Genomic DNA, 69462 nt, shown 5'->3' with positions numbered 1-69462 from the left:
TATGATTTTAAAGCTCCTTTTTGAGCTCTTCCATGAGTCCTTCCAGGGCTTGAAATGACTTCCCATTTTTCTTTGGGGTTTTGCCCATATGTGTTTGGACATTTCTGTCCTCTTCTGAGTTTGTGTCTTGATCTTCCCTGTTACCATAATACCTTTCTATTTTGTCGTTTTTCTGTATATCCCTTTTTTTTTGCCTTTTTTCTTTCTTTTAAATTTGAGCTCTGCTCCCAAGATAGAAGGGGCACTGTCTCTGGCTTCTTGTGCTAGTGGCTGCAGACCCTGGCTATTTATCTGGTGCTGTGCTGATCTTGCCCTGAGGCCCACAGGGGACCCTTGTGTCTGGTTCTATGCCGTGGGGGTGAGTTGGGGGCTCACTAGAACTGCTGGAGGCCATATGGGTCAGGCAACTTACCTGGTGCTGAGCTGGGGTCCTAGTGGTGGTGTCTAGCATGTGCTGAGGCTAGATAGGGTTTTTCTGTATTTCCCCAGGGTTGCGCTGAGGCACATGGAGGTCTGGTCCCTGGAGGATGCCTATTTGCCCTGGGCTGTACTGAAGCACATGGAGGTCCAGCTGCTAGAGGATGCCTGCCCTAGGCAATACTGAAGCACTTGGGGATCAGGCCACCACAGGATGCCTGCTTGCCTGAGGCTGTGCTGAAGCACATGGTCATTCTTGGAGCTGGAGTCTATCAGTTCCCTTGGTTATGCTAAGGTAGGTGGGGGTTCTGGTGTTGGCCTTTGCCTGCTCCACTGATTTGAGGCTGAGGATCTCCCACTGGTTTGCTGAGGTGGGGCTTGCTGCTGGTTTGCTGGGACGTTTCCTGTCCTGAAATGTGCTCTCCTTTTACCTGAGTGAGATGGACCTTTCTTGCCAGTCCTTCAAGTATCCTGGGCTAAAAGACCACTCCACTCCATCCTTCTCTGGCTCTGCTGTTCCAGGATTTGTTCTGGGGTGCTATTTCATGGTTGATTGGTGGTGAATATGGGGGAGTTACAGTGATTGACTGCTTACTCTGCCATCTTGACTCCTGAAAGTAGCCACAATGATGTCTTAATTGCCAAATCTAATAGCCTCTTCTCTGCAGCTGTTGTCACTTTCAATCACCCTTTTCTCCTTGATATTTTCTTCTTTATACAGTTTCATGACACTGTTCTCTCCTTGTTCTCCTCCTGTATGATTGCTCCTCAGTGTCCTTTGCTGAATCTTCATCCTGGTCATGCCCACTAATCACAGATGTCTCCCAAGGTTCTGTCCTGGGCCCTCTTCTGTTTTCCCTCTATACTGTTTTGGTAATTTTCTTAGTTCCCATAGACTCAATTTTCATCTCTATGCAGATGATTCTCAGATCCCAGATAGATATATCCTGCTTTAATACCTCTCTTGAACTTTAGTCAAATCTCTAGCTGCTGATTGGAAATCTCTACCTGGATGTCCAATAGAAATCTCAAACTCAACATGTCCAAAGCTGAAATCATTATCTTTCCCTCCAAACCTCCCCTCTTCCTATCTTTCCTATTACTGTTAAGGGCAGTATTCATTTTCCCAGTCACCTGAGCTGGTAACCTTAATGTCATCTCTCTCACCAATCAGTTTTGTCAAGTTTTGTCATTTCTGCCTTTCCAATATCCCTCTTAAACTCCCCCTTCTCTCTTCTGACACTATTACCACCTTTGTCCAGGCCTTAATCACCTCACCTCTGGACTACTGCAATAGCCTGCTGATTGGTATCCCTGCTTCAAGTTTCTTATTCCATCCTTCACCCAACTATCAGATCGATCTTACTAAAGTGCAGAGCTGACTATGTCACCTCCTCTAGATTCAGTAAACTCAAGTAGCTCCTTATTACCTTCAAATCAATGATAAAATCCTTTTTGTGGCTTTTGATGTCCTTCATAAACTGACCCTTCCTACCTTGTCAGTCTTCTTAAACTTTGTTCCCCTTCATGTACCCTGAAATCCAGTGACACTGGCCTTCTTACTATACCTCAAGCACAATGCTCCATCTCTTAACTCCATGCATTTTTATTGGCTGTCCCCATGTCTGGAATCCTCTCCTTCCTTATCTCCAATTCTTGGCTTCCTTGGTTCCTTGAAGTCTCAGCTAAATTCCCACTTTCTGCAAGAAGAATCCTTTCCTAGTCCTCATTAGTCTTAATGTCTTCCCTTTGAGATTATCTCCAATTTATCTTGTATTCATCTTGCTTGTACATGGTCATTTTTTATCAGTTGTCTCCCCCATTAGACTGTGAGCTCCTTGACAGCAGGAATTTTTTTTTTTTGCCTTTCATTGTATCTGCAACACAGCATTATGCCCATCATACAGTAAATACTCAATAAATTCTTGTGGACTTGCCTTAACTGCATAAAACAATTTTATGTTTCTAAGGACTTTGGTGGTGAGGTCTTTTCTTCTGGCTCTTCAGTAGTTGTGGCTGCTGAGGAGACAGGGGCTGAAGCGCCTGTAGAGACAGTCACCAGGTCTCAGCTTCAGATTTGTTCACCTGGACAATTGCTTTAAGGGGCAGTTTGGATACAAGACCTGTTGTCTGTGGGGGTGCTGCAGTCCTCAGGATTCTTAGACTTGCTTCTCTTTAAGGAGCAGTTATCATTTGATGGTGATGATAGTTGGGAGGGCAGACTCCTTTCTCTGCAATGGTTTTTTCTCTTGGATGCTGGCTATAAAAAAATCATATTAAAAGGGGAATGGGTGATCTGGGGAGTGCTACCTTTCCTAAGACTTTTGGGTACAGGGTGCTGTGCTATCTCCTCTATGGTATCAAGGAAGCTAGTGGTTAAGGTAGTAATGGTGGTTGGAATTCTCCAGAACATATCACTTCCTGTCTTTCCTTCAGTATTCCTAGGCTGGTTTTCTTGACCCTTCAGTGGCTGTTGGTGGTCAGTTGGTATTGGTGGTAGTAGAATGTTTGACTCCTTCTCCAAAGTAGTTGCTTCCATGGTTGATGGTTATGGGAGCCAGGCTAAAAACAGAGAGAAAAGAAAAGAGAGCTGATGAAAGAATCTTGGGGATCAGATACACTACAGTTAGTAGGCATGATACGAAAGATGCATTAGCAGAGGTGACTGAAGAGTGGTCAGACAGGTAGAAGAACCAAGAAAGAAAAGTGCCACAAAAATCCAAAGACAGTTTCCAAGAGAGTGGTCAATACTGTCAATTGCTACAGAGAAGCCAAGGAGAATAAGGTGTGAGAAGAGACCATTAGATTTGGAGATTAGTAGATTATTAGTAATTTTGGAGACAGTAATGAGGTTGGAAGCCAGATTGCAGGGAGAATGAGAGGAGAGGAAGCCGGGGCATCTCCAAGTTTACATAGTTTTTTGAAGGAGTTTGGCCAAGAAAGTTATGAGAGATATAGGACAATAGCCAGCAGGAATGATAGGATTTAATGAGGTTGTTTTTTTTTTTAAATTCATTTGTTTTACGAATGGGAGAGGCATGTGCATGTTTGTAGGCAGCAAAGGAGAAGCCAATAGATAGGGAGAGATTGATGATAATAAAGAGACAGGATGATAGGGTCAATCTACTGGAGAACAACAGAGGGATACAGTCAAGGATATGTACATGTAGAGGGATTGGCATTGGCAAGAAGGACCACTTCTTTATCAGAGACAAGTAAAGGAGGAAATGATGGGGGATGATGTCAAGGGATTGTGAAATGATCAGAAGGGGTGAAAAAGGACACAAAATAAACCCATAAATCATCAGCATTTCTATACATTCCCAAAAAAATCCAGCAGCAAGAGATAGCAAGAAAAATGCTGTTTAAAATAATTAAGATAGTGTAAAATACTTGGCAGTCTACCTGCCACGACAATCCCAGGAACCATATGAACATAACCATAAAATACTTTTCATATAAATAAAGTCAGATCTAAACAATTGGAAAAAAATATTAATTGCTTATGGGTAGGCCAAGCCAATATAATAAAAATGACAATCCTACCTAAATTAATCTATTTATTCAGTGCCATACCAATCAAACTATCAAAAAATTATTTTATAGAGCTAGAAAAAGTAATTACAAAATTCACTGGAATAACAAAAGCTCAAGGATATCAAGGAAATCAATGAAAAAGAAATGTGAAAGAAGGTGGTCTATTCAGATCAGATCTCAAAACTGTATTATAGAGCAGTAATTATCAAAACAATGTGGTACTGGCTAAAAAACAGAGTGCTGGGTCAGTGGAACAGATTAGGTACAAATTGCATGTTAGTTAATGACCATAGTAATCTAGTATATGATAAACCCTAAGATCCAAGCTTTTGGAACAAAAACTCATTATTTGACAAGAACTGCTAGAAAAACTGGAAAACAGCATGGCAGAAACTAGGTATACACCAACATCTCATACCTTATACTAAGATAAGGTCAAAATAGGTACATGATTTATACATAAAGAGTGATATCATAAGCAAAAGAAGACAGCATGGAGTAGTTTTTCTGTCAGATGTGTGGATATGGGAAGAATTTAGGACCAAGGAAGATATAGAGAGCATTACAAAATATAAAATAGATAATTTTGATTATATAAAATTTTAAAGTTTTTGCACAGACAAAACCGATGCAACCAAAATTATAAGGGGGAAATTTTTGAAATGAGTATTTCTGATAAAGGCCTCATTTCTCAACTACATAGAGAACTGAGTCAAATTTATAAAAATATAAGTCATTCCCCAATTGATAAATGGTCAAAGGATACAAACAGACAGTTTTCAGGCAAAGAAGTCAGAGCTATCTATAGCTATATGAAACAGTGCTCTAAATCACTATTGATCAGAGAAATGCAAATTAAAACAACTCTGAGGTACCACCTCATGCCTATCAGAGTGACTAATATGACAAAAAAGGGAAATGTTGGATGTTTGGAGGGGATGTGAGAAAACTGGGACACTAATACACTATTGGTGGAGTTGTGAACTGATTCAACCAGTCTGGAAAGCAATTTGGAACTATGCCCAAAGGGCTATAAAACTATGCATACTCATTGACCAAGCAATGGATTATCGTAGTATGAGAAATGACAAGCAGGATGATTTTTTTTAAAAAATCCTGAAAATACTTATATGAACCAATGCATGGTGAATAGAACCAGGAGAACATCATACATAGTAACAGCAATATTGTTTGATGAGGAACTGTGAATGACTTAGCTATTCTCAGCAGTAGAGTGATCCTTCCAAGACAATCCCAAAGGACTAATGATGAAGCATACTATCTACCTCCAGAGAAAAAACTGATATTGACTGAATACAGACTGAAGCATTCTATTTTTCACGTTCTTTCTTTCATTTTTTTTATTCAAGTCTTCTTGTAAAAATGACGAATATGGAAATGTTACACATAATTGCATGTGTGTGGCCTATAATTGATCACTTACCATCTCAGAGAAGGGTGTGGGGGGCGAGGAAAGAGGGATAGAATTTGGAACTCAAAACTTTAAAAACTGGAAAAAATAAATAAAACAGAGTAATGTTTAATAAACTAGGAAAAGGAGATTGGAGTCAGGTTTTGAAAGGCTTTGAATGCCAAAGAGTATTTTGTATTTGATCCTAGAGATAACAGGGAGACATTGGAAGTTATTGAGTAAGTAAGTGAAATAGCAGACCTGTACTTTAGAAAGGGAAAGGAACAGAAGGAAAGCTGGGGTGGGGGTGGGGGGAGGAAGCCAGAGGTTAAGTGATTTTCCCAAGTCACAGCTAGTGAGTGCCTGGGACCCAATTTAAACTCTAATCTTCCTGACTTTTGTCCCAGCCTTATACTACACTGCCTACCAATATGAGGGAAATCAATTTGGCAGGTATGTGGAGGATAGATTGGAGTGGGAATAGACTTGAAGCAGAGATATTAATGAGGGCATTGCAATAACAAGGTGAGGAGGGATGAGAGCCTGAATTAAAGTAGTGGCTATATGATCAGAGAGAAAGAAAAGGATTTGAGATGTGCTACGGAAACAATATTTGGCAACTGATTGAACATGTGGGGTGAATGAGAATGAAGAATTGAGAATGACAATGTGGTTATGAACCTGGGTCACTTGAAGGATGGTGGTGCCCTAAACAGAAACAAAGATATGTAGAAGAGAAAGGGGTTTAGAGGAAAGGTGATAAATTTTGTTTGGGACAACATAGATAATTTTGATTACATGTAATTAAAAAGCTTTATCATTAGTTGTATCAGTGAAGATTGAACAATAAAAGAAACAATAGAGTAAGGAAATAGCTTTGCATCAAATATCATCACTGCAAGTTTGATATACAAGTTATATACAGAATTGACACAAATATGTAGTTCTAAGACTCATTCCCCAGTAGATAAATATCTAAAAAATATGAAAAAAAAACTATTAAAAAAGAGTGCGACCATCTCTGCGTGTAGCTGAGGATGAATGGAAAAGTAGGTTAGGAAATTAATCAGATCAAGGAACCTAGAGGTTAGGGTATTTGAGAGAACATCAATGTATATGCTGAAGTGCCCTATAATGAGGGCAGGAATTGGGGTGGAGAGCGGTACTGAATTCATTGAGAAAGTCAGGAGATTGACAATAGCCACCAGGTGTGGATTGGATGATAAATGTGGATACTGTAAACCTCAAAAGAGGAAATGCTGAATGATGGTGGCATAATGAGCACCTGGAAATGGCAAAGGGAGCAAAGAGTATTCTGACTCCCTCACTAGGACCAGTGAATTAGGGAGGGAGGTTATAAAAAAAGATACAAACAGTACTAGGAGGAAAGGCTTGTGATGAATGCATTATCATCTGGGAGCATCCAGATCTTAGTGAGGGCCAAAAGGTGAAGGTGAGCCTAAAAGGAAGAGGTCTCCAGTGAAGGGTAGTTTGGTTTTCATAGAGTGGGAGTTCCAGAGGGCAGTAAGCTAGAAGATATGGAACGGCACATTGGAGGAGGAGTAATATTGAGGTGGGTGGGATAAAAGAATGGGCAACAGGGACTGCAGGGGTCATTGGGGGTTTCTCTTCAGCATTTGATATCTCAAAAGGATGAAGAATTGAAGGGGGTGAGATGTGCAACCATTGAGAAATGAGTCTAGGCAGAGTAGCAGTTATTGGAAGAAGCTCTGATGATGAAGGAAGATGAGTATGTTGCTTTCCAAATGGTCTCACTTCATGAGCTCCCCATATTAGTGATCTGGGTGCTCTCTTTCCTCATCTCCATGTCTTAGAATCTAGCTCCCTTCAAGACAGCTTAAATGCTTCCTCCTAAAACAGACCTTTCTTGGTTCCCTGTTGTTATTGTTCTTCCCCTCAAATATTATTTTATATTTACTCATCAGGCTATCTGTTGTTTTCTCAAAAAAAAAAAGGTAATCTCCTTTAGGGCAGAGACCATTTTGATTTTTGTCTTGGTATGCCTAGAACCTAGCACAGTGCCGTTCTACTAAAGGCAACTAATAAATGCCTATTGAATAAAAGCAGGCAGTACAGATGAAAAAAGAAAAATCTTTTTGAATATTAAAGAGAATGTGGGTGGGGTGGAATTAGGGAAAATTTGGGCCAAAATTTGGTGGTGAGGTCCATTCCATTTTCTGGGGTTGTTACTGTAGAATACAGTTTCCTGAGGTATGTTTTTATGAGACTTGGAGAGGGGTGGAACAAGACTGACATGAAGCAGCTCAATGTCTAAGAATGGAGTTGAAGTTGGAATCAGACCTGAGTTTGAATCCAGCCTCAGATACTTATTAGCTGTGTGACCCTGGTCTAGTCACTTAACCTCTCTCAGCTCCTGTTTTCTCACCTATAAAATGGGTGCTTCTACCTCACAGGGTTGTTTTCAGGATTGAAGGAGATAATGTAAGTATAGCACCTTAAAGTGCTATATAAATATTATTTATTATTGTTAACAATGATGATGATGATAATGGTGATGATGGTGGTGCTGGTAGGTGATGAGGATGATGATGATGATGATGATGATTATGGTGGTGGTGTGGTGGTGGTGGTGATAGTGGTGGTAACAACCCTTGCTAGAGCTGAGCTGAGAGCAGGACAGCTCCAGGAAACTGTCCTTCATTTAGGTTGTGGCAGAGATGACTCTGGACAAAAGAGTCATCTCTACTTAGCACCAGAGAGGTTGGAGGGTGAAGCTTCTGTACAAGAACAAAGTGATTATCTGAGTAGCAAGAAGAAAACAAAACAAATAACCCATCCTTCTGCTCACTGTTAAGGGGGACTGTGAGATGGGGTGTGAAAGGAAAGAGTAACACCCTCAGGGATTTAGCTAGAATTGTGTACTGGGACCTCCCAGTTCTGGTGATTTAGTAGCACAGGAACCCGTGTTCCTCCTGTTTTTAGCTCAGCTGAGCAGTTCCCTTTTATCCCACTTGCCTTGCTGTTTAAATAAGGTGTTCATTCTTGAGGATGTGCTACTTGCATCCATCCCTTTCCCCCTTCCCTCCCTGACAGTGCCCCTCTTTTCCTGTGTAACAGGAATTTGAGTGAAAATAGCACCCTACTCTCTCCCAGAATGGAGGTTGGCACCCTTCTGCACATGTGTGGTCTGAAACAGTTTTGGTTTCCTCCTTTTTCCCACTTAGACACACCTTGACTGCTATCTTCATACCTCTATCCTCTTTCCTAGTCTTCTTTGGGAAAAGCAAAACTCTTGTTTTTAAGGATCAGATTCTGGTCAGGAGCATTCTAATTAAAAATTTCCTGGGGCTATTCTTTTTCAAGCTGGACAGACAATCCAGCCATGACCTGGTGAGAACAAGTAAGTTGGAAACTCCTGTGGAGTGTGTGACAGAAGCCTGGGTCAGGGGAAGTGGGCTGATTGAGGTTACAATGACAAAATCCCAATCTTTTGATTGATGCTACAGACCTGCAGAGCTTCTCCTGAATTGCATATCATGTGATAGACATTAGGGAGGGATTCTATTGGAAGGAACTGTTACAGCATAGCTTGAGGAGAGAGAGAGAGAGAGAGAGAGAGAGAGAGAGAGAGAGAGAGAGAGAGAGAGAGAGAGAGAGAGAGAGAGAGAGAGAGAGAGAGAGAGATGTTGCTGTAGCAATCTGGAGTTAATGGACCCCAAAGAACAAGGGGGTGGGAACACAAATGGAGAGTGAGGGAGTTCCTGCTCTCTTTTTAGGTGTCCTGCAGATGGCGATCTTTTCTAGCGTTTGGCAGCTTAAACTACTAGGCTCTCCAGCTGCCTGGATCACGTTCACTTCAGCCTTGAGGGTGAAAACAGTGTTTATTTCTGATTAAAAATGACTATTTTTTAATGGGCTTCATTCTTTATTTCTTTTGTCCTCTCCCAGGGCTTGAAAGCAGCGGAAAGCGACATACAGAATCCATTCCAAGCGAGCAGCCAAGAGGAGACTCGGCAGCTCCCAGATGTTGATGTTTTGTGTTTTCGACATAAATCTTCACGTTCATATGGGAGTTTTCATTGATTCATGTTCCCATCTGCTGAATTTTGTTTTATTTATTTAATATGGCTTTTTGGGGAAATCTTGCTATGAAGCTCTGGAAAAGAATAAACTCTGGAAACCACTGGGCTTTTTCCACCAAATTGCTGCCTCAGCCCCTTAGTTGGGAGGCTGGGAATTCAGCAGCAACCCGTGTCCCCTCCTGCTGTGTGGGGCTGAGGCTCTTCCATGAATTGGCAAGCACGGGTCCCTGTTCTAGGGAGAAGCCGTTCTGCATCATCAGCACGATGGGAAGGGAGGTGCTTGCCTGAGCTGGGTCAATGTGTAAACATGGATGTTCAAGTGTGGGTGCCTGCCTGGATTGTTCTGCAGACTGAATGACATGCCATTTTGCCTGAAGAGGTGTGTTTGAGTTGGGGGTAGGGGAGTGGAGGAAAAGGGAAAAGGAAGAAGAAAGAGAGAGAAGAAAGATGAAAGAGGAAAGTAGAGAGAAAATGAAAACCTGCCTAACTATTGGCTGGTTAGTACAGTTTAATTCCTTCATCCTCTTCTCTGTGCTTCAGCCTTCTAGTTCTGTGTCTGCTACCTACTCACTTCATAACTGCACCTCAGTTTCTCCATTTATAAAATGGGAGGACTCAGCTAGATGACCACTCAAGTATCTTCCAAATCTGGCCACCTCTGATCTTCTGTAGTTACATCCATTCTAGGGCATTTACTTGGTAGAAGGGTGATACCCAGTGTGCTATGAGAGCAGAGGAGGAATACTTGCATAAGAACAGCTTAGCAACTGACAGGCAATGTAGCACACTGGATAAAGATCCTGCTATGCAATTGGGAATGACCGGAGTTCAAGTCCAACCTCAGATACACACTGGCTGCATAACCATGGATAAGTCACTTAAGGTCTCAGTGCCCCAGGCCAGAGGTGTCAAACAGGAGACCTGAGGGCCACGTTGCATCCCATACTACTCCTTAGTGAAGTTGGAAGGAGATTAAAATGTCACTTGGTAATATTTAGCAAAATAAATTAAAATACAATAGAATATAAATAATGTAATATATGGTTTTCTAAGTCAATATGCAGCTCACTGGGATCCTTATGTATGGTTTAGTAGTACTCCCCTTCATTTCTATTTGTGATTGACACCACTGTCCCAGCTAAATTCTCCAAAACTATAAATGCCAGATGAATAGCTAATCTTCATTTGGGGAGGGGAAGTTTCCAGCCAAGAGTCCCTTTTACTGTTGAAATCAAAGGTCTAGACTCACCCTAGGAAAGAATAACAGCAAACTCAGGCTGTTACATAATTAATAAGTTGGTCCTTCAAAGGAAAAAAGATGAATTTTATGAATGTGAGGGGCTCAGAGAGACAGCAGCACCACACTATCCACGTAAGCTGTGGGACTAGTAGGTCTCCCTTGCTCAGTAACTGCAATGGAAGGTCCCAGAATGAAAAAGATGTTCAGTGGCCACTTAATACTTATTTTTAGTTAGGTAGCAGCATTCTCTTCAGAATATCTACTGAGCAGATCTCCTATATGCAACCCCACCCCACTGCTCCACCTAGTCATCCATGCAGCACAATCCAGTTGTACCTTTCCTATTATATTCTGCTGCTTTAAGTACACTCTGTCTATAGGAGCTCCCAATATTGGAGCCATGTCCAAGCCCTAGGCCAAGTTGGGAAGCACAGATTCCCAGGAAAGCCTTTATTGATCTTCATCCTTCTGACTACTTTGCCCATACAACTTGAATAAATCCCAGTCTTTCTTGATGAGCTCAATATTTTCTCAGTGATTAGTACTCTCATATAGCTGCTTTAAATACATTTGATGAATTGAGTGATCTTCAAGGTATTTGTGAGGGGAAAATTATTTATTCCAATAAAGAGGCAAGAAAAGTGAGGCCCAGAAACGAAGAAAGACTTTTCATACAATTAGATAATGATTGAACTGAAAAAAGAACTCTGGTCTCTCTTCTAAATCCCAGTTCAGTGCTCTCTCCATTAGATTGCCTTGTCTAATGGATTGTGAGTGTGTGTTTGGTTGAGATCACTGTGTGGGTAGGAAAATTGAATTAGAGTTAGTGGAGGCAACAAGTGTGGGGCAGAGAGTGCAGGTTTGGGAATCTGATCATACGCCCAGCTGAGAAGGAGGGTGAGAGGAAACGGAATTTGGCCAAAGCTTCTTGATAAACTGCGGGAGGTCAAGGTGGAAGAGAGGAAGACAGCAACGCGATGATCGTATTTATGTAGAGATAGGAGGGAAGAAGGAAATTCCTGGACATTTCTTTGTGCTGCCAGAACAAACGGTCAATTTAGTAAGTATGTTTAAAAATTCAGTTAATCATCTATTGTTAATGATGCTCAGTGGATGTTATTAGTTCCATATGACGTAGATGTATTTTAAATGTAATAAAGACGCAATAGATATCTGCCTAGAATGATGGTATTGAGGTGGAGATCATTTTCATGACACAAATTGGCCTGAAAAAAGGTCAAAAATAAAAAAATAATAATGCAAACAAGCCATAAAGGTTGATTTCTAGCCAAACTCTTCAGGCCAAGGAGATGCCAGTGTGGATGAAAAAGTCTATACCAGCTCCATGATCAGTCCCATTGGTACAGAATCAAATTCTAAGGAAATTATAGAATCATACAATATTATTACTAGAAGTAGGGAAAGGAATAAAAAGATAAGTTGGCATGTTGAAAACTTCTCCAATACCACTATCTTTCCTGATCTCTAGACTAAGTATTTTTATATATATATGACATATATGACCAAATATATATATATGACATATAAGACTCAGTAGTACAGGGGGTAGAGTACTAACTCTGGAATCAAAGGTCTTGGCTCTAATCCCACCTCTGACACTTCCTACCTGTGTGACCTGAAAAAGTCCCTGAGTCCTACTTTCCTTATCCATAAGATGAAGGGTTTCCCAAGATGGCTTCAAAGGTCCCTCACACGCCTCTTAGATCTATAATTCTATGATTGTTAAGTTCATAATAAAAAAAAGAAAAGAACAAAATAAATTAAGCTTTCAGACAGCCAGCAATATTTATTAATACCCATACTTGTCACTTATAGGGGGTCTCTGAAGTGAAGACATAACCTCTGCTTTCTGAAAAATTGAAAGGGGATGTGATCTCAGCCACAGAGGGGTATCCAAACTTCAAGACTAACGGTCCAGATTTACCCTTCTTCCCAGTCTTGTGCCTATCTCTTTTTGCCTCTGTTCCTGAGAGCTGATGATACCAGAAAAGTATAAGGCACAGTCCTTGTCATTAGTAGGTTTATAACTTCACTTAGGAATCAAGAATCAGATGTGAAACAGTTAAATAACAACATGACATAGCCTCTGATTAGGGGCCAGAATGATCAGTGCAGACAATAAGTGCTGCAGGAATTTAAAGGAGGGAGACTGCATCAATGAGTACCTGGGCAGTGGGAGAAGGTTTCAGGGAGGAGGTTAGGACTTGAGCTGAGCCTTGAAGGATGAGAAGGACCTGGGTAGCTGGAGAATTGGGGAGATCAATTACAGAAACATGCTCAAGCAGATTCAATTCCTTTGCTTGACAGAGACCAGAGAAAGGCCAGTTCTAAACCTTACATTTGTAGAAGTAAATGTCATGATGCATCTGCCATCGTTGTAATGAAGAATCTCAGATCAGGAAAGAAGTTGTCTGAAGGATCTGGTTTGCCTTGAGAAGAAAATTGGTTGTCTTCCAGAGTAACACTAACTCTTCATCAATCCACAGACCACTGGACAGACAAGTTGGCTTAAAAAAAACAAAAACAAAAAATCTTAAGCAGGTACCAGCAGCTCCTTACTCCTGATTAAAGCCAAGATATTTAAGAAACCAACCCTGCTGGGTGCCACTGGGGGCCAGTGACAGACCCACAACATAGATAGAAAAGAAGAAATAAAAGAAGACGGGGAAAGAGAGAAGAAAAAGAAAAGAGTTGCTTTTGTCAACTAGTGGTATAACATCACCAATAGATGCCTCAGAGGCTTCTCAGCAAAAGTTGCCAACTCTGGGGTTGATTAGCTCTGATGGGGACAGTAGGGCCTCTGTTTTGACTGACAGGTACAAGGAAATCCTCAGTATTTTAGACCCTTTTTTGGCTTGAGACCAACATGGGACAAGGACTTGTACTTTTCTGTGTGATGTCTTAAATTGTGTTTCTTGGACTGTGTCTACATGGCATTAAAATAACCAGTCAATCTGGTGAAAAAAATCAATAGAGCTGGATTTTTTTCTTTTCTTTTTTTATATTGTATGAATTCTACAACTGCCTTGTTTAATAGAGTTTAGGGCCAGAAGGGACCTAAGAGATCATATTTTCCAACCATCTCATTTTATAGGTGAAGAAACTGAGGTCCAGAGAGGTCATGTGATTTAGCCAAACCACACAACTAGTAAATTCCTGAGCTGGGATTTAAATCTAGGTCCTCTAATTATAGATTGTAAATTCCATAAGAGCAGACAGAATCTGTGTTTTATTTCATGCTATCTGTCTGTCATCATGAAGACATAGCAAAAATTTTGGTTGGATGTAAAGTGGGGTATGAAATCACTGAAGAAGGTGATGTCCCTAGAGATACAATAATGGTAGCTCATGATTACTTATCAATTACTCAATCAATTGGAAAAAGAAATGGCAAATCATAAGTGTCTATCAGAAAATGGCAAATCCAAGTATCCTTTCCAAGAAAACCCCTTGAACAGTATTGGTGTGCTTCGGTCCATGGGGTCACAAACAACTGGACACAACAATAGCACTCAATCAACAAATGCTTAAATAACTTCTAAATGTCAAGCATTTTTCTAGGCCCTGGAGATACAAAGAAAAATAATCCTAACTACCTCAAGAAGCTTAAGTTTCATAAATTGATTTATTTACAACAATCCTGTATAGATAATAAATCCCACTTTACAGATAAGGACACTGACTTAGCCATACTCACACAGTCAGCAAGTATCAGAAGAAGGACTCCAATCCAAGTCTGCTGTCTTGGTACAATAGTGCCCTTTCCACTGAACACTGCCTCCCTTAAGTAGAGAAGAGAATAAAGACCTATCTAACCTGAAGGGTTTAGACATTCATCTGTATGCATCAAGGGGCTGGACAGGGTGGTCTCCAGAGGCTCCTTTTAGCTCTGGGAGTCTATGATCTATATTGTGGCAACAGAAAGTCAGTAAAGTGACTGTATACTGCAGATGAATAAGTGTACATTTCTTTCCCTACTTCTCCTAGTCCCCAATGTTAAATTAGCTTTGTGTCAATATCAGCAGTGGGGTTGGGATGAATTATTGAAGTGGAAGCACTGCAGTGATCCTCAGTTCCTCATGCCATTTGGAGTAGAAGATGTGTGTGTGTGTGTGTGTGTGTGTGTGTGTGTGTGTGTGATTTGTTGGGCCAGTAGCAGCCAGTCAATTTTTTCAGTTTACTGTTAATATGAAATGTCTATCAGGACTGAGCATACATAAGGTGGTGCCCTGATCTGCAGATACTCATAACCCTTAGTTTTTATAAAGGGAGTAAGCCAAGCAGGCTTACCAAGGACTTTAAAATGTGGTTGCCCAAGGTAATGGTAATTCATTCAGATTACTCACATGTTGTCAGAGAACTTTTCAAGAAAACAAGATCACAGTAGTCCTTGGTTGTAGTATCTTAAACTCCATTTGGTACCTTCCTAATGTATATACACAAATAACCTGTGTTTGTTAAATTTCTATGCACATTTTCACACATACTCACAAATATACACACTGATGACTTTCATCAGAACTTGTCTTCTCGTTCATTCACTCATTTACTCAATAACCATTTATCGAATATTTACTATATAATACAGGGCATTATGCTAAGTGCTGAGAAGGATAGAAAGATGAATAAAATATGTTTCCTGCCCTCTGGTAGCTTTTAGTCTATTAGTTTACATATAACTAATACAAAATAATAAGGTAGCTAGGAGATGAAGTAGAGTGTTTATTGTACATTGCTTCACTTCCCCCTTAATCACTCTATCATCCAGACTAGCTGACTTACCTGTTATTCCCTGAATTGGACATTCCATCCCCATCACAATGCTTTGCAAAGGTGTCTACAATTCACTGTCTCCTCACTTCTGACTCTTAAAATGCTTAACTTCTTTCAAGGAACCGTGGTTCACCCCCTTTTTTTGTTTGTTTGTTGTTGTTCAGTCAGGTCGAACTTTGGGGTTTTCTTGGCAAAAATATTGGAGTGGTTTGCCACTTCCTTCTCCACCTCATTTTTCAGATGAGGAAACTGAGGCAAACAGGGTTAAGTGACTTGCCCAGGGTCACACAACTAGCAAGCATTTGAGGCTAGATTTGAATTCAGGTCTTCCTGACTCCAAACCCATGTTCTATCTACTGTGCCACCTAGCTGCCCTGTTTACCTCCTATATGAAGCCTATTCCAATCTACTTAGTTGCTAATGCATGCTCCTTCCCCCTCACATTACTTTATATTTAGAATCATAGATTTAGAGCTAAAGGGACCTTATAGGTCACCTAGTCTAACCATTTCAATTTAAAGGTCTCACAAATAGTAAATAGAAGAAATGGTATTCAAACCCAGGCCCTTTGACTTGAGATCCAGCTTTCTTCCCATTGCACATACTATTTGGATGCTTACTTAGATACACTTTACAATTGCAAATGCAAATTGCATGTGTATGTATTGTTCCCTCTCTCTCATAATATACACTCTTTGATGATGAGGATTTTTTTTTGTCTTTGTATTTCCAGTGCCTAGCACAGTGTCTGTGGAATATCAAATGCTCATTAGATGCTTTCTGAATGAATGTTGAATGAATAAACATCATCATGAAAGGCATATATGAGATAGAAGGAAGCTGGGGCTGAGGGATAGAATATTAGTTAAAAGCAGAAGGTACAGAAGAAAGTAAGAATGAGAAAAGTGGGTTAGGAATCGGGAAGAAAGATTTCTAACTCTCTAGACATGAATAGAAGCCAACTGAGAGGGAATTGAGGGTATGAAGGAGTAGAGTGAGGATAGAAAGGGAGAAAATAAATTAAAGGGTTCAAGAATGTGGAGAGGCAAGGAAGATAATCTTACCATTCATGGGCCATTCTAGGTCAGGCTTGGTGGGATCAATAAGTGTGTAGGAGAGAACTTTATATACTCCTGAGGAAGAAGTGGATTCCCTCCCCCTCCCCCCACCTCACACAAACTACTTGGAAGAGATCCCTGGGGAAATAGCCTTGGATCCTTCCCCAAGATAACAATTCAGAGAGGAAAGGGCTTAGACAGGGGTGAGCAGGGTCTGGGGCAGGGGACTGAGGCTAGGCCAGGTCCCCTGCTAGGGGAGGGACCACATTAAAGTCTCGTTTCCAACAACACAAAGAAAAACAATTTGAAACTTAATCATCTCCCAGAATTATGATCCCTTCTCACAGCAGGGCACACATTAGCGGAGCTGAGAAATGATAATTCAGCAGCCCCCAGCCCAGCAGGGAGGGAGAGAGGGAGGGAAAGGGAAAGGAGCGGGAAAGAGACATGCAGAGCTCTGGGAGAAACATATATGTGTGTGTATGTGGGGGGGGAGTGAGGAGAGGGAGCAGCAAGACTGCCATTGTCAGTCCCCTCCTCCACCAAACCCCAAGGGTCTGGAGAGTAAGAAGATATTGGCCCTGGGGCTCTAGACCCAGTAAGCTATGGATAAGGAACAGGGAATAGCCAGCGGGGAATAGCTTTGAGAAGAGGAAAGAAATCGAGGGGTAGCTGTCACAGGTCTGATCTAAACACTGACGGATCCAGATCAGCAGAGCCAGAGTCTGCAGGCGGGACTTCCAGGTATCGAGACCCCGACCACCCAACCGAGGAAGCCTCCCGGTCAGTGGTGTCATAGAACGAATGCGATGACGTCATGGAGCCCAGGGACTCCAGTAGCTTTAGTAGAAGAACCCGAGTCCATTCTCTCCCTGAGATGTGGGAGACAGCAAACTGTCTTCCTGTTCCTAAAGCTGGTCACTTTTTCTTTCCACTCCCTAAGTATTCTGTGTTTCCTCTGCAGCTCGGCAACCTGTCTGAGAGCTGAGCTGCTGGACAGCTCCTCTTTCAGGGCCTCATTTCCAGGAATATAATTTTGTTGACCAGGCCAGCCTCGTGCCGGGGTGTCTATGGATAGTTCACTCTCTGGACAATGAGACCTGGTCTACAAAGAGAGGGTCAAAAAAGGGTGGAATGGGAGGTGAGGTTAAGATTCTCGTAAATAGGAGAGGTGACTGCTGGAGGAAGGGAGGAGGATGCTGGAGCTGGAATGTGGTCAGGGAACCCAAGAAGGACCTGGCTGAGATTCTGAGCATAGAGCCCCCGGGGCATCAGAGCCAGACGCATTCCTTCCCTTTGACATCGCCTTGTCTAACCCCCCCCCCCCCCCCGGCCTGGCACAATGGTGCCTTCAGCCCCCAGAGATCAATGGGCTATTGAATGCAGCACGCCACGGGGTCACAGCAGGCTCTCTTTCCCTGGGGCTCCCTATCCTCCTCCCGCTACGTGGCCCCTTGGCAGCCCTGGGGAGGCAAGGTTAGGGCGGTCATTGGGAGTTCCAAGCAGCTGGAACCTTTCTCTAATTTCCCCTCCTCTTCTATCCTTTTTCCTTCTCCCTTCCGGAGAGTTTGGCTCTAGCTTCTTCCAGAACAGTCGATCCCAGCTTCTTGCTTCAAAGTCTCAGTGTTAAGGGATCCTTGGGGGCGGAGTTGGTTAGGATTCAGGGGGACAGGAAATGGAGTCATTGTAGGGGAAAATGATTGACAACTTTCCCCTCCGTGTTCCCTATAGGAACTGTTAAATAGGTGAGTGTGAGGGAGGCCACCAAACACTGAGATTGGGGGGGGGGCGGAGGCAGGGAGGAAGAGGTCACAGTTACATTTTCCCCAGACCTCCCTTCTCCTGTGAGGTGGCCAGCAAAGAGAGAGTATGAGGGGAGAGAAGCTCTGAAGCAATTCCCCATAAAGCCACACTCTCAATCTTGTGTTTTCTCCACCCATTGTTAAAAAAAAAAATCAGGGCCCAGACTTCTGTCTGGATAGGGACAGGGTACCAAGTCCACCTCCTTCCCCCATTGCCCAAAGCTCCAATGCCCTCCTGGGCTGCCCCTGAGGCTAGATTTCTGCTCCCCCTTCTCGTCCCAGCTCCCCCTTCCCCTACTTTGCAGCCTACCCAGTTTCCATGGAAACAGGGCTGGGAAGGCTCTGCCAGGAGGCAGGCCTCCACACTTGCTGGGAGGGGACAAGAGAGAAGGGGGGTGGTGCGGGAGGTGAATTTTCTACCATTCTTGGGGGGAAGGGAATGGATGGAGTGGGTATATAATGAGGTTTTTACAGATCACTGGTGGGGAGAATGGAGGTGAAAGTATGGGAGGGGCTGCAGAAATGTGGTTGAAGGAGAGCTGGCAGTAGAGAGGGGATATTTAGTGATTTTCCAGCTCACTGAGATTGTAGCTAATTAGACATGGAGGGTGGGACTTAAGACATAAATAAGGGAGAAAATATATATGGAACCCAACAAACTTTTCTTACCCCATCAAGCCCCCTTATATTATTTGTTCCCTTCCCCCAGGTATATTTGAGAGGTGAGAGATAGAACTCCCATGAATTTGAGTATCCTAGGTTTGGGAAATTGTAGAGAATGAACTGATGGTTAAGTTTTGGGGGTTTAAGTGGATTGCTCAATAGATTCACCAAAATAACCCTCTTAAACAGAGCTTGGAAGTGATCTCCTGGAAAGAGGGCAGAGGTCCCCAGGAGCCAACTTGGGACACCTTTTACCAATCTACATAACTTATTGAGGAGTTTGGGGAATCAAGAGACAGGAGAAGAGAGTGTACCATAGGAGATGGAAGCTGGGTGTTCCTTTCTTTATTTTTCAATCAGGAGCCTCTCTGTGGGTGGAGTTGGGGGAGGAGAGTTGAGATTGTCAGCTTGGGGCCAAGGTACTGGGAAGGGGAGGATATTGAAAGGTAGGAGAAATGTATGAGGTAAGGAAAGGGGAAGACAGGCTGAGCGAGCCTGGGAAGCTCATTCCAGTTCTCCCAAGAAGGAAAAACTGACCCTTTGGTACGGATGATAGAAACAAGGGCAATGAGGCCTTTTAATAGAGGAAATTGGGCAAGAGACTTAGTCTCTTGGGAATGTTAGCCCCAGGCTAGGGGAGTGGGCAATGAGGCTCCTGGAAAAAAGGGGTACTGACACTGGAGGAGGGGACAATAGGGTATCCCTAGAGGAAGAATGTAAGAAGCAAAGGAGGTCCCTAAGGATCACAGAATCTCCCTGGACTGAGAGCACTCTCCCTCCCTTTCACTCTCCCTCCATACACAACCTCTAGCATAGCCATGGCGTTTGCTTATTTTGGTTATTTTTTGATCAGATATTTTGGCACTGTGCACACTGCCTCCTGTTGCCATGGCAGCCGTGACAGGGGCTGAGGCACCGTGAGAAAAATACCAAAATTAATGAGTGAGTGAAAGTGCAGCCGAGAGAAAAACAAGGTTAAAAAAAGAGTTAAAACAGTAATGAAAACAGGCTTCCCAGCTCCTCAGCAAAGCAGCTGCTACAGCCTCCCTGGAGCAGCAGCCCCCACCCTGGGCTCCCTGGCATCTCCCGGCCCTGCACCACAGTACATACTTCTTACAGAATCAGCTACAGGCCGAGGTAACAACAGCCTCTTAGCTAAAATCTCAGGTACAAGAGTAACATAACTACAATTCCTGGTAACAGCATGTGTCCCAGGTACCAGGATCCCAAGCAACAGCTTTTCAACTCCTAGGTAACAACATCCCAGCTACAATCAAAGAAAACTGTATCCCATCTACAATTCCAAGAAACAATATTCTAACGATCCAAATCCACCACTTTCAGATATAATACCAGGTGGCAGTATTCTAGTCATAAATTAAGGAGCAGTTGTATCCAAAGATGCAAAACATAGGTGTTAGCCACAGTCTTAGGCACAGGAGCATCCCAGCTACAGTCCAACCCCTCCCCTACACTCACGCCCCCACCCCCACCCCAACCCCAGCAATCTTTGTATAGCCCCAAGCAAAAAAAGATTCCAACTACAATCCCAGATACTATCAATTTCAGGACCTAGGGTTAACACTCTGCCTTGCTAAAGCAACCCTTTCCCAGCTGCTCAACTCGTTAGTCAGTTTCCCCTCCCAGTTTGATGTGAAGCCAGGATCTGGTCTTCTGTCTCCTCAGATGCCACTCCCCTCCTCCTCCAAAATCCTGGCCCCTTTCCTCAGTTCATATCTTTTCCACCTGCCCATTCCCCTAAGGGAGCCCAGATCTCACCCATCCCCCTGAGTACCCCTTTGCTTTGGGGTTTTGCTTCCCCCCCTCCCCAAGTTTTCAGGAGAAGATCCTTTGGAGGTCAGGGTTGGGGACAAAGAGATGAGTGGGTAGGAATTGGAGCTGGTCTGGCCCGGTTCTGCTTCTTCCACTCAGTGGAAGATTTGGGTTTAATTGTGAAGGAGCAGGGACTGGAGGAGAACATCTGTGTGATTAGCATTTCCTGCCCAGCTCTGTGGCTGCTTCTCCTGTGGAGCCCTGAGTGAGCAGAAGAGAACAGAGGAGCCTTTGAATGGCTCACAGCAGACGGGAGCCGGGTTTGCTGCGTGTGGCTGGGGGGCGGGGGTTGGGAGGCTAGGGGATTTGGAGGACAGTTCTGCTTGCTAAAGATTATTTCCCAACTTCATTCTCTTCTTCCCTAATATTGCTTACTCTAGCCTGAATCTCACTAGAAGGTGAGAGAGGAGAGGTCTGGAAGTAGCCAAGATGATAGCAATAGGTTGGGCCTGACCCTCCATGCTACTTAAAGCAAAGAGGGAAATCTAACAATGTTTCTCCTCAAAAATGAACTCTTCCTTCTTAGGAGATGAGGACTGGTCGTTAAGGATTGAAAGAGAAGGGGCAGCTAGGTGGTGCAGTGGATAAAGCACTGGCCCTGGATTCAGGAGGACCTGAGTTCAAATCTGGCCTCAGACACATAACACTTATTAGCTGCTTAATAACCCATTGCCTAGCCATATATATAAAGGATTGAGAGAGAAAACCTGGTCTAAAGGAGGCTGTCCACAAAGGATTTCTTTGGGCAACTCCCATCCTCTCAAACACTCATCACACATCCCAAAAACAATTCAACTTCAGTGAGAACCCAGCTTCAAGGTAGAGGAAGGACAGAAGGAAAAGGAGGGAAAGATAGGACATAGTAATAGTGCTAGTGAAGTAGTGGGAGATAAGGGTGGAGAGACAGAAAAATGGGAATTGGAGGAACAGAGAGACTGGATAAAAAGATGAAAGGACAGAGACAAGGGCAAGGAAACAGATAAAGCGTTAAGGAAACAGAAGTGGACAGCTAGAAAGGACATTGAAAGTAGTAGAATGAGGGACACAGAGAAAAGTAGAGTACAGAGATGAAAGACATAAGGGTAGTGTGAAGACTACCTCATTTGGAGTCAAAGGACTTGAATGTATCAAGGAGGTAGAAATAAAGTAACAATGATAGTCAGTTAGGGATAGACAAAGGGGCAGGGAGACAGGGATAAAGGACTTGGAACAGTAATAAGGGACAAGGGGACAAGGACAGAAAGATAAATAGGAAGGAAGGGACAGAGAAAGGAGAACGGGAATAGCACATTGTGGAGGAAGCCCTGAAGTGATTAAACAGTGGCCAATTCTATCACTGTCTCTCCCGGCCCTCTTTCTTATGCTTGTGTTGGGATCTATCATCCCTCATCACTCTAACCTGGTGGGATGAGGGTTGGCAGACCCCTGAAATATAGGCTCCATCTTTGTATCAGGTGTCATTCCTGGGGATTGCCTGTACAAGATCTTCCCAGGCTCCTTTGCCCTGCCCCCCTACCTTTTAAAATACCCCGTGGGATAGAAAGTAATACAAAGTAAGGAAAAGAACAGAGTGAGGGGGTGGCCCACTCCCTCTCCTCAAATGAATCTCATTGCTCTGTCTCTGTCTCTCTGTGTGTCTCTGTCCCCATCCCTCTAGACACCTCTGCATGTGTGTATCGGGTGTTTGTGTGGCTCAGCATCCTTTAGATGGCGCCAGAGAGCCAAAGTCGGAAGAGTAGGAGCGTGAGAACCCCTGCGTGTATGTGAGACACTGCGTGTGACACGGTGAATGTGTGACACCAGCCGTGTGTGTGTGGCTCTGTGTGCGTGAGGCACCGCGCGTGTGATACCGTGCTGTGTGTGCCATGCTATGTGTGTGCTGTCTGTCCCTGGAAGCTCGTGTGTAACTATGTTCGCGTGGCCCCCGCTCTACTGCCCATAGGGGCAGGTACTGGGGGACCCTGGAATGCCCCTGGGGAAGTAGAAGTGGGGGTAGGGATGGTGGAAACAAACCCGATTTGTGTTATCTCAGCCTCCCCACTACAGCCTAATCTTCCACCCATAACCCTTAGAGGATCCTCTAGGGCTGCACTGTACCTTCCTCGTTTTACCCCTCAGTTACTGCCCCACCCGCACGGCCCAGTGCGGCCACTAAGTCTGGCCACTGTGTCTTCTGGGGAGTGCAGCTTGTGGATGGGTAGAGGTTTGGGGAGGACATTCCTATGTCATCGAAAACCTGGTGGCACCCATAGGAGGGAGCTCCAGGGTCTTGGGGCAGAAATCATTGGTTGGAAAACCAAGAAAGGTCCCAAGGGAAATGGCGCTATACGTTGGTAGCACACTTCCTCCTCCATCTTCATTTCTACATCCCTTGGGGTGACAGGTGCTGGACCCCGGTAAGAGTCACGGGGCGGGGGAGGTGGGGGTGGAGAACCTGGTGGCAAAGGATAAAATCCCGGAGGCGGTGGGTCTGGGACCCAGTTTGTCCGGAGTCCAGGAATCTAGTTCTCGGGGGATCGGGAGTCTCAGAGTGGAGGTGGGAATTGGTTGGGGCTTTTGGGGGTGCGAGTGTCGGGGTTTTTGGGGTGTTTGGGGTCCCCTCTGGGCGCATAGCTAGTCCTGGAGCTCCACCCCCCCACTCCACCCCACCCCCCGTGCGGGGGGGGGAGAAGGAGTGAGACGGGCAGGCCAGGAGGGAGGGAGGGAACGAGAGAAGGAGGGAAGGAAGGAGGGAGGGGGCGGGCCGGGCTGCGAGCTCCGCTCCGTTCGCTCCGCCGCCGCCGTTGCCGCCTCACACACTCCAGGAGCCGAAGCTCGGCGCGGACACGGAGCAGCCCGCGGCTGGTGCGCCTGGAGCCCGAGCCCAGTCCGCCGGAGTCGGAGCCCGAGCCCGAGCCCCGCCTGGAGCCGGCTCATGGACAGCGGAGCCGGGAGCCGGCGCTGCCTCAAGGCGGGTAAGGAGCGGCATAGCTCGAGCCTCGGCGGCGTAGGCTGCGGGGACCGAGCGGAGACCGGACCCGAGCGGCCGGAGCGGCTATGGCCGGCGCTGCCCGGTGGGGGAGGGGAGTGGGTGAAGGATGGAATGGGGAGAGGATGGGTGAGGGTACGGAGCTAGTCGGATCTGGGGGATCGTGTCCCTGTTTCTGTCGCTGCCCCTGTCCAACCAAGATGTTCGGGTCCCCTGAGGCGGGTGCCCCCCGCTTCCCAAGGGACAAGGAACGCGATTTGGTGGCGGGGGCCGCTCCCACCCTGTTCAGGCCCGCAGGAAGGGAGGTGCCCGGAGCGGGGGGCATTGGTGGGCGGGGGAGGGGGCTCCCCGGGAGCACCCTTGCTACCCACCCTCCTCCACCCTTAGTGTACCACAGTCTTGGAGTGTGTGTGTGTGTGTGTGTGTGTGTGTGTGTGTGCGTGAGTGTGCGTGTGTTAGAGGGTGGGGGTGTGTGGGTGGGGGCGAATCCGCTTTGCATCCTTCCCTCTGGCCCGGCTGCCTGGACCAGTTCCCGCCTCGAGTCCCGGCTCTGGGAGTGGGCAGGGGAATGGATGCAGAGCCTAGAAGCTGCGTCAAGGGGAAGGGTGGTTAAAGAGCTTGGGGGCAGGGGATGGAGAAGAGAGGCTCGGGGGTTGGGATGCGGTAAACGCATGATTTTTTTTGCGGGGTACGCACACTGCCGGCTTTTGGGCGGTGGGAGGGAGGTGGTTCTCTGAGGAAAGATCTACCGAGTGAAGCTCCCCCTCCACACACACCACCTCTGTAGCCCTCCCCCCTCAATAACACTTGTTGTGCCTCCGGTTCCCTGGAGCGCTTCTCAGTCCCCCTTCATCCTCCCAGATATCGAGATACAGAGATAGACCCCACATACATCATGACCTGATGCAAAGGCACCAGCGTAAAAACATCTTCAGAAATACACGAAGATATATCAGGGTGAGCACACACCCCAGCACTCCATCTCACATACACCCTAACACACAGTGCTTCTCGCTCACACGCCCTACAGGCACACACACTAACACAGTGTTCACTTACACCTACCGATCAGCACACACCCCAAGACATTGTCTCTGTCTTCCACATGCAGACTCTTTTTTCCCCTGGTGACTAAATTCAGATAAGGGAAGGCTATTTTGGCCAGCCCATTGGGGACCCTGTTCCCCTGATTTATCCTGTAGTCTTTCCTACTTGAATCACGACATTGTTATAAATGACAGGCTTGCCAGAGCCCTTGCTGCTGCTACTCCTCAGCTCTCCGCTCAAGATTGAGACTGTTGTTTCTTCCATGCACCCTCTCCTCTGCACCCAGGGCTCTTCTCTATGGTTCAGGTTTCCCAACCTCTGTTCCTGTTTTCCACCCTGCCTCTCTAGTAGTCGTCTCTGTTTACAATTTGAGTTCATCAGTGAGTAATTCTGATTATGGTATGGAAGGAGATGGAATAAATGAATAAATCAGAAAGCATTTATTGATTACCAATTATGTGATAAGCACTGTGCTCCAACCCGGGGATATAAATACAAAAATTAAGGCAATCCTTGCTGTGGAGGAACTTACATTCATTTAATGGAGAAAAGCCACACATAAAGGAGAATGGCCTGGAAGGGGTATTTGGTTTGAAAGTTACCTGAAGAGTGAGTGGAGCCATGGAGGAGTAGATTGATAATACTAGTTTAAGGAGACATAGCTACCATGGGTATCATAGCTATCATTTGCCCCTTCCTCTAAATGTTCAGCAGAGTCCCTAGGCCATGCTCATCAAGCTGGAGTTGGGGCTGAAGCCTTAAGAGTGGCCTTCTCTGGGAATCTTGGGTACCTGGCACCTTGTTCTGGAAGGTGGCCCCAAGTGGCTACATTACCCCGTCTCTGCCAGGGAATGGGTAAAGTAAAAACCCACTCACAGTTCTGTCACTGCATTAGCCCAAACACACCTGTGGCACCAGGGCACACCTGGATTTATGAACTGGGCTTTAAAAAGCCTGTGGTGTCTCATAAAAGTCACGAACAGGCCAGTAGAAGAAGACTCCAGAGCTCAAAGGATCGGTAATGCATCTTCATATGACTATCGTTTTGAGGGATGCACATTTGGGCTCACACAGAGACAGGCAAAGTGATACTGGGTAATACATGGAACACACATTGCTCTCCTGGCTCACTTTTTTCCTGTTTTCCCAGACTGTCCTTTGCTTGACCTCCATTTTCACCCTATTCCCCTTTGGAATATGAGAAAGGGAAGGCCTTTTCCTCCTTGCATATCACGTAGGGATTTACCCTCCCCCAGCGAGAAGGTGAAGGTTGGAGACTTCTAACAGCCTCAGAATGGGGCTGGGCTAGGCCTAGAAAGGGAGGGGAATTGAGGCCTAGAGGCAAATTTCTCCCCTCCCCCACTTCCGGCTAGTTTTCTCCTTTCCTCCCCCTACCCTCCATTCCTTGGGATAAATTACCAATGAATGACACACCCACCCCCATACACCTCTTGAGCTACTACTTTTGTGATTCCTGACCCTTCCCTCCAACTACATCACCCCTACATTCCTTAGTTTTTGAGCTCCCTTTAGGTCTGCTTAGATGAAATCCTAGGTTAAAAGCTGCACTCTTGGTTGGAGGTGGGGAGGCAGTTTCAGGGAGCTTCTGGGGATCCCAGGAAGGTAGTGTTCATATTGGGGGGTTACATTGGTATTCTCACCATAAACTAGTCAGATAATTCTATAGTCTTGGGTTCCCCAGCTAAGCCATAATCCCTTTATTGTTTACGTCTTCTCCTGAGGCTCTCAGGAGGAGACATCGCCCCAGTCACTTAGGTTCCAGACAGAGAGCCCTTGATACATTAGAAGCTCTACCCTCGTCCCCTGTTCCCCTATTCCTTTCCTTTCCTCTCCCTTATGCCCCCCACCTTTTCTAGAACTCATCTCCCCTGAGTTTGAAACTGCCTTGTTGCATAGGAGAAAGGCAGAACTATCATTAATAGGACATATGGCAGTCATACAGAATCCCCTGTTCCACTGACTCTTGGGGAATGCTAGATGTATGTTGTGGAAAGGCCTAGTTTGTCCATTCAGCATAAGGGAGAGTTTCCAATACTAAGATACCTGGCCAGCACAGAGAGGCATGTTGTAAAGAGGAATAGTTTCAGTGGGTCCTAAGTGGGTCCTGGAATAGAATTTCCAGGAAAAGGGAGGCTAGCATTGTAGGATTTTGGAAGGAATGCTAGGAGTGCTAGGAGGTGATTGGTGGGGTGGTGTTTTGTGGGCTCTAAGACAGAAGCCCAGACCATTGTACACTGGGAACCCTGGTGTATGTCTGAAGTTCCTGGTACACTGAGACTAAGACTGGGACTTGGGTGTGTGTCCACAGGAGGGAGGATTGGCTTTACTGGAAATGCAAGTTAGATTGAGCTTGAGAGTTGGAAATAAAGGATTGTGAAAAATAATAGATCCCCTGGAGAGAGGGGGTGGCTGTAAAGGGGCCAGAGTGTGTGTGGTTCGTGGAGAACGGCTCCTGGCTCCTGGCTCCTGACTCCTGGGACCCTGGAACATGGGGCCAGATCTAGTATCCGTGGCAGGGAATCGGGTAGTTGTCCTTTTGAAACAAAAGTTAAAGCTAAGGGACAAGGGGCGAGGGGGAAAGAAGTAAGGACTGGTCTCACAACTTTCTTCCTCTGAGAGGCCTTCAGAAAATCACCCAGTGACTTGGTCATCCTCATTTCATGATCACTTCTTTTTTTTTTGGTCTCCTGTTTGCCCTCCTGCTTTCAATTTGTACTTTATCATTTTGTCCTTGTTGATACATTGTTCTGTAATTTGTCTTAAATTGCTTTGGGTGTATCTTTATCATCCTCAGACTATAAACTCTTCAAGGAAAAGGAATCTCTGTCTCTCCTCCTCCTCCTCCTCCTCTTCCCTCCCTTCCCCCTTTTCTCCCCTCTCTTTGATAGACTCTTCATTTTATTGTTATTTTTAAACCACCTTCATCCTTCTGACTTGGTGGGAATGAGGTGTGCTGGAGGCCTGAAGGCAGCTCCTTTTCCCCATTGGAATTCCCTCTCCTTTTCTCCCCCAGTCCCAGAATTAAGCAGATTTTCCCTTTCTATCCCTTGAACAGCCAAGAGCATTCTTCTTCCCCACCTTGGGCTTCAGGTTCCACAGTGATTAAGACTTTTCCTTTCAATAACCTGGCCCCCAACTCTTCCTCCTTCCCTACTACCCTAGTATGTCCAGACTTCTGTCTCCAAGGCTGATGAGGAGTCCCTTGGGTGGATGGGAGGAGCAGGGCTCTTGCTTTGAATCTGGGTGGGGAATGAAGGAGGAGAGGGAAGAAAATTTCCTAACAACTTAAAAAGCTTCTGACTGGGGTAGATAAAGTCCAATATCTTCCTAGGACAAAGTCCCGGGTGGGGGGGGTATCAGAGAACTAGCTAGCTACTGGTTTTTATAGCTCCGCCCATGCTAATGAAACCAATCTCTGTGCCTGTGGGTCTGTCTGTCTTAGTGTGATTCCTTTCCAGTCCTGTTGGAGTTGAGTTAGGGTTCTCATAAGTCTTTTTCCTCCTCCCTCCCGATCCTCCCAGAGTAAATCAGCATCGTTCTCTTTTCTGGGATTATCTCCTCCCAGGTTTCAGGGAAGCAGAGGGCATATGAACCAGAGGCTCAGAGCTTCTAAATTCTCCCCTAAGGATTCACTGTTTCAACCCATGTCCTCACCACTTTCCAGAGTTCTCTTTCTTTGTCACCAGGCTCTTCCTTCATGTTTCACCCCTTTATTTTTCAATATAACCTTTATCTTCTGTGGCCTCACTGACTTTGACCCTCTTTCCTAGAATCCCTCTGTCTCCTGCCCTCATTCTTGCACCCATTCCCCACACAGATCTGTTTTGCTCTGATTCTCTCATAGAATACTAGGCTACTCTGGGCTGGCGTGTAGGGTTTTATAGCCTGACATATCAGTGCTTCTCCCCCCAGGAACTTTAGGTTGTAGACTCATCTCCCATCTTGGTATGGGAACCCAACTGAATTGCAGCAGGCCCAAAGGGCTAAGGAGATTTCTGACCCTAAAACCAGGAAGATGTTTGGGACCTGGGGAGGTAAGGGGAAAGGGAGGGGGTGGAGGTTGCTATTTTTGGTCAGTATGAAATTCTTAGAACTATTTCTCCCATTTCTTATCCAGGAGACCTGGCCTGTATTTCTTATGCTGTTTCCACAATTCACGGGTATAACACTAAGATGATACACATATATTCTCACTCAAAGCGTGCCTCATGCTATTCCCTAGTTGTGCAATAAATTGTCGGCCAGGCCCTCAGATAAGGTGCCCAAAATGGGGATAGATTGTAAACTAGGTGTTTTTCCCTTGCCCTTGCCTAATCCTAAGAGTTATGAGTCCTGGGTGACAGTCCTCTGGTATGTGTATGTGGTTATGGGTGTCAGTAATGGAGGTATGTCCCTTTGTTCTCAAATTAGTTAAGAGCAAGTTTTTATTTATTTAGATTACAAGAAAGGTGGAGGATATAGTCCCTGGAATTAACTGTCTAGGTAGGGAGATAACACTTACGAATGAAAGGCTAAGTAATAATAACCCAAATAATAATGAGAGAGTTGTTAGTTGATTCATTGCTTAATAGATGGTACAAATAAGTGCTATGAGTTCAGAGGAAGGAGGGGATTAGTGTGGGCTGGAGTAATGAGGGAGGCTTCTTGGAGGAAGAACTGCTAGATTTTTCCATGTGGGGAGAAGCAAGGAGGTAGGTCACCTGTATTAGGTGCTGAACATATGCTGGAAGATATGAGTATAGGGGATATGGTTAATATGCTAATCTGGTTGCATCTGAGGGTTCTTCTAAGATAGGAGTTCTTAACCTGGGCCCTATGAAATTTTTAAAAAATATTTTGATAGCTTCCAACGTAATCAGTTTCCTTTGTAATCCTATGTGTTTTTATTTTATGCATTTTAAATACATTATTCTGAAGAACCCATAGACCTTACCAGACTGCCAAAGTGGTCCATGATACACACAAAAAGGTTAGGAAACTCTATCCTAGGAGAATAGGAATAGATAAGATTGGAAATCATGGGACCATAAAATTTATAATTGGAAGGGACTTTAGAAATTATGTGGCCCAGGGGGCAGCTAGGTGGTGCAGTGGATAGAGCACCAGCCCTAGAGTCAGGAGGACCTGAGTTCAAATATGGCCTCATACACATAATACTTCCTAGCTGTGTGACTGTGGGCAAGTCACTTAACCCCAATTGCCTCACTAAAAAAAAAAATTATGTAGCCCAGTCCCCCATTTATATAGGAAGAGTTGAATGAAGCGATTTAAGGTCCACACTCCTTTAGATTGGAGGTGGATCCTAATTGTCAGGTCGAAGAGTTAGAACTTTAATGAAGTAGATGAAATCTAGTGTATCATTTTGCTTAATTAGGGGAGGGGGAAGGGCCTGGGTCAGACTGCAAAGGCATTGATACATTGGTGTAGACCCTACTGAAGATTCAAGAGATAGAACAATGGGAGACTGGGACAAGTGTGGATTTGGTTGAAGGGCCTTGGATATCAGGCTGAATAGCTTGTATTGGGATTGAGCAGGGTTCCTGGACCTCAGTCTCTTTCTTTCCCTCTGTTTTCCTTCCTTCCCTCCCTCCCTCCTTTCCTTTCTTCCTTCCTTCCCCCTCTCTCTTTTTTTTCTTTCTTTCTCTCTCCTTTTTTTTTTTTGAAGTAGGATAGGGTGGACATGAAAGGAGAGTAGTCACATTGTGTGGAACAGAAGCTGAGCAGTGTAAGTACAGGTCAGTTGAAGGGGGTGCAGGTGTTAAGTAGAATAAGGAGGGAGTAGGTATTTGAAGCTGATAGAAAGGGACCTGCTGTCTTTCCAGAAGGGAGCTGGGAAGGACTGAATATACATGGGGTGGTGGTGAGGTCAGAGAAGCAGGGAAGAGTGTGTGTGTGTGTGTGTGTGTGTGTGTGTGTGTGTGTGTGTGTGGCAATTCGGGAAGGGCAGGCAGCCCTCACCTAGTCCAACCTGCTTGAGTCCTTGGTCAGGATTCTCGCCAGGTAACTAAGGACAGGCCAGGGCAGCTCCCCATTGTTTTGTGCCCACTCCTAGCGCTGACCCCAATTTTGCCCTCTGCTCTCTCCAGACCATATGACCCCTGTCTTAGCCAGTCACAAGCTTGGCATGTACTATTTCTATTTCCCATCACTAGGTTGGTGTTTCCCTTTACCCCAGATGTTACCTGCACCTTTGCTAAATTCATATTCATTTACTAGGCTAGAGGCCAGTGTGGATGGTATAGTAAAGGCTGCAGAATAGGGTTTTTTAACCTTTTTTGTGTCATGGACCCCATTAACAATCTGGTGAAGTTTATGGACCCTTCTCAGAATAATATGTTTAAATACAGAAAATAAGATACATAGGGTTACAAAGGAAACCAATTACACTGAAATATAATAATCAAAATATAAAAAAAAAATAACCAAATTTACAGATCCCAGGTTAAGAACATCTACTATAGAGGGAACTAAAAGACCCTCCCTCTCCCCAAGTCTCTAACCTTTAAGGGCTGCCCAAAAAAGTGACATGAAGATTCTTTCCCTTGAGTGCCCCAGAATTAGAAGTAGGTTTGTAGAGTCTAGGGGTTTATTTGGGGGGTCCAGACACACCAGAATGGAGGAGCTTTTGGACAGAGGCTCCAGGCACTGTCTTCCTTCTCTATCTCAGTATCGAAGTAATTACAGTGAGTAACTGAGTGGAGGTGCCAGTGAGAGGGAGGTGCAAAGTTGGAGACAGGGAAGAAAGGAAACTGAACTAGGGAGCTCCTGTCAGTTGGCTCAGGGCGTTTCTCCCATGGGAACTTCTGTTCTAGGGCCTCTTACCTATATTTCCAGCTGCCTTCTCCTTCTGCTACTAAGCCACCTGCAAGTTGGAGTCTGGCTTTTAAGCTGGGGCTTCTTGCCTAAGGCTGGGCCAGGCCCAGGATTCAGGGCTTGGTTCTTCCAAGAAAGGGTTGCTTGTAGCTAACAGTCTGCCTTTGTATCTTTCCTCTGTCCTAGCCCTCCCGACCCCGCTGCCTGCCAGGATGGGGCCCCCAAGGTCTAGCCTTGGCTCCTGGTGGAGGCTGTTGTTGCCTCCCATGCTGCTGGCCCTACTGCTCGCACCCTCCCCAGGAGCTGCCACAAGGGTGGTGTACAAGGTGCAGGAGGAACAGCCACCCAACACACTCATTGGCAGTCTGGCTGCCGACTATGGCTTCCCTGATGTGGGACACCTGTATAAGCTGGAAGTGGGTGCCCCGTACCTTCGAGTAGATGGCAAGACAGGCGACATCTTCACTACAGAGACCTCCATTGACCGAGAGGGACTTCGTGAGTGCCAAAACCAGCTGCCTGGGGAGCCCTGCATCCTGGAATTTGAGGTGTCAATCACGGACCTGGTTCAGAATGGCAGCCCCCGACTCTTAGAGGGCCAGATTGAAGTGCAAGACATCAATGACAACACGCCCAACTTTGCTTCCCCGGTCATCACACTGATGATTCCAGAAAACACTAACATAGGCTCCCTCTTTCCCATCCCTTTGGCCTCTGACCGCGATGCTGGCCCTAACGGTGTTGCCTCCTATGAGCTACAGGCAGGGCCTGAGGCCCAGGAGCTCTTTGGGCTTCAAGTAGCTGAGGACCAAGAGGAGAAGCAGCCACAGCTCATTGTCATGGGTCACCTGGACCGAGAGCGCTGGGATTCTTATGACCTGACCATCAAGGTACAAGATGGGGGAAGCCCACCCCGGGCCAGCAGTGCCCTGCTCCGGGTCACCGTTCTGGATACCAATGACAATGCGCCCAAGTTTGAGAGGCCCTCTTATGAGGCAGAACTGTCTGAGAACAGCCCTGTGGGTCACTCTGTCATCCAGGTGAGACCACAAGTCAGGTGAGATTTCCACATACCCATTCTGATGACTCCCATCACATGAGGCTACTCAATGCAGGATGGTAGCCTTTGCTTCCTGACCCCTCAGTCCACTCTGTCCTCTTGGGTGGTTTCCCCAACTAGCTTTTCCCAGATTGGGAGCCCATGGCTTGGGAGGCTAGATAGCTGGCTCAGGGAGGGACATGCTCGTTCATTGACTAAAGAAAAGCTACTCTTAGCAAAACCATGGGAACAGCCCCAGGGGCCAATTGGGCTTTGGGGGCCATTGTCTGGGACCAAGGGAGCCATCTTTCCAGACAGGTGGGTGTATCTCCTGCTGTCATCTTGGACTCTGGCCTCATGCCAGCCTTTACTCCTCTCTAATTCTCCATGAGCCATACCTTTGAAGTCAGGGTGCAGGGGAAAAATTCAGCCCTGTGGTCATTCTTCCTTGGACACCGTTATCTGCCCTAAGATGTATCTCCTCATGAGATCTGAAGTGGAAAGGGGTTACCCCCACTAGACTCTTAGGATCTTAGAGTGGTCGAGGACCTTATAAAGAAACTTGGAGAGAGGAATAGGGATAAAAGAGAGACAGGGACAGAAAGAGTCAGAAATGGGAGAGAAATAACAGTCAGAAAATACAGTAATAGAGACAGAAACTGAAGAGAGACAGAGATAAGGCTTGAGAGATAGGGAAGAGACAGAAGGAATGGGAGACAGAAATGGGAAAGAAACAGGAAGAGAGGCAGGTATAGTGGAGAAAAAGAGATGAGAAAAAGAGAAAAATATAGAGACCAAGAAGGCAGAAAGGAAGAGACACGGGTAGGTACAGTACAGAGAAACAGGGGTGGGAGAATTATTGAGACAGACAGAAACCAAGAAAGATACACAGATGGAGATAGGGCAAAGCAAAGACTGTGAGAAAGCCAGATAGAAACTGAGATTGCCAGAGATAGAAAGACAGTGAAAAGCAGAATTAGACAAAGATGTACAGCCATATGATAGGAAGGGACTTGCAGAAGGGACAAGAAAGAGAAGGGAAGTAGAAGACTGAGAAGCTTTCAGTATTTTAGAATGTGGGGGGGATACTGAGGCTAGGGAAATAAAAAGCCTCAACCAATCCCCTAGGCCCCAGAATCTGGAAAAAGAACTGAAGAGAGAAATGTCTAATATGGTTAGCTCCTTGGGCAGAGCCAGGTTGGTCTCAGAGAACACTCTCCAGGCCTATGACCCTGCCAAGCCTGAAGGCCCCCACCCCCCAATCTCTTACCTTATCTTTAAACTTATGTAGGACCTGAGAGATGGGGAAGTGACAGATAAAGATAGAAGAGAGAAATGGGAGAAAAGAAAGGAAGAATGCAGTTATGGAAGGGAAACAGCTGAGAAAGTCAAGATAGGAAGCAGAAAAGAAGAGATGAGGATAGGTAAATACAGAGAAACAGGAATAAGGGAATTTTAGAGACAGACAGAAACCAAAAAAGATACACAGATGGAGACAGGGTAAAGGCAAAGATAAAGCCAGATGAGAAACTGAGAGACAGATGCCAGAGATAGGTAGATAGGGAAAAACAGAGTTAGCTTAGAGACATACAGTCATATGAGAGGAAGTGATTCGCCGAGGAAGAGGGAAGAAATGGGGAACTAGAGAGAAGGGTGAGAACCTCTTGGGGTTTCAAGGTTTGGTGTTATGGTGGGGCTAAGGAAATAGAAAGTCTTCTTGGCCAAACCTCTAGATACATGCATCTGGAAAAGGAGCCCAAGAAAGAAATATCTAGCATAGCCAACTCCTTGGGAAAGCCAGTTTGGCCCCAGAGAATCCTACCCCAGCCTAGAACTCTACCAGGCTCCCCACCCCATAGATCTTCTTCCATCTACTCCTGTCCCTCGAAGCTTCCTTTGCCTCAGCCCCTGACTGGGTGGTGCTCAGCTCTGTGGCCATCATGCCCGCCTAGTGCCCTGATGCCACCCATATTTGGGTTGAGTGGGGCCTGGTTCGCGTCGGTGTTGGCGTGGGAGGGCGTGCCCACGATGCAGGGACAGACAGCCCATTGTTTGGTGTTGGGAGCCTAGCCTGTCAGGCAGGAGCTGCCAGCCGGCTTCATGGCCCTCTGCCAGCCCCTCCTCCCTCCTGACTGAGGGAGCCCCCAGTGGCAGCCCAGGCCGAGGCTCAGCTTCCTCACGTTGCCGTGCTCCTTGGCAGCTGCCACAACCGGTTCCCCCGGTTTGACAGAGCAGTATTGGCCGGGCCTCTGGCACTGACTACTTCCCACTGACCCACATCCCCACCTGATTGCTTTAGAAAGAGACCCCTTGCCTAGGGCCTACACATGTATGCACGCACAATAAGGACCTCATCTCCCATCCCACCTGCCCCCGCTGACAGTCCTACTATTTAGGCCCTTTTTTCGGTCCAGAGTGGATATGGGAGTCAGGGTATCCCCTAATAATAATAATACATCCTTATATTTACATTTTATATTTTGGTTTTTAATGTACTTTCACCTGTAATTTCATATTTAATCCTCCCAAGAGCCCTGTGAATTTGGCAGGTATAGGTAGTACTATCTTATTTCACATATGGGGAAACTGAGGCTCAAAGGTTGAATGATTTGCCTAAGGTTACAGTGCTAGTTTTTCACAGAGCTGAGACTAGGACATTTATCCCCAGGGTTCAGCTTTCTTCTTCACTGCATATTCCTTAAACCACCATGCATCTCCTCTCCTCCCTCCTCCATTCCTGGCCTCCATCCCCATATTGGAGAGGGTGGGGTAGAGCTCTCCCAGGTCCTAAATCCTGCTTCACCAATGTTTTCTCACTCCACTGCCCCCCATCCCCACAGGTAAAGGCTAACGATTCTGACCAGGGTGTGAATGCGGAAATAGACTATACATTCCACCAGGCTCCTGAAGTTGTGCGGCGGCTGCTTCGGCTGGACCGAGCCACAGGATTGATCACAGTTCAGGGCCCCATAGACCGTGAGGATGTGAGTGTCCTTCGCTTCTTTGTGTTGGCCAAAGATCGAGGGGCTAACCCCAAAAGTGCCCGTGCTCAAGTGGTGGTTACGGTGAAGGACATGAATGACAATGCACCCTCCATTGAGATCAGGGGCATCGGGCTAGTCACTCACCAGGACGGCATGGCTAACATATCGGAAGACGTGGCAGAGGAGACGGCGGTGGCCCTGGTGCAGGTGTCGGATCGTGATGAGGGAGAGAACGCAGTAGTCATGTGTGTGGTGGCGGGGGATGTCCCATTCCAGCTGCGCCAGGCCAGTGAGACAGGAAGCGACAGCAAGAAGAAGTACTTCCTTCAGACCACCACACCGCTTGACTATGAAAAGGTTAAGGACTATACTATCCAGATTGTGGCTGTGGACTCTGGCAACCCCCCACTTTCCAGCACCAACTCCCTCAAGGTGCAGGTGATTGATGTGAATGACAATGCCCCTGTTTTTACCCAGAGCCTCACTGAGGTTGCCTTCCCTGAGAATAATAAGCCCGGAGACCTAGTCACTGAAGTCAGTGCCAGTGATGCTGATTCTGGCTCCAATGCCCAGCTGGTCTACTCCTTGGAGCCTGAGCCAGCTGCCAAGGGCCTCTTCACTATCTCACCTGAGACTGGTGAGATCTGGGTGAAGACATCACTTGATCGAGAACAAAGGGATAGCTATGAGCTGAAGGTGGTGGCAGCTGACCAGGGCAACCCCAGCCTTCAGGGCACAGCCACAGTCCTCATCAATGTGCTGGATTGTAATGACAATGACCCCAAGTTCATGTTGAGTGGCTACAACTTCTCTGTGATGGAGAACATGCCAGCCCTAAGCCCTGTAGGCATGGTGACCGTCATTGATGGGGACAAGGGTGAAAATGCCCGTGTGCAGCTCACAGTCGAGCAAGACAATGGTGACTTTGTCATCCAGAATGGCACTGGTACCATCCTCTCCAGTCTGAGCTTTGATAGAGAGCAGCAAAGCACATATACTTTCCAACTAAAAGCTGTGGATGGGGGTATACCACCCCGCTCAGCCTATGTTGGAGTCACCATCAATGTGCTAGATGAAAATGACAATGCACCCTTTGTCACTGCCCCCTCCAATACCTCCCACAGGCTGCTGACTCCTCAGACCCGGCCTGGTGAGACAGTTAGCCAGGTCACAGCTGAGGACATTGACTCAGGCATCAATGCTGAGCTGGCCTACATCATTGCCGGTGGCAACCCCTACGGGCTGTTCCAGATTGGGCAACAGTCTGGTGCCATCACTCTGGAGAAAGAAATTGAACGGCGTCACCACGGGCTCCACCGACTGGTGGTGAAGGTCAGTGACCGTGGCAAGCCTTCTCGCCATGGCACTGCACTGGTCCACCTATATGTCAATGATACTCTAGCCAACCGCACCTTGTTGGAGAACCTGCTTGGCCATAGCTTGGACACACCGCTGGACATTGACATAGCTGGTGACCCAGAGTATGAGCGTTCCAAGCAACGTGGCAACATCCTGTTTGGTGTGGTGGCTGGTGTGGTGGCCGTGGCCTTGCTCATTGCCTTGGCTGTGCTCGTGCGTTATTGTCGCCAGCGAGAGGCCAAGAGTGGCTATCAAGCTGGCAAGAAGGAGACCAAGGATCTGTATGCTCCCAAGCCAGGTGGCAAAGGCACCAAAGGTCCCAAGAGCAAGGGCAGAAAGAGCAAATCGCCCAAGCCTGTGAAGCCTGTGGAGGATGAGGATGATACTGGACTGCAGAAATCCCTCAAATTCAACCTGATGAGTGATGCCCCTGGAGATAGTCCCCGAATCCACCTGCCTCTCAACTACCCACCAGGCAGCCCGGATTTGGGACGTCACTATCGTTCCAACTCACCACTGCCCTCCATCCAACTGCAGCCACAGTCTCCTTCGGCCTCCAAGAAGCACCAGGTGGTGCAAGATCTGCCTCCTGCCAACACATTCGTGGGCACTGGGGATACCACGTCCACGGGCTCGGAGCAGTACTCGGACTACAGCTATCGCACCAACCCCCCCAAATACCCCAGCAAGCAGGTAGGCCAGTCGCTGAGGCTCAGCACCCCTCAACCCCCTCCCCACCCCTACCGAGGAGCCATTTGGACTGAAGTGTGGGAGTGAGAGTGGACTACTCTGATGTATCAGCAGTTACCTCCCAACGAGCGCGCGCACACACACACACACACACACGCACACACACACCCTAATAATATAGGGCTCCCATTCTTGGGGAGGGGCAAGCCATGGATGGGAGGGAAGGGGGTTGACACTGGAGTCTGTGTTCTCATCATTTTGGGACAGGGAATTAGGGGCAGCCTCAAGGCTTCCCTGCTTGACATAGGTGTGGGTACTTCACAGGTGCCCAAACAGTGAGGTTTCTGAATCAAGCAAGGCCAGTGGTTTCCTGAGGATGGGAGTGGGGCGGGGGAGGGGGAGGGAGCAAAACCTGTTTTGTTCCTGGCCCATGTTCTGCCTCTACCTCTACTCCAAGGAAGAGGCTGTGCCCAGTCTTAGCTGTTACTGCCTATGGGGGATGGCACTACTCCAGATATAGGGAGTGTGAGGGCACAGGGTGGACGGGGAGAGGGGATAGGGATGAGGGGAGGCACAAAGCTTTTCCTGAATTCAGGATCTCTAACCGAGGCCAGGGTCATGGGCGGGTGGGTGACAAGACCTGGCTTAGTTTAGGTTCGGAGTGGGAGGTGGGAGGGTCTTTGTTACAGTGGATTTACTTCACACACACCTACCAACTCCATTTGTGCCTTTTATGTGTGCTGTATGTTAACTTGTTCCTCTTCCCAGGGCCATGTCCAACCAGCCCAGGGGCTTCTCATGGGCTGGGCCCCAGCATTCCTATATCCATCACTGAAAATAAAGTTTTCTATTTTTGGAGTTTTTGTTTCTTATTTTCACCTGGAACTGAGAGAAGGAGTGAGAGAGACTGGAAGCAGCCCCTTGGTCCCCCCTACTTCCTTCCTATCCCATATCCCATCATTTCCCATTCCCCCCTTCCCACATCATGCCACCCTAGCCTCTGTCTTCCCCACCTAGACCCTACACCAGAGTCCTTTATTGTACCCCACTTCCCTCTTAGGCCCCAATTCCTGTAGACTTGGGAGACTAAGCCCCTCTCCCAAGAAATGATGCCCACTTTACCCCCCCTCCCAATAGAACTCCCTGTCCCCTAACTTGTCTGAGTTCATCCAAGCTCTCTGTGGAATAGGGCTGTCCTTAACCTTCCTCGCCTAGAAAGGGGGATCATCCTCCTGAGATTCCAAGTTCCAGGCCTAGCTCCCCTCACAGTCCTGACCAAAGTCTTGAATTCTTTGATCCCTTACACTTCCTGGTTTGATCCTCCCCCACCCGCATCCCACCTCAATCTGAGAAGATCCAGGCCCCAGATGAAGTGCCCAGTGCAGCTACCCCAGGTGAGGGCTTTGACATTGGTTGGTTTAATGCTTGGGAGCCTCCTGGACTCCAAGGTGGGCAGAAGATCCTTGGAGGAATCCCCTGCTAGCTTGGCTGCTTTTCTTTATGTCCCTTGATGATCTTGCTCTTTCCCCTTCCCTTACCCCATCACCAACCCCAGAAAGCATTCAGATTACCTGTTGTTTCCCCACCCCCACTGGGGCTGCATGGAGGCTGGGTATGAGGGAAAAGTAATGGAGGAGATGGGATGGAGATGGACACAAGAAGTGTGCACATAGGGATTGCTCCCAGAGGCTCCAGCCTTGTTCACCAGAATGTGTGGTGGGAAGGCTCTGCCCTCAGGTGGGCGTTAAGGAGTTCTCCCAACTCTGCCTCCTCCCTGCAGCCTTTTTCCTTATTCCTTCCAGCTCTTCACTCTAGCTTCCCAGCACTGCTCACGCTCACTCTCTCTCCATCTCTCACTTCTTGCCCCCTTGGGTATGCCTTCACTTGCTCAAGATGTGTGCGGGGAGGGGGTGGGAAATGCTTTACCCAAGGCTTGGGTGAGGGACCCCAGGTCCTAGGGGAGGCTACAAGGTGAGAGAAGGCCTCATCTCCATGGAGACGGGGAGGCTAGAGTCACTCCCAGGAGCCATAGACCAGCAGCTCCAGCCTCAGTTCTGCCCACAAACTACTCTGATTCTCCAATATCCTCTAAACATTCAGATCCATTCTCCAGGTTTGCAGATGAGTAAGGCAGAAGGGCGTTTCAGCTGTTAGAGGGCTTATTTCCATTCTACTTAGTGTAAAACCTGGCAGGAATTCCACAGCTGCTCCTGCTGGCCCTCTTCCCTGCTCTCCACTTTCTTTTCCCTTTTATTCTTCCCTCTCTTCTTCCTCTCCCCACTTCATCTTTTCCCCTTCATTCCATCCCCTCCTCTCTTCTCTCCTCTTCTTTCCCTTTCTCCTTTTCCTGAGGTTCTCCTCAGGTAGCTGTAATTCATGCTATCATCTTGTTCCTCCATTCCCTCCCCTAAAACCTAAATCTTCTCTGAAACATCAGACTCATCTCAACGTCCAGTACCCAGCATTGTCATAAAAACACATTTACTGAATACCTACTGTGTGCCCCAAAAAAGGCCCTATCCTGTTTTTCTAGGGGGTAAGGGCAGGGGGCTGTATATAAGATGAGCTTAGGCAATTTGTAGTCTAGTTGGGGAGACAAGTCTCAGAAGGCACGTCTGGGTAAGTGCCACATGAATACTGCAGCTAATGATTGCTACTGGAATTGAAAGGAAGTACGAAGGGTCGGGGAGATCATGAAAGACTTCCCTGAGGAGTTGAGGCTTGAGCTGGTCCTTTAAGGAAGGATAGGATTTCAATATGTGGGAGGGCTTGGGTAAGGCCATTCTCAGCAAGAGGAATGGGATGAATAGAAAGGATGGGGTGGGGAGTGGGAATATGTTATGATGTGTTAAGAGGAGGCTAAATATGCCCAACCTGGCTGCAGTAGAGTTGGCATAGGAGAGTGATGGGAGACATGCCAAAAGGCCTTGAATGATGAGATAGCATGATTAGAATTGAAGCTAGCTGTAGGACATGAAGAGGCATGAATGGATTTTTAAAAGGGGAAGTGACATCAGAACCATGCTTTAGGAAGATGAATCTTCCTGCCTTATGTTAAATGGATTAGAAACAGGAAGAGTCAACTGTAATGATCTAAGACCAAGATGGCAAAGACATGAACTTGGGGTAGTGGTTGTGAGGAAGAATGGAATGGATTCAAGGGAATCTACAGGGAAAAAATGATCAGTACCTATATGACTGGGTCTGAAAAGTAAGGGAAGAGAGACAAATCAGACCAAGGTTCTGAGCCTGTGTGACTGAGAATATTGGTGATTGATGAACAGGAACTTAAGAGAAAGCTGGTTTGAGGGGCAGAAATGATGTTATGGTTATAATTGAATATGAAATCATAGTAGTTCATCTCCATTATGACATTGTAGAATTTAGAGCTTGAAGTCCTTAACATAGCCTTCTCATTTTGAGAATGAAAGAATTTAGGTCCAGGTGACACACATTGTAAATAGAAAAGGGCAAGATTTGAGCCTGTCTCCTTTGTCTCCATTTTCAATGATGAAGTAGGTGATATCTGATAGGTAGTTGGAGAGAGATTGATCTCAGGAGTATTGATGCAAATTTGGGAGTCATCTAAATAGAAGAGATAATTGAAGCTATAAGAATGAATGAGACTCTCAAAGTGCAGAACAGAATGAGCAGAGGGTCTATGCCTGAACTGAACCTTAGAGAGTGCCCACATTTAGATCCTTAAGCCCTGCTACCATTCTGATTCCAATTCACTCTCAATACCCAGATCTGTCTTCTGTACCCTTCAGTCTGAAATGCCCAGAATCCATGACTCATTCCTTCCCCTGATATCAAGACCTATGTACCTAGGGAATCTTGGGTGGGTATTACATTACTAATAATGGAGTAATTTTAGGTTGGACTTCCTGTCTGTCCCCTGTTTCCTATCCAGTAAACCACTTCAAATTCACCTCTTTATTTTAAAGATCCATTGACATTTATATTTCAATTCCTTTGAATGAAAACTGGGATTTTGAGGAAGACAGAAGGGGAGAGAGACCTGAGTTCAGAGGATAAGTCTATTCCTAGGCTACTTTTCCTTGGTCTGTCTTGTCTATCTTGCTTTCTCTGGCTCAGAGTGTTTCTGTTGGGGAATTATAGGGTGATGACAGTGAAAGAATAACTTAAAGCTAAGAAAGAGGGAAATGAGGGTGAAGACTTCTTAGCATCCTGGCTCCTTGTGCCCTTAAGCCCCCTATCCCTGTGCCCTTCCCTGGCTCTCTTGATTTTTCCTAATGCCTCTTCAGCTCCTCAGTCCTAGTTGGCGGCATTCCCAGCGAGTGCTTGGATGGCTCATGGGTGGTGCTAAATGCACAAAGTACCAAACTCTTAGGCTTCTTGGTTAATCATTAACCCCCAGGGCTTCTTGGCTCTGAACAACTCCCCACACTGCCCAACCTTTGCCCCCAGCCCCATCTGTAAGCTTGGCTTCCTCTCAGGCCTTCATTCCTCCAGCTCAATACCTAGGGTGCACCATTTTCTCTTCCCGGTGGCTTCCTGCTAGGACTCCAACCCACTCCCCATTGCTGTAGGGATAAATGAAATTCTCATTCCCCTGAACTTTTGGAGCCATTTTCTTAGTGGCAGGTGGGGTCGCAGTTGGGAGTGTGATACCTTTTAGCTTGACCCTCCTACCATAGGAATTGCAGTATTGCCATTGGGTCCAGAAAGTCAGCCACTGCACTAGGAGTAAGGATGCCTGAGTCCTTACTCTTACTTAGATTGCCATCCTCTTCCTTCCTATCACCTTCTCTTGCCCACTTCCTTTCCTTTCTAAGGTCTAGGTTAGAGGGTCAGTAAAGGGGATAGGAGGGTAAGAGGATAAGAGAGGCTCAGTTGGGAGTGTAACCCTTGGGTGAGCTTCCAGATCACAGACATGGGTGAGAGGTTCAGAATGCAGGATGGGAAGAGGAACATGAGAAGGGAAAGGTAGTGGGGACTTTGCTGGGATTGGTGGCTTTGCTGGGGCCTGGACTTTGGGGAACTGGGCTTTGCTGGCATCCAAAGAGGCTGGGCAAAGGATGAGGGAGCATGGCCATTGCGGGGCTCTGTGCAGCTTTTGGGCAAGACCAACTGTAACCCTAAATCTTTTCACAGTTACCTCACCGCCGTGTCACCTTTTCGGCGACTAGCCAGGCCCAGGAGCTGCAGGACCCATCCCAGCATAGTTACTATGACAGTGGGCTAGAGGAGTCAGAAACACCATCTAGCAAATCATCCTCTGGCCCCCGGCTTGGGCCCCTGGCACTGCCTGAGGACCACTATGAACGAACCACCCCTGATGGCAGCATAGGAGAGATGGAGCATCCTGAGAATGGTGAGGATACCTAAAGAACTGTGTGTGTGTGTGTGTGTGTTCCCAAAAGAGGGGTGAGGTGAGTGGAGAGGAATTTCCTAATACCTGTGAGCTGAGGACTTTTCTTCCCCATTTTGCTTGTAGGGTGGTAGTGAGGGCTTTCTGTGATGTCTGCTTTGAGACTGGTGAAGTTCTCCATCAGAAGTTCCCTAATAAAAATGTTTTGCATGATTTCACATGTATAATTGCTATCATATTGCTTGCTTTCTCAATGGGTGGGGGAGGGAAGGAGAGAATTTGGAACTCAAAATTTAATAAGAAAAGCATGTTTTAAATAAATAAAAAAAATGATTTGAAAAGGAAAAAAACGTTCCCTAATAGTGAGGCTAGGGAAATCCTAAAACTGATGAGAATACATGAGGAAACTGAGGTTAGTGAAGGTACTTCAGAATGACAAAGAATCCAATTATAGATTTAGAGTGAAAGGGACTTTTAGAGATGTAGATCATCTAAGATTTTCCCCAGGGATGGGGAACCTTGGGCCTTGAGGCCACATGTAGCCCTCTAGGTCCTCAAGTGAGGCCCTTTGACTGAATCCAAACTTAGGTGGCCTCAAGGCCACAGGTTCCCCCACCCTGGCTGTTGATTATAAGGGACTTGGGATCTAGAACTTGAGAGGTTCTCTAGTTTAGAACCAGTTTTGGTTCTCTTGACCACCAGTCTCCTGGGTCTTTACCTTTCAAACTTCAGGTCTCACCCCCTACAAAGTTTTATATCTCCCAGCCCCCTCCCCCCCAATAGCCCCTTGGATCAAAGCTCTAAGCACTCTCCATCTGCCCCATCCCACATTCTTCCCTGTCCTCATTACTAAGTCTCACTCTTTTCATCCTTCCGTACTCCCAATCCATTCTCTCTCTCTTTCTCTCTCTCTCTCTGTTTCCCTCTCTGTCTCTGTCTCTGTCTCTGTCTCTGTCTTTGTCTCTATCTGTCTGTCTCTCTCACACACACACACACACGTACACACACACACACACACACACACACACACACACACACACACACACCCCAGTTCTCATGAGCCATCTCATCCTTTTTGTGCTCAAGCAGAGCCAACTGGCCAGAGCAGGCCATGAGGCAGAGCCAGTAGGTATGTGGGGGCAGCTCTGGGGTCCACACTGCTCACCCCAGCCCCTCAGGGTCAGGCTCTATTCTTCCCTAACACCAGCTCAGTTTTGTCCCTAGGACCAGCCTTTGTCACATCTGTGATCTTTGATCTTCCTGGGTCCTTGACCTTCCCTCCCCAGTCTTCCCTTGTGCTTCAGGGCCCTAGTACTTCAAGAGGTGACTAATGAGCACTGTACAGCAGGCACCTCTCTGGGCAAGAGGCCAAGCCAGAGTAGGGTGGTGCCAGAGGAGCTCCTTTCCTGGGCATTGGCCACCTTTCCAGCCATGTTCCTGAGGCCAACCCATAAGAGAGCTGGGGTGGGGTTCACTGCTTGCTGCCATCCCCAGGTGAGGGCAGATAGGGGGCAGCTGCTTCAGGAACTTCTCACCCACTGCCAGCCATTTCCGTGGAGACCTGCTGCCGAGCAACCACATTGGCTACTGGTGATGTCAGGCGGCCAACTCCTGTTCCCTGGGGTGTTTGGGGTGGGGAGCCAGGGCAGGGGTGGTGGTACAAGGGAGCGAGAGTGAGAGACAGAGAGAAAGTGTGTGTGTGTGTGTGTGTGTGTGTGTGTGCACACCTTAAATTGACTGAGTTGCATCCCTAGCCAGCCTTATGATAGGTAAACTCACTGTAGAGGGTGGGATTAAGGAGAGCCTGACTCTACGTGCATACACAAATACATGTGTAACTGAGTACTCTGGATGGGTAAGAGGTGTGTGTGTGTGTGTGTGTGTGTGTGTGTGTGTGTGTCTGTCTGTCTGTCTGTCTGTCTGTCTGTCCCCTTCCTCCTAATAGGATTCTATTCTCTCCCCTCAGACCTTCGGCCCTTGCCTGATGTCGCCATGACGGGCACGTGCACACGGGAGTGCAGCGAGTTTGGCCACTCGGACACATGCTGGATGCCTGGCCAGTCCTCCCCAAGCCGACGGTCCAAGAGCAGCGCCCTCAAACTCTCCACCTTCGTGCCTTACCAGGACCGAGGCGGGCAGGAGCCCACAGGCGCCGGCAGCCCTAGCCCCCCGGAAGAACGAAACACCAAAATGGCCCCCGTCCGCCTGCTGCCCTCGTACAGTGCCTTCTCCAACAGCAGCCATGATTCCTGCAAGGACTCTACCTTGGAGGAGATCCCTCTCACCCAGACCTCGGACTTCCCGCCGGCGGCCACACCCTCTGCCCAGACGGCCAAGCGAGAAATCTACCTGTGAGCCCCAAGTGAGCCCCAACCCACCTCCAGCCCCAGCTGGCTGGCCTTCCCCTTGCCTGCCAAGGGGGTACCCAGGTCTCCCTTTCCCCACCAGTTGGTCCCTTTGGGTGAGCCAGTCCCAGGGTCCCTAACTTCCTATATGTCATCTCTCTTCCCTCCCTGGCCCCTGGGAGTAGACTCCAGTCATCCCCATACAGGTCCAGTCCCCTGCCCTGGGAGCCACACTGTCCCACATGGGGACCAGGTCTTGGATTCTCCATGTTCAGCACCTCTCCTGTCCAGCCCCCTCAGCCTGCTCACCTTGGGGAGCAGAAGCCACCGCAGAGCTGGAGTCCTGGGTGGGTCCCCTTCCAATGACCACATTCCCTCCCCCCAACTTCCAGGGGACTACCCCATCCTTCCAGGGGGGAGGGAAGGGAGGCCAAGGGCCACACACCCCTAACTAATCCATGATCTCTTTGGTGGCTAGAGGGGTGGGGAAAGGTCAGGGCATCACCCTCAGAGCTCTGATATCAGGGTGGGAGGGTACCCCTCTATAGAGATTTCCACAAGGGGGACACTTTTGGGGGGTAGGGTCTGGGAAGTGGGGGGGCCTCAAAGGGCTTTAGTTACCAAAGGTGGGGGTGGGGGTGGGGGTGGGCAATGGAAAAGGTGGGAGGGCTCCCTCACTCAAGCAGCCCTGAGGCTGCCTGCCTGCCCCACTCCTTCCTCCCAGCCCCATCCCCCACTCCCGCCCCTGCTGGTCATGCAGCATCTGTACATATGGACCTTGGACCTTGGAATGATGTTCCCATTTCTGCCTGATTTGCAACTTTTCTTGTTGTTGTTGTCTTTGGTCTAGGGACCCTCTGGGGGTGGGGGGCCTGCCTGTTGCCCCCCCCCCCCAGCTGCAGTGCCCCTCCTCACCCTGGCCCTATTGTTCCATGTTGTAAATACTCCTGGGGCCATGGGGGATGAGGGCGGAGCTGGGAAGGGAGGGGAAAGGGGAGGGGGGAGGGGACACTGGCCTATCAGCAGAGCTGGGCTTTTATTTAATTTTTTTTAATACAAATCTCTATTTTTTTGGAACTGTTGCGCTGTGCCCTGGAAGGGGGGTGGGGTGGGCGGAGGCAGCTGAGGTTGCTCCCCCCTGCTTCCAGATAGGTGTCACTTGAAGGGTCCCCTGGCTGGGGGGGGGTGGGAACAGCTGGAAGGTGAGAGGTGGAGGGGGTATGCCTCTAACCTGGTAAGGCAGTTTGGGGTAAGGGAAGGTTTGCTCAGGGGTGGGGGAAGGGCTGATCCTGGGCTGCCCACTGTCCCCAACTTGGAGGGGAGGGTTCTGTGTCCTACTTTCCCCACAAACAAACAAACAAACAAACAGCCCCTGCCATGACTCTAACCCTTCAGCCTGTAAAACCATCATTGCCTTTGATCTCAGGGGGCTGGAAGAGCTGCCTGAGCCCCAGGGCTTCCCCTTCCTCCCCTGGCTGGGCTTCCTGGGCTCCCCTTTGCCATGGTCACAGGACAGCCTTGGAAAATGGGGTAGGGACAGAGCAACCTAACCAGCCATGGCAGCCCCTCTGCCATTGTAGGTAGTGGGGGGAGCTCTCTCCAGAACCCCTCTTTTCCATTATCAACATACCAAGGCCCTTGGCTGTTCTTTCTTTCCTCCACAGAACCCTCTCCCCCTTTCCTCTTCATCCCCCCCTACTTTAGCCCAGCCTGCCATACCCCTATTCCCAGGGGCCTAGGTTGGGGGGTGTGATGAAAACTCAGGGTGGGGGCCCTGGACTAGCTTGGCCATGGGCATGGGGCTCAGGGGATGCAATGTGTGGAAGAGGTATGGGCTGCAGGGTGGTCCTGTGCTTTTGGGGGCTGTGCTCCTAGCCTGGGACTGAATCCCCACTGCATGCCTCGCCCTCTCCTCTCTCCACAGAAGCTCACCCTAGAAAAAGCCCAAAGGCCAAGGATCTGCCCTGCTCTCTGCTCTTCCCTGCCCTCCCGCCCTAGTCTCTACCACTTGTCTTTTGGGTAATGGTGCTGGAGAAAGGGGGCTCTCCTTGCCCTCTAAGGCTTAGGTGGGGGGGGTGTTGCCCTTTGCAAACATACTTCTCAGGAGGGCAGGGTAGAGGGTTAAAAGTGGGTAGAAATAAAGCTGAATGGTTGGCTAAGGTCATTCCTTCAGGCTTATGACTTAGGGCCCAATGGGTGGGATAGGGATGAGGGAGGGAAAGATTGAGGGGTCTCCCCTTTCCCCTCTCCTTGCACAGCCGGGCAGGTGCAATAGCAGATGTCAGAGTGAAGGGTGCCGGTTCATAGCCTGGGGGGAGAGGATCCTCCTGGGGACAGTAGTCTGTGACCTTGAAGGCTATCTTCAGGAATTTGGACTAGTGGGGAGGAAGACTGTAGTTTTAATCAGAATGAGCACCTTGGTGGGGGTGAGAAGGAATGATAGTCTGGGAGACATTCAGGCCAGGGTATGGCCTGTATCCTAGGAACTCTGCCTCCTTTATACTGGAGTCTCTGCATGAGTCTCTCCCCTTAGGGAACCTGTCTATACTGGTAACTTTGCTTGTGTCCTACTGAGCCCTTCATATTGGGGATCCTGCTGAGGTTCTAGGGAAACCCTCTGTATCAGAGACTATCTTGATCTTAGGGAATCCCTCTGCCCTGGGAACTCTGCCTGTCTTAGGGAATTCCTCTGTGTTGGGGACTCTGCCTTGTCTGAAGGAGCCCCTTTGTATTGAGAACCCCACTTCGGTTCTGGGGGTTCCCTTTCTTTGGGTACTTTCTACAGTCATTAGGGCACTGGGGACCCTGTCTGGGTCCAGAGGATTCTCTGAGCATTGAGGAGAAAAGGAGCATTTTGCACAATTGTTAAGCCAGAAAGAAAGGGGTTGGTCCCCCCACCAGGGCAGATGAGCACAGAGTAGGAGCCATCCTCATATGCAGGGAAGAGGCCAGAGCCTCTAACTCTCTGGTAGGGGATGGGGCACTGGGTCTGCCACTGCTCTGGGGCAACCTGAGAGGTAAAACCAAAGGTGGGTGGGGTGGGGAGGGGGGTGGGGGCTGAGGGTAGTGCCCTGTGCAGACCTTCAGTGTTAGTCCTTATTCCATGGAGCCTCCCCAATGCCTTTGTCTTGTGTACAGATTTATGTAGGGACAGGTGGAGCTCGCTCAGAGGATAAGAGATGGAAAGTCCATCTCCTCACAAGGGAGGGAAGCTGATGTCTCTTCCCTAAGTATCCTTGAGGCATGACCTGGGATTGGGGGTAGAAAAGAAGGGTTTTTGGGGGCCCTTCCTCGGAGATTGTCTCTGGGACATTTCTCCACTAAAGAATTTGTGAGCATGTTTCTCCCTAGGGAGGTTCCTGGAGGGGATACTTCTTCCCCCTATCGGGTCCCTGGGGGCATGTCTCTCCTCTGGAAGGGATGGGAATCTCTGGCATGTCTCTCCTTGGGAGGGGGGAGAACCCTGTGGCATGCTTCTCCCCTGTAGAATCTTTGGGTTTCTCTCTCCTGGGAGGGGTACATCTCTCCTCCTCTGAGGTGTGAGGGTCTCTGTGGCATGCCTCTTCTCTGGGGAATCTCGAGCATGTCTCTCTATTTGAGTGTGTATATAGAGCACGTCTCTCTCCCCTGGGATGGGGGTGTCTGGAGAATGTCTCTTCTTCTCAGAGACATCTTTCTACTGAGGGGTCTCTGAGGCATGTTTTTCCCCCAGGGGTCTCTGGGGGGGTATTTCTCTTCCCTAGGGAATTTCTCTCCCTTCCGGGGTGGGTGGGCGGGCAGGCAGGCAGGCCTACGAAGTCCCCCTCTCTCTCTTCTGAGTAATCTCTAGAATCTGTCTCGCCCTTAGGGAATCTCTGAGGAGTGTTTCCTCTTGGGGTTGTTGGGGGAGATGCCGCTGAATGGTGGAGGGGCAAGAGTAGACCAAGCATCTGGCCACAAGAAGTTTTCTACGGGTAGGGGGAGTGTCTCCACGTGGGGTTCCTCTGGGAAAAGGACTGTGTTTCTCTTAGTGGGAGATCCTGGAAGGCTGGGGGGAGGGGGTAGAGAGGGGAAGGGGAGGCTGTGTCTCCCCCGGGGGTTCTGAGTGGGGTGGGGTGGGGTATGTCTCTTAACTGAGGCATCGGGGGAGGGGGTGAACTCGGGCGGGTCTGGGCGCCTACACTGGGGTCGTGTTTTATTGGTCTGTGCCGCTTCCCATCGCCTCGCTTCCCCCGGGAAGGGCCCCTCCTCCCCAATTCCCAGCCCCAACAACCCCGGCGCTGCGAGCACAATCCCGTTGATTTGTAATGATTTCCCTCTCCGTCTCTCTTTCTGTCTTTCTTTCACTGCCCCTTTTGCACCACGCACCTCACCCCTCAACCCCGCGCCTCGAGCATGCGCAGGCACCACCCTCTCCTTCCCATCCCCACTCCGGTTCGGTTCGTTTCCGGTTTGTTTGCTGAGCTGTCAATGAAGAGACTTGTGTAATTATTCCTAAGCTTTACAATAAAAGTGTGAAAACCGGACCCGCTTTCACTTCTTTCTTTCGGACTGATGCCCAGACACAGACTGACAGACCAGCAGTCCCACGTGCTGGGCTGAGATGGAAAGCCTACTTAGGACCCGGCTCTGGAAGGGGTGGGGGAGAGACCGAGCTCAAGGGTCCGACCTTCCAGGAAGTGCACAATGATGCCTTGGGTGCACTCCACCCACCTACGTGCCAAGCGGAACAGGGTGCAGGGCCAGGTGGTCAAACCAGGCCGTTCTCTTTTCCGGCCCAAAAAGCCCACTCCAGTCCCTGCCCTGTTCCCCCTCCCCTAACCCCAATTTTGAAAGCAGAGGGACTAGGGCTTAGCTCGGGCTGCGGATGAAATCTTTTTTATGTCAGCGGTGCTGACGTCCCTCGACCGACCTCGTCGCCACTTCCACCCCTTTGCAAGGAAATCCTAGAGGTGCCTAGCTTTGGAGACTATACAATATGCAACCTCGGCATTGGGATCGAGAAGGTGGCAGAGGGAGAAACTAGGCCAATTCCTAGGGTTGAGGAATATTTGGATTGCTTCCTGACAGCCTACTACCCCTTCCCAGCCCCCATCCATCAGCCTAGTACCTCGGCTCGCTCCGTAGCTTTATCCATACAGCTCCCTAGTCATCTCAGTCATTCCTAACTACGCAGATTGGAAAATGTTTCTGTCCCCTCCCATGACCTCACTCTGAAGAATGAGGGACCGAGTCATCCGTGGGAGATTTGAAGTACAGGCTCGAGTTGTCTTAGAAGGGGTTATGCCATAGTGAAGGAGTGGGGGTTCACCTTCCTGCGACAGCGTGGAGGTGGCTGAGACCTAGAGGGAAACTCCAGGGGCGGGGGACTCAGAACCTGAGGCTGTTACCTCCCGCTTTCTGGTTGCACACTTTGAGAGAGGGCAGCAACTTGCTACATCTAGAAGATGGACTCAGTCCCGGGGGGAGGGGGTAGCGAGAGAGGCTCGCTTTGGTTGGGGAGGAACCTAGCTCCCCTCCCCCTCTCGGGTCTCTCGCAGTCCTTCCTCCCAACCCATTCCTGGGTAAACAGACTAGCTCTCAGGGAGGCTGGAGGACAGAGACCGGATCAGCCGGTTTTCCGATCCAGCCCCGCCTTCAGGGCGTTCCTCCTAGACATTTCTGATCTGCTGCCCCTTTCCCAACTGAGACCCTTCTCTGCCCCACACCCGTTCACTTCGCGAAATAATGCTTTCCCCCATTCCAGCCCTGTCCTTCCCCCTCCTTCCCTCCCGCCTCTGGTCTGAACCCTTCTAACCTATTGTTCCCTTGGGTGACCCTTCAGCTCGTGGGGACAGGCCGACTCCGGCCTTTACCTAGCCTAGGCTCCAGATCTCCATTGCTGTGTATGGCCCCAGTTGTTTGTCCCAGGTGCAGCACAGGGTTCTCGTGCGACCCCAGTGTCCAGCAGGCGCTGCAGCCTACAAGATTAAGCTGAGCGCAGGGCTAATCTGGGATGAGCTCTCGTGTAAACTCAGATCTGCTGCTGAGCGGGGCTGCAGGGGCCAGAGAAATCGGCAGGGGAGGGAGTGCCCGCGCTGGAACCCAGCTCCATTCTTGGTCTTTTGGCGTTTGAGATTGGTCCAGGACCCAATGTCCCCCTGGAATCTTGAGCCCTGGCTCTCTTCGGTCTCTGGTCTCGTTAGAAAGCAAATAGCTCATTATTTAGGGTGGGTAGTGGTGAAGATGGGGTATTTAGTTCACATCAGTAAGTGTTATGGTTCTCCTTGGCCCCAGTGCAACAGTGGTGGGGATGGATAGGAAAACCGAAGAAAAGGACTGAGAAACCTATGATAACTCCCTATCTGGGAACATCCTCAATACTCGGGTTGGGTCAATCTTTCCCTGTTTCTCCTTGCTGGGGATAGGAGCTGCTCAAGATTTCAGACGGCATTTTTCTACCTCCCCCCCACCAAAAAAATTCTCTTGCACTTCCAGTTACTGAAATCCAATCCTTAGGGCAGGAGGCAGGAGGAGGGACACCAAGGACTATGAGGACAGAAAGGTCTAGGGCAGGCCAATGCTCTCACCTTGCCACTACACCTGTTGGAGTCAGGTGACCCAAAGAACAGAAGGGTGGAGTGATTTTACCTTTAGCCCAGTCTCTGGAACTGAAGGCAGGCACCCTAGAAGAGGGTTTGAGTGGGGAATCAGAAGATTGGGAGAGTCCTTTATCTGTAGTATTTCCATTTGGGGGACTGAGGGGAGGGCAACAAAGTAGATAATGGCACTGGCCTCTCAACTGGGAGAACGGAAGAGGAGAAAATAACGTATGTCTTCAGGGCCTTTTGTTTCTAACCATCAGAGCAAACTCTCCATATTGTATTCTGGTGCTCAGGATCAGGAAGGGGTAGAAAGGAAAATAGAAAGGGGGAAGGGATGTCAGTGGACAGCTTAAGATGACTGTTGTTCTGATCCTTAGGCTCCAAAGAAAAATCTGTCCAGAGCTCAGGAGTTGGGTTGACTGAGGAGGGGGAGGGGAGCTTCCAGGCTTGCTGCTCTGACCCCCAGCTTGAGCTATTGTCTTCTTCGATCCCCTACTTCCCCTGGAAGGAGGTGATGATGGCTTTTTATCAAATGGCCATCTGACCAGGTTAATCCTGTTGCCAGATGCTCTACCCCCCCCAACAAACTTCTTAGGGTGGGGCTCTAACTGAAGTAAGAAACACCTTCTCCAGAATGTCTAGCCTCACCATTCCTCCTGCCCTTCCTATGGCTCCACAGCCTTACTGATGGAGTAGGCCAAGGGCTCCTAAATCCCTTTCAGTAGAGCTATAGATGACTAATGAAGAGGCTGCTTTTGCTGGCTCTGCTGTTCCACACAGCACCCTGGGACCCTTCACTCAACTCCTCCCGGGGCATAGAGATCTAAACTCAGTTTGGATTTCAAGTACAGAGTGAGATGGATAAGAAACTGGGCAGCAATTTGCCCCAAGGGGTTCATGGAACATTGGGAGCCATGTTAATGTGTGTCTCTGCCTCTCTCAACTCTTGATCTCTGTGTTTTTTATTTCTGGTGGGTCTCAGTGTCAGTGAATAAGGCCAAATCAAGTCACATAAACACAAGCACACATGTCCAGTCTCTCTCACAGGTCAGGCAGTCACTCAGATAGGAATATACATTTCCCACACAGTCACCACACACTCACAGCTTCTCTCTCTCACTCACACATACTCACACTCCAGCTGCACTGAGTCTCCATGGCAACCACAAGGCCTGGTCCATGGATGTTAGAAATGAGAGAGGGAGCCAGGGAAAGACTGAAAGACAGACAGGGACAGAGCCCAAGACACAGAAAAACCTAGAAAGATATTTAGATGCTCTATTTTTTAAAATCTGAAATCCCTTTCTTTCAAAGGCAATACTTGGGAGGAGTGGGAGATACTTTTCTACTTCTTCCTCCCCATTCTGATCCTTGTAGTATGAGCAGCCAAGACCCCAACAGTGTTAGGCTGTTTCCTATAGACTTGGTTGGGGGTAGGACCAGTAATGGGGATAGGAGTGAGTGTGGGAAGACAGGAGGCCAAAAATTAGAGGGATTTGAGCTTGAAGATGATGGGGATGAGGGTAGAGTATGGAAATATAGGATAGCAGAATCAGGGGGAGTCTGGTAGTATGGGTAATGTGAGGGGTCATAGGATGAGAGAACAGATAAGGCATGGCCAGAGGAGAGGACAAAAGGGAATGGTGAGGAATTTGGGTCATAACTTCTCTGCCTTTCTGGACTAATTGATGCGGAGGCTGAAACCACCTCTTAGTCATTTTGACTAGTTAGGATGTCTCTGCTGGAGACAATGAGGAGGAGGGATGGGGAGAAGTGAGAGGGGAAAAACAGGTGTGAATAAGTGGAAGTGGAGACTGGAAGGGAATGGGGGCTGAGACTTTCAAAGAGCTACCAAGATTAGGGATGGACTGGTGCACAAATTCTCTTACTCCCACCCCAACCTTAACCTACAATGCATCTCCCCACCCTCCACTGCTCTCTGGGTCAGCCCTCTCTATGTTTCTGTCTTTGTCTTTCTCCTTTTTTTTTCTTTTTCCTGGCCTCCGGACAGTTTCTCTTGTAGATCAGTTCTGTTGCTTCTTTTTATATCCCTAGTTGTCTGAGTCTAGCCCAGTTTAGTGACTATCTGAGCCTTTTGGATCTGCTTTTCTCTTCTCTCAACTCTCATCCTGCAACCCTGCATTCCCCAAACACAGAGAGGATATAGGGGCAGGGTGTGAATTATGTAGGGGACAGTAAATGATGAGCAAAATCGAGGAGACTGAATATTTCATGGGACTGGAGGGCAAGTAGGTGTGGAGTTACTGAGGCTGCTCCTGAATGTGTGTGTGTGTGTGTGTGTGTGTGTGTATCTGGGTATGTGCTTGGGTAGTACCCATGCAGCGTCATGAAGTTTCTCTTTACTGGAATGCTTCTACTATTTACTTCAAAAGATTTGCAATTTAGGGGGGTGACATGGGGGAACTTCGAGGGAGCTGACTTCGTTGGACTGACTCCAGTAGAGTTACTAAAGAGATGACTCTTGCAGAGAGGCAGAAAATCTGTTTAGACTCAATAAAAGTCTGATTTGGGGAAGGGGTACTGGGGTACTGATGGAGTCAGAGACAGAAATGGAAACAGATGAAGGGAGGGATGAATTCTGGAGGAAAAAATGGCTCATTTGAAAGCAGAGCTGTGTCAGCAGGTACAGGGGAATTCCCGCTTCAGGTGGAGTTTGGACTGGATAACCTCTGAGGTTCCTTTTAACTCAGATTTTATGGCATCCGGGACTGAGGAGGAGGCTGAGAGAACTTGGGCCAGGGACAAGGAGAAAGTGGGTTAGGAGAGACTAAAAGGTCAGGGGGTGTTCTGAGTTGGAGGATGATGTCCAGGGCCTGGGGCTGGTGTTCGATGAGGTCTGGCAGACACAGCAGGCAAGAGGCTTCCTGTGACTTCTTAGAGTCCTTTGGCGCCATCTCTCCTGGGCATCCTGCCCAGTCCCATGCCTCCTCCTCTAGCATCCATCCTGGGGAACAACCCTATAAACAAGAAATGCCCTAAGCTAGGCTGGGCTGCTGATGATTATGGAGACCCTTATTGGTCAGAGTGGCATCCTTTGCCAGATGGTCAAGATGGGGTGGGTGGGGGACTGGAGGGCAATGTGGTGGGGAGGGAGTGTGAGGAGCAGGAGGTTTCCTGACCCTTTAATTATATACTCACTTCCTACCTACCTAAGGCCTTTCCAGAATCTCTTTTGCTCCAAATCAAAGGTGACAGGAATATTAACTCATTAGCACAAAAGCCCCAGGAGATAGAATAAGGAGATGGCCAGGAAGACCCCATGTCAGAGCCAATCTCTTGCTGTTTTGTCCATGTGCCTTCCCAAATTTCTTCATCCCCTCTGTCCCTAGCCAGCCTTTACAGGGTGATCCCCTAAACCCCAGGGAGGCTATTTAACAAGGTATGTATGAGGGAAACTTGGGTTGAGTTTTCTTTCCTCATTTTCTTTTGAGGCCCCTGGTTCCAATGAATTGGCTAAAAGTGTGTGTGTGTGTGTGTGTGTGTGTGTGTGTGTGTGAGAGAGAGAGAGAGAGAGAGAGAGAGAGAGAGAGAGAGAGAGAGAGAGAGAGAGAGAGAGAGAGAGAGAGAGAAATTGTTTAGGGAAGGTCAGAATTTCGTACCTGCAATGGTTGTTATGGCAACTGGACAATGCTCCCAAGGGATAAACCCTAGCCCCTCTCAGCATTGTGTTGCTTCAGAGACACAACTGTAAGCACATATATTTCACCATGCACACACAGAGGTAACTGGTCTAAGCATAGTATGGGACTTGTTTGGGGTACAGGGTCAGTTGAGAGAGAGATCCTTTCCTTTCCTTTTTTCCTTTCTTCATGCCTTCTCTGGATGAGCAATAAGCCTGGGAAGGTGTGAGGAGGAGATTTTAGTTGTACACATACAACTAAATGAACACACTCACAGGTATAGCTTGTTTGGGTATTGTGTGTCCATGAACATGTAGGCAGGTGAATATTTGTCTCTGTTTCTGTGGATGCGTGTGTGTGTGTGTGTGTGTGTGTGTGTGTGTGTGACTATTCTCTCAAAGGCTAAGGGGATAAATAGATTCAGAACTCTGGCCTTTATCAAGAGAAAGTAGGAAAACTGAGGCTGGGAAAAGAATTTATGAAAGAGACAGAGCGGGGGAGAAAGGAAAGGATGCTAGGACCAAAACTGACTTCTCCAGTTTCCTCACCAGTCCCCAGTGGTCTAGTCATAACCTTGTTGCCTGCTGTGCTCCTTGGCAGGGCCTGGTATGGGGGCTAGGCAGACAGGGTGAGCACAGTGGACTTGGCCCAGCTTGGCTGGGACCTTAGGCTTGGACAGCTGAGTCCACAGGGGTATGGAGAGTGGATGAGCAGCGGGCAGTGTGATTGGCATGAGCCAGGGGAGCGGCTGGCAGACTTGTTCCTGGTAAACACGAGGAGAGGTTACTTCACAAGGAAACAGTAATTAACTTTAATTAGCACCTTGCATCTCGGAATATTATTAACATCTCAATTTCTCTAATCAAGGCAGCAGGAGAGGGGAGGCATCTGCAGTGCTGACTCCTTCCTGGCCAAGCTGTCTGGCTTGGCATTGCTCCTGTCCTCAGCCTCAGCCCGCTGAACCTGTCCCACGAAATAACATATCCTCAGGGTTGGGGAAGGCATGAGGACAGAAGGACAATGTGGCTAGAGAGAATCATTGGGCATCAGGATATCCTAGAAATTGTCTAGTCCAGATTAATTTTACAGAGGAGGAAACAGGCTCAGAGAAATGATTTGCCCAAGATTATATCGTTTATTAGGGGCAAACATGAGGTTAGAGCACAAGTTTTCTAACCTCTAGACAAATAACATGGGAATAGATGAAAATTGGGAGTAGCAGGACTTGGTGACAGTAGGAAACTGGAGGCAATGAGAGTCTGAAGGTGGAGAATCTCAGGAGAAATCTTTGATGTCTGCAGTCTCCTTTTCCCAAACGGTTTGTAAATTTCTTGAAGGCAAAGAAGGAACAGATTCTCTCCCCCTCACTCCACTGCCAAGTGGAATGAAAACTCCTTGAGATTAAGGGCTGTTTCATTTTTGTAACTCTGGTGCCTTGCACACGTAGGTGATTAGTATTTAACAAACTTAATCTTACACTTTTTTTGGTTTTTGTTGTTCAATCATTTCAGTTCAGGCTGACCCTTTTGTGACCCCCATATTGAGTTTTCTTGCAAAGATATAGAATTGTTTTTTTCCTTCTCCAGCTCATTTTACAGATGAGGAAACTGAGGTAAACAAGGTTAAGTGATTTGCCCAAGGTCACACAGCTAGTAAGTGCCTGAGGCCAGATTTGAACTGAGGTCTTCCTAACTCCAGGTCTGTTGCTCTAACCACTGTGCCACCTAGCTGAGCTAGCACAGGCCTGAATACACAGTATAGATAGAAACTTTATAAATGCTTGTTGAATAACAGTGCAGGCCCAAGGCCAACACAATATAGGCACCAGGAGAAAGAGGGCAGAAGGACTTCCTGAGATGCGGCCTCCATTCACTTAGGAGCTCTCTGAGGATGGGGACCCAGGCCTTTCTGCATTTCCTATACCACACAGCTCCCCCGCTCCATGACACTCTTCGAAGACTCTTACTCAGGCTTAAAACCTTACAGTCTCACTGCTTAGACTAGTGGCAATGGCCTTAGGCTTTCACTTGCTTTCCATTCATTTCTTTGTGTCCAAGCAGCTGTCGTTCATTTCAGTTCGATTCAATTCAATTCAATCCAATCCAATTCAAGAAGTATTTATGGAGCACTTACCGTGAGACCCAGTTCAGTGAAAGGCGCTGAGTGTCAGCTAAGGAATGGAGATGCTCCTTCTGAAGAAAGGCTCAGACTGGCCTGGAGGCAGAGTCGCAAACAGCAACAGTCGCTTTGGGTAATGGCTGCAGGCACTAATCAAAGAACAATTTTCAAAGGTGTTTAGTATGGGAAGGGCACAGAGTTGACACTGGCCTTTTCAGCAGCACTCTGAACACAGACTGGAATCATCAATAGTTTCATCTCAGAGCCCAAAGGCTGTCTATCTGTTGCTGCTATTTTGATATTCTTCTGAAGACCGTACACATACAATTGTCCAGTGGTTTCAGTCGTGTCCAACTTGACAAAGATACTGGAGTGGTTTGCCATTTCCTTCTCCAGCTCACTTTACAGATGAGGAAACTGAGGCAAAGAGGGTTAAGTGACTTGTCCAAGGTCACACAGCTTAGGAAGTGTCTGAAGCCAGATTTGAACTCAGGAAAATGAGCACTGTAGCCATTGTACTACCTAGCCGCCCAGGACACAATGCTACCATTAATAACACATTTATATGGAACTTTGTGGTTTACAAAATATTTTCCTTATTGCCATCTAAGGTAGATAAATGTAAACGGCATTATCCTTACTTTATCGATGAGCAAACTGAGGCCAGAGAGGTGAGGTGATTTCTCCAAAGCAGAAGTTGTCAAACTTTTTCGTCTTACACTTAAAAATTATTGTGGACTCTCCCCTCCCTGAATCCCATCAAAGTGCTTTTGTTTATGTGGGTTATACCTATTTTTTTTTACCATATTAGAAATTAAAATGTCTTAGTATTATTATAAAAATATCTTTGGCCTGAGGACCCCCTTAAAGGGACTTGGGGACCCCAGACTATACTGAGAACCTCTAGTCCAAGATCACACAGCAAATAAATTGGGGAACTAGGTTTCTAATTTAGGGCTTCTGACTTCACTTCGGGTGCTTTTTCAACTGCATCTGCTAATGTTCGACGTGAGGTTAGTGTCTTTTGTTAGCTGGAGGATCAGCTGATTTTTCTGGTCAACCAACATACCTCCGAACGATCAGGAATAGACATATCCTTGGTTTTGCGATTGTTTTCCTGTTTAACCATGCGAATAACCGTTCACACGTCTAAGGCTCTGTGTAGCAGAGGAGAGAGAGTTAATTTTCAAGTGTTGAGGATCACATTGAGTATTAAACCATTTCCGTGGGGGTTGAAAACGCTTAGTGTTGGTGTAGATGGCAGAAAGAAAGCTCCCAGAGGGCAGGGGCCGTGACAGCTTACTTGAATAATTTGGATCATCGTTTGGCCATGCAAAATAAAGGATCCATAGATGTTTTTTGACTGTGGTAATAATAACAACAGTTGTAGTAATGCTTTCAGTCTCTGAGTTTTTGTGTCTTAATATTTTGTCTCTCCCTTTTTTGTTTTGCAGAGTTTACTGAGGGAATAAATTTACTAACACCCTCCTCCCAACTCCCCCCCCCCCCAAGAAAAAGTGGTCTGGCTGAGCTGAGAGTGAACCTGAGAGACATCCAAGTCCTCTTTTTTCCTTCCATTCTCAGGAGGACATTTGCATATTCATTAGCATAATATTTGCATGAAAAACAGTTGAGGAGATTGGAGTAATGCCTCTGAGCAAACAGCTGGGGATTGTGGTCCCTCAATTCCTTGCTCTTTGATATTTTGTTTCCCTGATGTGATTAATGTCCTGTCCCCTTTGCCCAATGCCCCTTCCCTTCCAGGGCAGTGACCCACATGTGGTTTGAGGGGCTTAGTGGCCTCATGTACCAGGAGTTCTCCAGGGGGTGAAGGACAGCCTCCCCCTTCCCCTAAGGAAGGCCTTGAGATCACAATCTTTGCCCCTCCACATCCCCTCCTCCCCTCTTCTTTTCTCCCATCCAGGTCCCTGGAGGCAGAGATGCAGAATTCGTTTGGCCTATAACCAGGTTAGGTGAGATCCAATTAACTAGTTAGCGCCGCCAGAGCTGGGGCAGGCGAGCTAAGCTGGGTAGTGGGAAGGATGGGTCGGATAATGCGCAGAGACAGCAGCTCAGCCATAACTTGATAAGCAGCTCCTGATATTGATGCAGCCCTAGCTTGGCAAAGGCTGAACGGTCCCAGTCCCCAGGGTGGTGGGGGCTATGAGGGCTATGATGCACAGAAGCCCTCCACCCACCCAGCTGCTGAGCCCCACTGCTTCTTCTCATGCCGTGCCCTGGCCTCGGAATCTAGCTCTGATTTTATTCCTACTGTGCTTCTCCTCCCCCTCCCTCTTTCCTATCCCAAGCCTCCCCTTCACCTCAAAAACCTGGCTTTTGCCCAGGTCTTTGTATAGGGTGGGTACCCCAGAGCCTCTGGCATTCATTCCCTTTCACTGCCCTCCCCCCAACCCTGCTCCTTGGCAGGCAGCTCCAAGAGATACATTTTTACCCAAATTAGGCCAAATCGTAGAGACGAGAAAGGAGCCTCGCAGGTATGGAGGTGGGCATGGGAAGAGCCTGAACTAAGCATAATAATAATAACAATAACAACAATAATAAAAGTAACTGCATAGGAAAAACAGTAACTCACATTTATATAATGCTTTCAGGTTTACAAAGTGTTTTCCTCATAACAATCTCGTGAGGTAGGAATTGCAAGTTTCATTAGCCCAATTTTACAGGTGAGAAAACTGGGCTTCAGAAAAATTACAGTTACTTTGGCTGCCTGTGTGACCTCGGCCAGCTCATTTAACTCAGGTCTCAGTTTCCTCAGCTGTAAAATGAGGGGTTGGACTAACTGGCTGTATACCTATAAAATATGGATTTCCTCCTAAGTCTCAGAGACCTCTTCATAGCAGGAGGCTATCAGAGTTCCCAGAGAGTTGAGTGCAGGGGTCCCAGAGAATCCTTCCTGCCCTGAATTTGGCATGGGAAGAAAGGGAGAAGGACCCTTCTTTGAATATCTACCTGACTGTTAAGTTCTAAGAGAGAGCCAGGTTGGAAGAAATAGAAGGATAGGACGTAAATTTTGTCATGGAGACTACTGAGAGGGGGTGAAGAATCAAAGGGTCAAAAAGGGTTCAGTGCTTCATGAGCAACTTGACATTCCCCAAGCATAGAAAAATGGAATGCAAAAGCTGAAAGGGACCTAAGAGTTGATTTAGTTGAATGTGCTAATGTTAAAAACAATTTCTTAAAATTAAAAAACCCTGTGATTTCATGGGTTAGAGAGAGCTCCAGGTCTAGAACTTTCTACCAATGAAAGTTAGCATCTCTGCAGCCTCCTGTTAAATAGTATTTTATTTTTTCCCATTACTTGTAAAGATAATTTTTAACATTCATTTTTAAATAAAATTTTGAGTTCTAAATTTTCTTTCTCACTCCCTCACCTCTCCTCCCTAAAATGGTAAGCAATTTGGTTTAAGTTATACATGTGCAGTCATGTAAAATATATTTCCATATTAGTCATGTTGTAAGAAGAAACAGAACAAAAGGAAAAAAAGTATGAAAAATAAGGTGAAAATAGCGTGTTTGGATCTGCATCTAAACTCCATCAGTTCTTTCTCTGGACATGGATAGTATTTTCCATCATGAGTCTTCTGGAATTGTCTTGGGTCATTGGTACTGGGACGAGCTAAGTCAATCATAGCTGATCATCATATGATATTGCTGTTACTGCATAAAATGGTCTCCTGGTTCTGCTCATTTCACTTTGCATCAGTTCATGTAAGTCTTTCCAGGTTTTTCTGAGAGCATCCTGCTCACCATTTCTTACAGCATAACAGTATTTCATTACATTTATATAGTGCAACTTGTTCAACCATTCTCCAATTTACAGACATCCCCTCAATTTCCAATTTTTTGCCACCACAAAAAGAGTACAGCTTATAGTCTTAGAGAGGTGCTCAGAGTGCTGGTTTGCTTTGGGTTAGATAGCCAGTATGTGGCCGAAGAGGAAATTTGAACCCAGCTCTTCTTGACTCTGAGGCCAGCTTTATATCCCCTATGTTTCCAATGTTAACTTCACAGATGAGGAAGTAGAAGTCCAGAGAAGTAAGTTATCCCATAGTCAGACCAGTGCACTAAGAAGTAAAACCTAAACTTTGTCACTCCCAGGTGAGCACTTTTTCCACCATACCCTGTGCCTCATGGTTGCTGGGCAGCAGGTACATCTCTAGGTAAAGAAGTTCTAGCAGATGCCCCATATCAACTGCCTTCACAGTTTCATTTCATTTGATTCCATTCAATTAGCATTCATTAAATGCCAACTACATTACCAGACACTGTGATAGGTGCTGGGGATGCAACCAATCAATCCAAAAACGTGTATTAAGAGTTTATGTATCTGGCATTGTGCTGTGTTGGAGATACAAAGAAAAATCAGCCACAGCCCCTGCCCTCAAGGAGTTTACATTCTAATGGGGAAGATAGCCTATATATATAAATAGATACATAAGAGATATATACAAGTATATATAAGGTGACCTTGGAGGTAAAAGCACTAACTAGAGCCTCTTGCAGGAGGTGGAATAATGAGCCTTCTGTAGGGAAAAGCCTTCTGAAGAAGGCAAAATTTGAGCTAAGTCTTGATGGGAGCTGGGGATTCCTTGAATAGAGATGAGGAGACAGAGCATTCCAGGCAGAGGGACAGCCAATGAAAAGGCAACTGGACAAGAGATGGAGGCATGTGTGAGGCCAGGGTAACAGGAATGTAGAGTGCAGGGAGGACTGTAACATATAAAAGGATAGGAAGAGTTCAGGTTATGGGGAGCTTTAAATGCCAGCATTTCTATTTGATCCTAGAAGTAACAGGGAGACCCTGAAGCTTACTGAGCAGGGAGTAACACATAGTCAGCCCTATGCTATATAGTAGAATCAATTGGCATTGGGAAGAACTTGAGGCAGGGACTGTCGAGGGGACTTTTAGTTGAGGTCCTGGTGCCACGAAAGCAAGGATACCCAATTCCATAACCCCTTAGAACATTCTTTCCATTGGAGAATTTGAAGCAGTTCTCAGTCCTGACCTTACACAGGCAGCCAAACCCAGACTGTAAATGTACTTATGCTCTGTTATTCATATGTGCAGAGAGGGAGATGCAGCAGATATGCTTGTATGGGTATGTGAGTACATGAGACTGAGAACACACATACGTAAATATGTGTGCTCACATGTCCTGGCATACCAGAGCCCTGGCTTGATTCAACCTAATCAGCTCTTTTCACCATCACCCAAAGGGTTAAAGTAGGCCCAGTCCTGGGCAAGGGGGAGCTGTCCAGGCAGGAAGCTTCTCTCCCAGTCACCAAAGGCCTCAGGGGAGGGGTGTGTGAGTTTTCCAGCTTTTTTCCCAGGCTCCTCAGTCTCCTCAGGGAACCAGCTACATGCCAGAGTGGTGACCCCTGACCTGTTCTCCTCCTTCTCCCTTCCCCCTCCAAGCAAGGGAAAGACTCAGATCCAGACTTTAGATTCAGAATACCAGGAGCCTGGGACTCCCTTCCACACAGCACCTCTCATTTTCCCACAGTCTCAGTGATCCCCACCCCCCCAGCCCCATTAGTTTCAGGCCTAATACTTCCTCCAAACTACTTCTTCACTAGCTCTCTGTACCTTGTTCCCTCTCCCTTCCCCCCTCCCAATCCTCTTCCCCTTCCCTGTGCATTTGCAATCGTCTAAAAATAAGTGTGTGTGATTCAAACAGATGATTCCGGAAATATACAATTTAACTTAGGCATCAAATAGGGGGATGCAGATGGACCCACACATGGAGACAACAGATACATAGATAGCTCTCCACCACACCCTCCAGGTAAACACAGTCATGCTTAAAGGTAAACAGACAGATAAACAGCGATCCACCCAGGGACAGGGCAGAACCGGATAGAGAAGGGCCCCCAAGTCCACTGGCAAGTTATGGAAGAGGAGAGCTATCTATAATCCTTCAGGTTTCATCAATGGGACAGTCATGGTCTGGGGGCAGCTCTGGGGTCTCCTTGCTTTCTCACTACTCTGTTTTAGTGAAAGTCTCAGGCCATTCTTTCCCTTAACTAAAAATATCCTAGATTCCAGGAAAAGTTCCAGAGGAACTTCATAATATGGAGGAGAAAGGGTTGGAAAAAGAATAAAAGTATACTCTATGTCTTTTCCCCAGTTCATGTGGGCAGAGGCCTGAGTTCGGTACCACTCATTCTCCGACTTTCCCTAGGAAATGGCTGAAATAAGTTCTCCTGTCTGCCTTTTAGTTTAGGTCTTGGTGCCATGAGAGCAAGGATACCCAATTCCCTAACCCCTCGGAACATTCTTTCCATTGGAGAATTTGAAGCAGTTCTCAGTCCTGACCTTACACTATAGGGTTTAAAGGACCCATAGATTTGACTCATAGACTCATAGTTACTTTATTTCCCTATTGACAATCCAATTTAACAATTCAACACTCATTTGTTAAGAGCTTGTTGTGTGTCAGGTGCAATGCCAGGCCCTGGAGATATAAAGATTACATCAAAATAGTCCCTGTCCTCAAAGTGCTTACATTCTATTTTTTTCCTAGGTTCTTGGACTCCTTAGTAGGGAATATGAGGGTTCCACAAAATTTGAACATTAATGACCACAGCTGATGATACTGTGGCTACTCTGTTGAAGGTCTGACTAATCATTTAACATCATGACCAGAATCCTGTCATGGCCTGTGACCCAGACCAGGCCCATGGGTTTCATATCTTTGCCCATTTCCTACTCATCCTTTAAAATCCAACTAAAATTCCATCTCCTTCAGGAAGATAGTATTTAGTTGGTATGTCCCCTCTGACCTTTCATACTACTTTATTTTGCCCCCCACCGATGCACTCATTATGTTATGTATATGTATACAAAAGTGGTATATTGTAGCTCTCTGGGTTCCTCTTGCTAGACTATAAGCTGGGAAACTAAGTGGTGAAGTGGTTAAGAGTGTGGGACCTGAGTTCACATCCTGTCTCAGACACTCTGTGATCCCAGGCAAGTCACTTAATCTTTCTCAGTCTCAGTTTTTTCATCTGTAAAATGGGGATAATAAAAGACTTACTTTGCAGAGTTGTGAGAATCAAATGAATTAACATATGTGAGGCACTTTGCAAACCTTAAAGTTCTATGTAAATATTTATTATTATCATTATTATTAACATTATACTATATTAGCAAGAATTGTGTTTTACCTAAATTTGCCTGCCATAATGCTTTAATCACATAGTAAATGCTATAAGCATATGGTAGTTGCTCTAAAGATGTTTGCAATTATATATGATGTAAGGTGTGTGGGAGAAGTAAAATCAACCTACTGTGTGTGTGTGTGTGTGTGTGTGTGTGTGTAATTGGGGAGTGAATCAATGAAGTAGAGGATGCTATAAATCCTGTTGAGCAATACACCTGGATAGAGGTTTAGCCCTGGGAAAGATGGTGAAAGAGGTGAGGGTCTCCTTATGTGTCATCTCTTCAGTATCTTTTACTCATGTTACTTTCCTTGATGGCCTGGAAATGAGACTGCAGGTGCTTAGGTAATGGTTAATATGGTGAGCCTTTTGTTTGGAGATGGCCCGTTGGTTTTATAACAACCTAAACTGAAGCGTTCTGGGCTTTGAATCCTTCTGAGATCTCAAACTAACTTTGCTCCCTTTAAGGAGGCTATAGAGTATGGGCGAAGTATTGAGCTACCCAGGAAAGGCCCTAATTACCTGGGCACCAGTTGTAAAGGTCCAATATCAGGTTCAGAGACTAAAGAATATTAAAGATGGAAGTGATCATCCATTTAAAAGAGAATGGGATTTGGTCAGACGACCTGAATTCAAATCTTGGCTCTGTCTTTCATTACTTTTGTGACTTTGGGCAAGTCATTCAACCTCTCTTGGTCTCAGTTTCCTCATTTCTATGATCCTACCGATAGACACTGATATCTAAGAAGGTGAGTGACACAGCTTATTCGAGGTGATCCAGCTCGTAAGTGGCAGAGCCAGGATTTGGGCTCAGGACTCCAGCCAATGTTCTACCACTGTATCATAGCACCCAGAAAAGAGATACTTCCATATTTTTCTTTGCTGCTCACCTGGTCAGAGGTCACTCATTCCATAAGCATGTATCAGCAACAGATGATTAGGCAGAGTGGATAGAGGGCTGGCCTGGGACTCAGGATGACCTGGCTTCAATCCTGCTTCTGGTTAGGTAATCCTGGGAAAGTCATAACCTCTTTGGACCCCAGGCAACTCTTAAAGACTATAAATTGCTGAGAAGTTTTGGATCAGAACTGGTAGAGAAAGTTCATCACTTGGAGCTCTTCATACCAATGAAATGACTGGTCTGGTCCCAAAAAAGGCAATATGCATTAAGAGCCCACTACGTGCAGATCTTTGTGCTTGGTCCTGAGGAAAGATGCACACCTAAATAAGGTATAGGCCCTACCCTAGACAAGCTTACATCCTTATTCAATTGTACATCTTGTATTTTCCCCTTTCTACACCAAGGTGTTAGAAAAGAATCCTGTCCCAGTAGCTGTTGACATCATAATTCCTCACCTTCATAGCCTTTAAGATTTACAAAGCATATCACTTATTTATAGCAGATCTTTTTGTGGTGGCAAAGAATTGGAAATTGAGGGGATGCCCATCAAGTTAACTGGGGAATGGCTGAACAAGTTATTGTATGTGATTGTGATGGAGTATTATTGTATTACAAGAAATGAAGAGCAGGATGCTCTCAGAAAAACCTGAAAAGACTTAGATGAACTGATGCAAAGTGGAATGAGCAGAATCAGGAGAACATTGTAAATAGTAACAGCAATATTGTATGATGATCTACTGTGAATAACCTAGCTATTCTTAGTAATACAATGATCCAAGACAATTCTGAAGAACTTATGATGAAAGGTGCTGTCCAACTGCAGAGAAAGAACTGGTGGAACCTGAAAGCAGATAGATTATTTTTTTAAATTTTTTTGTCTGTTTTTTTTTTTACATCATGCCATGGAAATATGTTTTGCATGACTACATATGTATAACCTATGTCAAATTGCTGGCCTTCTCAATGGGTGGGGAAGGGCAGGGAGGGAGGAGAGAATTTGGAACTCAAAATTTGAAAAAAGAATGTTGACATTGTTTCATATGTAATGGGGGGAAATATTAAATAAAAAAAAAAGATTTACAAAGCATTTCCCCACCACAGCCCCATGACATAGGTGGTATCAGTATTACTAACCCCATTTTATAGATGAGGAAACTTTCAGAGAGGTTGTGATTTGGCCAGAGTCACATGGTCACAGGTAGTAACAGATGTTAAATAATTATTGAATTATTGATCTCTTCCATCTCTGTAGCTTCTTAATTACATTATCCTCCAAGCTCTCCATCATATGTCCCCTTACCTCTTCAACCTCTCACCTCTTTCTGTGATTTAAATATAGAAGGAAACAGGAATTTCCCCACAGGTAGAGGTGGAGAGCTTAGCTGGAGAAAAAGAACTGAAGAGAAGGGGAGGACATGGGGGAAACATTGTGATCACAGAAGGGAGAATGATGATTATGGAGCAGGATAAAGGACCTTGGAAGAATGTGGCAATTAGGAGGAGCAGCAAATTGAGCAGAGGGGAAGTGCTGAGACACCTGCATGTGGTGTTGGCCCGTAGGCAAGATAGAGAAGAAAGAGAACCAGAGAATAACCTGGTGATGAGAAGTGATAATGGGAATAATGATATGCTGACAATACATCTGGGGGACTGAGAGGGAGAGCAAGGGGGAGAGTCATAACCCAACCCAGGCATTCCTCTCAAACAGACAAAACCACTGTAAGCTAAAGAACTTGGTGGATTAGGGAAAACTGGGGGGAATGTGAGACAGGATCAAAGCACTCTTGGAAATCTTTTTTGTATCTCATCTCTCTCTCCCTCTCTCTCTCTCTCTCTCTCTCTCTCTCTCTCTCTCTCTCTCTCTCTCTCTCTCTCTCTCCTCCCCAACACCTTTATATTTGTGACAATCTCTTTCAGTCATGGAAATCCAATGGGAGAGGAACAAAGGTTCATGTACATTTGGGTGTGTGGAATTTCAGTACCTTGGAGAGCCACCAACCTGAAAAGGGGATGGGGAGCAGGGGTGGAGAAGGGGGTATGCCTACATTCCCTATGGGAAGAGATTAGCCAGAAATAAGTCTGGCTTGCATATCATCATTGGTCACCTGTTAAAGACCTAAGAAAAGAAATTGAGCTTGAAGTGAGCTACCATTATCTAGCCCCTAGAGCAGAAGGGCTGGGGCTAACTCATATGCACAGAGCATCCTTCTGCAGCCTGTTACAGTTCATCATTATGAATAACGGCAGGAGAGTGGACATAGAAGAAAAATGTCAGGTGAGTACTGAAGTTAGGAGGGAGGGGAAGGAGGGAGAGAGAGAGGGAGGGAAAGAGAGAGAGAGAATCAGAAATATAGATGCCACTGTAGAGTTGAGGATACAGAGAGTTTGGTGAATACAGTAGAGTTACTAGAGGTAGGGGGGGTAATGTGGGGAGGTAGGCAGAGAAAGTAGAAGGGAGGCCTTCCAAATTCCAGTGAGAATCTCTTAATCTTTGTCCCTAGTCACACCATAATTTTTTTTTTAAGCTATGGGGATACTGAGATTTGTATGTAAGACTACAGCCTGAGGGAATTAGGGGACCCTGATGGGCGGATTTTTTTTTTTTTACGGAGAGAATGGATTCTACTCACTATAGACTGGTAAGCTTGACTTCAATTTCTGGCAAAATTCTAGAATGTATTATTAAAGGTTTGGCTTGTGAACATTTAGAGAGGAAAGTGGTGATCATTAAGAGCCAGCATGATTTTTATCAGGAACAGTTCATGCCAGACTAACCTTGCTTCTTTTTTGGACAGGGTTATTAGTAGATAAAGGCAATGCTAAAGATATAGTTTACTTAGGTTTCAACAAAGTCTCTTGCTATGTTTGTGGGGAGGATGGAGCAATGTGGATAGATGAAAGAATAAGCAGGTGAATTCAGAGCTGAACGCACACAAAGGTTGAACATAATGGCTCAGTGTCAACTTTTAGTGAGGTCTTGACTCTCTTGACTCTTGGCCATGGCACACAGGGATGCAAGTTTATGCCTTTTCAGTGGTTCTTCCTCCTTTTTCCATTATCTCTCAGTTGAAGGGGATTATCATCAATTGCCTGAGGGTAAGAAGTGCTCTCTGGGTCTTAGGTGAAGGTGGAAGGCATCTTAAGAAGCTAGTACTTATCTTTTATCGGAGGACAATATTATGTAGGGTAGTAGGAAGGTGAAATCCCCTATAAATATCAACACTGGAAACAGACTCTGAAGTTCTCCTACTAAAGGTCACCTAGTCCTAGAATATAGTAGTGGCTTTAGACAAAGTTTAAGCATGTGACTGGGTAGTTAGGGAGGGGAGAGATTAGGGAACAAGAGAAAGGCCAGTGGCTTCTTCTGGGATAGGAGCATCCCAAACAAAGTCCTTGTCCCTGCCCATTTTTTCACTGTCAACATGAGAAATACCTGGAGCCTGTACAAATTACTGCCCCTTCCCCCCATCCCATTAGACTATGGACCCTCTGAGGGAAATAACTGTGCCATTTTTCATCTTTGTATCCTAAGTCTCTAGCGTAGTTCCTGTATCAATACATTTGTTGAATTTGAATTTAAAAAGTATGTTTCTGAAGCCATATTTTCTTCACTGGGGAGATGGAGTACAGAAAGCTG

The 69462-nt window shown here is 46.9% G+C and overlaps 1 protein-coding gene across 3 annotated transcripts; it reads left to right on the top strand.

Annotated features, from left to right (window-relative positions):
- Positions 1 to 23561: 23561 nt before the first annotated feature.
- Positions 23562 to 45999, top strand: PCDH1 (protocadherin 1). 3 transcript variants are annotated; one of them, XM_021005065.2, is made up of 6 exons: positions 23562 to 23773; positions 31855 to 32708; positions 35548 to 37743; positions 42859 to 43078; positions 45042 to 45437; positions 45627 to 45716. In XM_021005065.2, exons 1-5 carry the CDS (start codon positions 23734 to 23736, stop codon positions 45428 to 45430), a joined length of 3699 nt encoding a protein of 1232 aa, XP_020860724.1. In that variant the 5' UTR covers positions 23562 to 23733; the 3' UTR covers positions 45431 to 45437; positions 45627 to 45716. The 3 variants fall into 3 exon arrangements, with proteins under 3 accessions (XP_020860724.1, XP_020860723.1, XP_020860721.1); XM_021005062.2 differs by having other exon boundaries at positions 23581 to 23773; positions 45042 to 45426; positions 45627 to 45999; XM_021005064.2 differs by having other exon boundaries at positions 45042 to 45720.
- Positions 46000 to 69462: the final 23463 nt, after the last annotated feature.

Source organism: Phascolarctos cinereus, unplaced genomic scaffold (genome assembly GCF_003287225.1).
Source record: "Phascolarctos cinereus isolate Bilbo 61053 unplaced genomic scaffold, phaCin_HiC Scaffold_2;HRSCAF=192, whole genome shotgun sequence".
Lineage (NCBI taxonomy): Eukaryota > Metazoa > Chordata > Mammalia > Diprotodontia > Phascolarctidae > Phascolarctos > Phascolarctos cinereus.
Note: the sequence above shows the minus strand (reverse complement) of the source record. Positions and strands in the feature narration are given on the sequence as shown.

Bases quoted from the DNA above. Each gene is read 5' to 3' on its own strand.
- PCDH1 (XM_021005062.2), top strand. From the start codon at position 23,734: ATGGACAGCGGAGCCGGGAGCCGGCGCTGCCTCAAGGCGG. The intron at 32,709-35,547 runs GTGAGACCACAA...CCATCCCCACAG, and splicing joins TGGGTCACTCTGTCATCCAG to GTAAAGGCTAACGATTCTGA. The intron at 43,079-45,041 runs GTGAGGATACCT...CTCTCCCCTCAG, and splicing joins GATGGAGCATCCTGAGAATG to ACCTTCGGCCCTTGCCTGAT.